General features: G+C 41.5%; 1 protein-coding gene across 2 annotated transcripts; it reads left to right on the top strand.

Annotated features, from left to right (window-relative positions):
- The first annotated feature begins 17,373 nt into the window (after window positions 1-17,373).
- On the top strand, window positions 17,374-62,803 carry HECA (hdc homolog, cell cycle regulator). 2 transcript variants are annotated; one of them, XR_014311905.1, is made up of 5 exons: window positions 17,374-17,944; window positions 49,006-50,046; window positions 55,289-55,443; window positions 59,175-59,554; window positions 60,778-62,803. XR_014311905.1 is itself a non-coding variant. In XM_082731051.1 (4 exons), exons 1-4 carry the CDS (start codon window positions 17,674-17,676, stop codon window positions 59,337-59,339), a joined length of 1,632 nt encoding a protein of 543 aa, XP_082587177.1. In that variant the 5' UTR covers window positions 17,374-17,673; the 3' UTR covers window positions 59,340-62,803. The 2 variants fall into 2 exon arrangements, 1 of the variants encoding a protein (XP_082587177.1); XM_082731051.1 differs by having other exon boundaries at window positions 59,175-62,803.
- The last annotated feature ends 9,286 nt before the right edge of the window (window positions 62,804-72,089 follow it).

The following is a 72,089-nucleotide window of genomic DNA, read 5'->3' as shown; positions in this document are numbered from 1 at the left end:
CAAAGCGTAATTTATCACTGGAGGCCCTCTCCCTGCAAGGGAAAATGAGGTTATCTGCCTGAAAAGACCCCCTACCACTTCCTCTAAGGGAAGGTGACCTTGCCTGTAATCCTTTCTTTTCTTTTGCTAATAACGTCTTGCCCCTCTTCCTTCACATAAAAGCTTTCCTTTTTGTACAACACCTCAGAGCTCTCCTCTGCTCGTCAGATGAATTTAGTTTTTTAAACAGTATTTTATTTTACCTTTTAAAATTCCCTACTATTTGGACCCAAGATAGCTCAGATTGTCACTCTGTCTGCCTGATGGCTTCTCTACAGATTATAACATAGCAGCCTCCAGATAGCAAAACCGTGACCCATGGATAGGAATTAAGTAGGTGAAGTATTCACCTGAGAACTCTCTGGGAGCTAAAAATGTACAGCAATGTAGTAGGCTGCCTTCCAGTGGGCTTAGCTCACTGTCATGGGAAGTATGGAAGCTAAGCCTAAATGATCATCTGCTCACGAAGTTGTGGAAGGAATTCTGGGGCTCTGGAGGAGGTAGATTGCAAGGTCTCTGACCAATATAAGGTTATATGACTTTGAAGTAAATTTGACAGAAAACTTTGGTTTCTGCCACTTTTGTTTTTTTCCCACCCCAATTTTTGTTTAAATTCTATTTAGAACATACAGTACAATATTGGTTTTGGGAGTGGTTTCTGCTGCCTTTCTGATTTTAGATGATAATGAAAGCCATCCAAGTACTTAAGAATAAAAACACTAATTTAAATGTGAGATAATGAAGAGTATGGTCTGTTTGTAAGTGGAGCCCTCTCAAGCTCTACTGGGGGTTTGTTAAAGAACAAAAATTCAACCGAGTAAATTTGAAGATCTAATTGGCTTTATTAAGTGATGGATGATTCTGGCAATATCCTATATAGCAAGCAGCAGCAGGAGCTTTGAGGAGTTGTACAAGATGGAAGGTTTTTTTATAGGAAGGAGGGTGGAGCAAGAAGTCATTGGCAAAAGTGAAAAGAAACAAAACAAAACTATTCCAGGCAAGGCTACCTTAAGGGAGAGGCCAAGGTGCTTACCTCATCTTCCTTTGGGGGATGGAGAGGGCCCATATGACAGGTTATCTCATTGGTGCTGATTAGAAGATTCCTGACTGACTAGGTAGGACTATATCTGGGTGAGGGGCTTAAAAATGCAATTAGGTGAGGTATATATTAAGCTTTGATTTGGTGGCTGGACCTAAGTGACGCCATTTTGGGCCTGTGGTTTTTCTTTTTAACAGATTCCTTAGACGACTGTGTGAGTACTTTTAAAAACTGAAATGTCGGGACGCCTGGGTGGCTCAGTTGGTTAAGCAGCTGCCTTCTGCTCAGGTCATGATCCCAGCGTCCTGGGATCGAGTCCCACATCCGGCTCCTTGCTCCGCAGGGAGCCTGCTCCTCCCTCTAACTCTGCCTTCCACTCTGTCTGCCTGTGCTCGATCTCACTCACTTTCTCTCTGACAAATAAATAAATAAAATCTTTAAAAAAAAAAAATAAAAAAAAATAAAAACTGAAATGTCACTCAGCTTTATTGTCTCAGATTCCTTTCCCGTGTATTCCCTGGTCCCTCTTCTGTCTTACTTTGCCAGTGTGTTCTGTTTCATGTCTTACCTATTCATTAGATCCATTAAACCCAATTACAAGATACTTTCATGGTGGATTGATTTTCATGACAGACTCCAGTGAAATTGCATACATCAGTTCACCAATAACCTTGGCAGCCCGGAGTCCTGTGCTCTGTATCTACTTCAGACATTAGGAGAGACACAAAGGGTCGATCATTGGTGCTTTGCATGAGAAGTACATTGCATAAAACATAATTTATCTCCTTAATTCTTTGTGAGCTCTTTCAAAGCTGATTTCCAAGTTTATTCCTTCCCCAAAAAGGTGAGGCTGCAGATAAAATAGAGTCCTTTTCCCCAGTGCCTGGGCATGGCACATGTTGGGATAACAGCTGGCACGGGGGATATTAATAAACAGCCATTGTCCTTGCACCTGGCTGGGGGATCACAGTCAAAGCCTAGAACCAGTGCAGCTGCACAGGGGCTTGTCAGATTTTTTGGAGCTACAGAAATGAGAAAAATAATTATTTAGAAATACAGAGTATACTAGCCTCCGTGAAATACTTAAAATACTAAGAAAGGGTAAATGAAGTACACAGTAAAATAAAACTATTTTGAATCATCTCCAAACTACTTAATCCACTTGCCCATTATCATAAAGATAAAGAACATTGTAGAGAAAAAAAAAAAACTAGAAGAGCTATTTGAGTAGCATAAAAATATGGGGCTAATATTAGTATTGGAATATGTACAAATGCCATGTAGCTTCAGTTGTTCGGAGGTTCCACTAGGATACCCAATCTAAGTAAATTAAGTTAGGGTGGGCTCCGCTGGATAGATGAAGTAGAGAAAAGTGTGAGGGGCATTGAGGGGTGGGAGAGTTTGGGTTCTGCCAGCAAGCAGGGAAGGTCGTGCCGGTAAAATGGCTGTGGAAATAGAGTGGAGGGGGGGGTCTACTTTTGAGAGACTGTGGAGGCAGAATCCGTAGGATCTGGAAACTCAACGGATAAAGTAAACAAAATGAGGTGGAGACAAAGATGCCTTCAGCCTTTTAGTTACTTGTACTGCTTCCTCACGGAGTTAAGGAAAACACAGCAGATGAATGTACCCATCCTCTCCTGGCAGCCTCCGTTCTTGGTCCTCTCCAGCTGGGAAGTAGGATTGAACGCTACTATTGATTCCACCAAAGAAAACCCACTTCATAAGCCAGCATTCAGAGGCTGGTCCTATCCGTGGCGGTGGGGGAGTGTGTGTGTGTGTGTGTGTGTGTGTGTGTGTGTGTGTGTGCTGGGCGGGTGGAAGGTGGTTACAGTTCATTATATGAGGTGGGTCTCCTCCCCCAAATACCTTCTTCAAATATCACTCTGCGCTGCCTGCGTCGCCCTAGTTCATGGTCTCCTGCTCCCCGTCTTTCCTCCTCCATCCCATGGATAAAACCTCCAGCCTCCTCGCTTTCTTGGTTCCTGCTGCACTTACTCTCCACTCTCTGATACACAGAAATGCTCCTCACCCATCGCCTCCTACAGTCTGCAGGTGTCTGTGATTCTGAAGATGACTTCATTCGCACTCAACAAACAAGATCCTTAAACTGAAAGATCCATCCCCTTTACAGGACCGCCAATGGATTTTAAACACCCGGATTTTATTTCTGTCACACACAAAAATGTCAAGCTTGGTATCTAAAGCCCTGCTCGGTGAAGATTTTAAATATCCTTTTGTAATCTCAGCAACCAAGCACATGTCCTAGGAGATAGAGAAGTCGATGCAAATGTTTCCGAGTGATCTCTGACTGGTGGTTGTCAAGTAGGATCTCCCGATTTTGCACCTGTGCCAATCCTTCTCATTTTGTGCATTTTTATTTGTAGAGGTTTAACATTATCCTCTGTTATTTGGTGTTAGCCCCAGTCTCAGTGTTATGGAGGTGACTCTTTCTGCCACTCACCTCCATGGTCCACCTATCGATGTGGAAGTTAGTCACAGTATAAGAGAAGCCAGAAAATGCTACTCCCCTTTCATATTTGGCTGAACACTGAAGAAAAATACGATCTTCATAAAACCAAACACAGAAGCATTTTCCATTCTTCCTGCTTTTCCTTTCCTTCAATACACATCTTGTCACCTCTTTTTATTGAATGGATTAGAAATTCAAGACTTTCTCTTTGATGTCAAAAATTTTATTTATTTATTTTTTTATGTTGAGAACTTCTTTTCTGTTTGCTCTTTTCTTTTTCTGTTGTTTGGTAGAAATATAACTCTTGACCATATCATTTTTTTAAAAATGCAGTTCAACAGGGAACCAGAACTAATCCCCAAAGAATTCCTTTAGTTCTGTAGTCTTGGATTTCTTGGGGATCCTACTTTAAACTTGATACAACTGTAAACCCTCACTGATTCTGTGAGCACCCACCCTTCAGGTAGGTAAACTCTATTTTCTCAATTTATTATTCATTGTATTTAATAACAAGGGTGAGCCAAGATACGTAAACGACAAAGAAAATAAGAATCTTTCAATGGAAGGTGGGTTTTTTTTTTTTTTTTTAAGATTTCATTTTTAGGTAATCTCTCCACCCAATGTGGGGCTCAAACTCACAACCTCGAGAGCAAAGCTCGCATACTCCACCAACTGAGCCAGCCATGTGCCCCGAAGGTGTGTTTTGATTTTTTTAATGTGAATTTTGCTGTGATGAGGATGCCCTTCTAAAACAGCATTCCATCCATAATAAATATTGGAATTCTAAGAAAGTTAGGTGTTTACAACAAAACCTGTATTTCTTTTGGAAATTGAATAGAGGCTGCCAGAGTCTCTCCTTGGCGGTGATGTCTGCTCCAACCTTGAATAATGAAATTGCACCTGGGCCCCCTCTGTTCTCCCACAGCTCTTTATGCATATTTCTATTACTGTACCTATCATGTTATAATGGAACTTTCTGCTTAAGTGAATTCCTACAAAATTGCTTTTACTGAACTGCTTTTAAAGACTTTGATGATAAGCCATCAGTCCATACTTTGATGTGCTGTAAGAAATAGCTCCACTTTGTCTGGTGTAAGGATATTACTGAGGATATTGTCACTATATTCATAGCATTTTATTTGCAGGACACTTGAGGGTTTGTTTGGGCCTTATAGCAGGACTAGTTATGTTCTTCCTGAGCAATTGGTCTGCTGTTATCTGGTAGAACCTGTAGATTGTATAACTGGTTATGTTTCTCCTTTTAAAGAGAATGCTGAAAAGCTTAGAACCAATTTCCTGGTGGATCCTTAGCAAATACAGGTAGGCCTTCATTGTATTTATTTTGTGTGTTTAGCCTATCTCTGTTGAGTTCCTTTCTGACTCATCTTTCTTACTTGCTTCTAATATACTTTACTTTCTTAAGTTGTGCATCTCTTTGTTCTCTGTAAGACCTTTTGAAGAAAAGCATGAAAATAAACATACATCTGCATCTTTCTCTCACCAGGCTGTGGGCTCCTTGAGTGGACTGGATTGTTTTTACATCACTTTGTGTTTGGAACTGGAACAGAACTTCATCGTAGGCTTAGTGAATGTTTTTGAAGATAATGGCCAACGAAGTTGCCATTATGGAACAGAAAAGAATCATCTGTTCATTTAAACAATGATAGTTTTCTTTTTCATGGTAAAACAAAGGGAAAATACTGTGAATCAAACTGTTACTTATAGACAAAAAGTTGGAAGATGTTCCTTATGTGAGTCAAGGATGATAAGATGGACTAAATAAAAAGTTCCTTCTTTTTAACCTGTTGTTGCTGTGGTCATGAGTCTTGTGTGGCCTATAAACTAAGGGAAAAGAAAGGTGTTTGCTGTCTGTCTGGTGCACAACAACATGCAAAACTGGTACTAGATAAATACATGTTGAGTTAAGTCTACTTCTCTGGATGTTAGGTGGGGAAACAGAGTATCTAGAATCCTTGGCAGAAAATGTCTGGCCCTTCTTTTGTCTCAAACAGGAACCTAAAAATGTCTTAGGAAACCACTGAAGCAGGATTGCCAACCTAATTTAGAATCGGTAATGGGATAAGTCTTTAATGGTAAGATGTCCAGTTTTACCTAGAACTTTCAAGTCTTGATGAATAGTAAATTAACTTTTCCTTTAAAAGCAAACAAACCAACATAATAAATATTGGGTTCTCTTTTACCCTTCTGGGATTCCTTAGAATAGAAGATGCTCACAACTTACTTGTAACTTGAAATCCATGGTATCCATTTGAACAGAGCAAGGTGATGATGAAGTTGCCTTTTTTTTTTTTTTTTAAATCAAAGATTTTTGTCTTTAAGTTCTATGGATGCATCCCTAGAAATGTCTGCCATGTACATCCTTTCCTCCTCATTCCCCTGTTAAACTATCCAGTCCCAAACTTTCAAGATCTCATCCCAGCAATGATACAATAGATTTTTCAGCTGACTTCCCTGTCACTACTTTTTTCTATCAGTTCAATCCTGAATGTTACTGTTAGACTATTCTTCTAAAAATAATGTTTTCACCATATCATTTTTTAAAAGATTTTATTTATTTATTTGAGGGAGAGCTCTAGGCAGCAGCGGTGTGGAGGGGGCGCTGTCAGAGGGAGAAGCTGACTCCCCACTGAGCAGGAAACCCAGGGCAAGGCTCCATCCCAAGGACCAAGGACCTGGAGATCAGGATCTGAGCCAAAGGCAGACGCTTACCTGCCTGAGCCACCTAGGCACTCCTCATTGCAATAATTTCTGTCCACACAAATCAACATCAAATTTTTGGGTAAAGGGGCACCTGGGTGGCTCAGTGGGTTAAGCTTCTGTCTTCGGCTCGTGTCATGGTCTCGGGGTCCTGGGATTGAGCCCCGTGTCAGCCTCTCTGCTGGGTAGGGAGCCTGCTTGCCCCTCTCTCTCTGCCTGCCTCTCTGCCTACTTGTGATCTCAATCTCTGTCAAATAAATAAATAAAATCTTAAAAAAAAAAAAAAATTCTTGGGTAAAGCACAATGTTTCATCCTGGCTTCCAGTTGTGTACACCAGAGTGCGCTCTGTGGCAATCTTAAGCATCCTGTCTGGGTCCCCTGTCTTGACTGGCCCTTTAAGGTACCCATATTTGCATGCAACAGGAAATAGGGTGTGGTTTGTTCTTGAATGAGACAAAAGTTGAAGGCCAAAAGCAGCTTATCCTTGACCTAGAACAGGCACTGCTTTTAGAAAAAAACCTTGTTTACAGTTAAAACGTAGAACGTTAAGTAGCATTTATAGTTAGAAGGAAGAAAGTAAACAGCAACTGTGAATACAAACTTTTAAATACTCCTGCTAATATAATAGCTATGATTTACTGAGAGCTTACTATGTGCTAGGCACTACCTACTGTCTAACTTAACTGTTAAATAGATACTATTATTATCCGTATTTCACAAATGTGTTCCCCAAGGTCATGCAACTAGTAAACCAAGACTGAAAACAAGGAAGTTTGGCTGCCTGGATAGTCTCCTAACCACAAAACTAAAATAACTTTTAATAGAACCGAAATCCAGTGTCCACCCTAAAAACCTAAGAAATGGCTGCTCTAGGAAATAACAAAGCATGTTTTGGGCTCATATGCAAGAAGAAATTGCCTCTATCTGGAAGGAAAAGATTATTTCTGAATAAAAGTGTGCTCTAGCATGAGCCCAAACCTGGCACGGGTGATCCTCTTGTTCTCCTAGTTTCTTTTGGCCTAGCTCCTTTACCTGTTGTCCAGACGTTTCTTTTCACCAAGAAAACCCACTGTTTAGTGAGGGCAACCTTTTATTCCATATCGAACTGCTGACCTCAGTCACCACAATTTTGAGGGTGTTGAGGGATGACTTCAGAGTGGGGTCCACTCTATGATCCTCGGTGGCAGCCTCTGGGCTAAACCCAGTCAGTTCATTTTAACGATGCAAAAAATGGTGCAAGCCAGGAAGACTGCGGAATCGATGTGTCAGCATTTCAAGGAGATGCTTCCAATAGAAATGTGACTGTAATATACAAGTAGAGAGCCCTGACCAGGCAGTCTACCCGATACAGGAAATACCCATGATTAGAATTCAGACAGAAAAAAAAAAAAAAAAAACCAAACTACTTTGAACACAGGATGTTGCCTCAGTTTTCTGTTGCAGTGTGGACAAGCCCTGCTGGCTCCCAGAGCTGACTATGCACACTTCTTCCCAGCCTTGAGGGCAGTGGCTCATCCTTGGTAGCCTAAAATTGGCCATGGTAGGAGTATTCAGACCACAGGCTCCCTCCTTCCGCCCCCCTCAGTGGTTTAACAATAGCACACCATTGAAATTACCCCAATAGTTGCTTAAAACAGCAGCTCTGTATTATTTATCCCAGTTCCGTGGATTGACTGGGCTCATCTGGGCAATCTGTTCCGCATGGTGAAGCGAGGGTGACTCATACGGCCGCTTTCCGCTGGAAGAGGATTTCTCAACCCTCTCACTACATTTGGGGCTAGGGAATTATTTGTTGTGGAGGCTGCTCTGTGCACTGTAGGATTTAGCAGCATCCTTGGCCTCGACCTACTGGATGCTAATAATAGTCCACAGTCAGAACTGTCCCTAGGGGCAGAAGAACCCAGGCTGAGAACTACTGAGCCAGAAGCTTGGTGGAGGCAAACCTCAAAGATGGCTCCCGGGAATGGTAAAATTGAATGGGGTTGCTTATGTCATGGGGTTTTAAGATGGAGTTAGGAGGCTATTAAGGGGGGTGGGCCTTATGCATGTCCTCACTGGTGGAAGCCTGAACTTTTGAACTGGGCCAAACCACAAATATTCCAAGGACTCAGTCAGAACACGTGCAACTTGCTATGGTAAGAGATTTTGCTTAGTGATAGCCTTAGCAACCAATTATGTTCAGTCAAGGTTAGCTTTCTGCTGCCAACACCAATCAAAAATTCTTTGTAAATGATGTATACAAGCATTCCCTTTTTGCTTTAAAAACTCCTGACTTTTACTCCTGAATGGGACACTATTTAGTTTGCTACCCAAATCTGTATACCCTGAACTGCAAATCTTTGATCCCATATAAATGCTCTGGCTAATTATTGGTTCCTTAGGTTGACACTTCTCATCTTCCAGGTGTCTGGGATTCTTTGTTAAAAAGATATTTGTTCACGATACTTGTTAAAGATGTTAACCCAAGATATTTATTCACGATACTTGTTAAAGATGTTAACCCAGTGTTTATCTAGAGGGACCACTACAATGGAGTTTGTAGTAAGGGAGTGAGAGTAGGCTCAGCTTTGAATACAACAAGGAAAAGTGGGAATTTAAAGCCAAGGAGCAGGGTTGTGGGGTCCGTGGATGGAAAAATCACCAAGAGGAAATATCAGGGTTGTGGAACCCTGGCTAAACTGGCTTGACAGGATTCTTGTTGAAGGAAGCCAGAGTGATAAGAGACTGAGGGTGATCAGGTATTAAGAGGAGGTATTTTCAATAGACTAATTCAGCAGGATTTTTGCTAAAATGGAGTGAGTAGACCAAGGACAGAGCCTAGGCTAAGGACTTCTTCAAAAAGAGGACCTGGAGGAGCCTGATACAAGTTTGGGTCAAGGAGAGAGTCTTTGGTGGGCGCCTGGGTGGCTCAGTGGGTTAAAGCCTCTGCCTTCAGCTCAGGGCATGATCCCAGGGTTCTGGGATGGAGCATCGGGCTCTCTGCTCAGTGGGGAGCCTGCTTCCTCCTCTCTCTGCCTGCCTCTCTGCCTACTTGTGATCTCTCTGTCAAATAAATAAATAAAATCTTTAAAAAAAAAAAAGAAAGGAGAGCGTCTTTGTCACCACCTCCGTTTGGCCTGTCATAATTCCACAGCATGATGGATGGCTTTAAACTAAAAGCTTTTAAGCAAAAGCTAAAGGGATGGTTCCCATCCTGTATTTCTTGTTCATCAAAGCAAGTCCCAAGGCCAAATCAGATTCAAGGGGAGGGAAAATAGACTCCCCATGTTGGAGAGAGGAGTAACCAACTCGTGGCCATCTCTAATCTACGTAGTACCATATTTGCATTCAAGGATTCAGTATGAATATTCTGCAGATGGAAGGGAAATTTTGTGAGAGAATTCTATTGAACATCAATCAAAATGAACTCCAAAAACAGACATAAAAGCCCTTATATAGACCAAATGATTATCCATGTGATGCTAAAGAAGAGAACTGTATCATATACAGAGAGTACAAAGCAATATATTTTTAGATTCTATAGTTCTCTTACATCAAAGATTTGTAACAAAAGTTGGAATTTGCTTCTCTGGTTAGAATATTAGTAATGATGTCTTTCCACTAGAAAAAAAAAGTAGTCCTTACAGGGTTGTTGACATAAATTTTTCTTCTTTGATGGAACAATGATAACATTATTGATGTTTCTGAAAATGGAAGCAGTATTGTGAGTGTTCAACTATTTTACATTAGTATTCAATGCATTTATATCACTATAAATGTTGGAGATTGCAGAGTTTTAAAGATATTTCTCAAGACATTTTCTGAAGACCTGGTTGTTTATGAGAAGGATCCAGTGCCTATCTTTTCACTTGAATTTTTGCCAGTGCATCAACTCACCTGAATGCTAAAGATAGAAGTAGGTATTTTTTGCTCTAAGGCACTCTCCCAAAAAAAGTATTTAGCAGAACTCTAGTTTCACAGGATGTTAACAGGTATTGCATGCAAAAGGATCTATGGGTTGTATAAGCTTGGGCAATTCTAAATTGAGAGTAGGCTGGTTTCTTTATTGCTGGATTTTTTAGGGTCTTCACTACGGTCATGTATATTATAAGTATTAAAGTATACAGGGTTTTCTAGACTTACTTAGCCATAGAAATAGAGGCATGTCTTACATAACTAGTGTTCTTCAGGGCACTCTTGGTAGAACTTGTTCTAAGTAGAAATAAAGGAGGAGGAGGAATCTTGAAACAATTCTATTCAAGCTCAATCAAAATTAACTCAACAAACAGGCAGAGCGTAGCCTTAGCACTTAAAAAATAGGTGTCTGTGAAGCCGGCCCTCTGTCCAATAATGTACTACACTGTTGGGTTCGTTCCATGCATCAGTAGAGTTTTGAATACAGAGGACTGAAACAGTTTAAATAAAGATTATTTTGCAGAAATTATTTTAGATGCATGAAATTGACTCATCCAAGATCACCAAAGATTAATTAGTTGAAACAGTAATTTAGAAAGGAAGAACCAGAATAAGTGCAGACCTTTTTCTCTCTTCTTGTCTTATTAGCAAATAGCAATTGTATATATTTACAATGTACAAAGACCAATGTTTTGACATATGTATATACTGTGAAGTGATTACCACAATCCTCCCTCATCTTATAAAATAAATCTGAAGCCCTTAGCAATTAGAATTTGGATTGCAAGCAATATGTTAACTTAGCTGTGGTAGGCAGCTTCTAGGATGGTTTTCACTGATCCCCGTCCACTGGTATTTATGCCCTTGTAAAACCCCCTCCCTCTGAGCTGCGCTGAACCTGGTGACTAGCTTCTTGCTTCTGATATTAGGTTACAGAAGAGACTGTCTTCTGTCTTGCTTATCCTTCTCTTGCTCACTTGTATGAAGCCAGCTGTTCTCTGCAGAGGCTCATAAGATAAGGAACGAAGGGAGGCCTCTGGCCAGTTACCCTGAGGAACTGAATCCGGCCAACAACCTCAGGAGTGAGTCTGGACATGGATTCTCCCTGAGCTGAGTTTCGACATAACTGCAGTCTTATGAGAGATCTGAGCCTGAGGACCCAGCTAAACCATGCCTAGATTCCTGACACAGAAATTGTGAGATAGTACATGTGTGTTCTGAGCTGCTACGTTGTAGGGTAATTTGTTAGGCAGCAGTAGATAATTAGTGCAGAATTAAAAGAGGTACTTTTTAAAAGGTTTTATTTATTTGAGAGAGAGAGAATGAGAGAGAGCACGAGAAGGGGAAGGGGCAGGCTGAGGGAGAAGCCAACTCCCTGCCCAGCAGGGAGTCCAATGCAGGTCTCAATCCTGGCACTCCAGGATCATAACCTGAGCCGAAGGTACTCGCTTAACCAACTGAGCCACCCAGGCACCCTAGAAGAGGCACTTAGAGAGGGTCAGTGTTGTATTATCCAAGTCAAACCTAGCAGGTAGCCAAAAGAAGGACTAAAGCGCTGTGGTTAAATTGTGCTTTTGAATGACAGCATAGAAAAATACTGATTTAATTGGGGAAGAACCTGGAGGATCCTGAAGATGAAATCTAGGTGATATAAATCTGAATTTTCAGTGCTCCTTCCAGGGGAGCTATCAGAAATACAAGGTGTAGAAATTGATAATTGCCTGGCCACTGTGATTGCTGAAGAAGCTATTGCTATGATAGGGTCCCTTGCTATAAAACTTGCCTCAAACACAGCCACCCGTTTTGGTTTAAATATTTTAGCTACTGGGGAAGGATGTTATGTCTGCCCAGAGCATAGTAGTGTTGGTTTAGAAGGCTTCCTCTCTCTCCTCCTTTTTTTCTTGAGGTCTGGTTTGGATTATTTCTTTTGGGTGTCCTTTTATGTGTTCTTGAATTCCACAACTATGAATCAAACACTAGTGCTAGGTGTTGATTTAGGCACTAAGGAATCTTATTTCATTTTATTTTTAAGTAATCCCCACATCCAGCACAGGCCTTGAACTCACAACCATGAGATCAAGAGTCTCACACTCCACCAACTGAGCCAACCAGGGGCCCCTGCACTAAGGGTTCCATGGAAAAATCCTCACTCTGTTGAAACTTCCATACTAGTGAGGAAAGACAGAAAGTAACAAAGCAAATAAAAGTAATTAGGTAGTATCAGCAAAAAGAAGGAAGGGAAAGAGAGAAGGATGGTGAGTTCTAGCTTCTGTACCAGTTATCAAGGTCCGACTATAACCAGCTGTATGTCCTTTGCTGCACTGTGCCCACTGTGATCTGCTTTCCAACTGTACCCAAGAACACCAGAGTCTCTATGGCTTCCTCTCTTCCCTCCGTAAGTACTATTCTCATTCTTGCTTTCATGTCCTTTTATTATTAATTTATTTTTTAAGTTTATTTATTTTTTAGTAATCTCTACACGAAACGTGTGGCTCAAACTCACAATCCCTGAGATCAAGAGTCACATACTCTTCCAACTAAATCAGCCAGGTGCCCCTGCTCTCATGCCCTTTTAAAAGACTGATCTTCATGGCTTCCCCCTGAAGACTTCTTTGATAATTTTGCTTCCATTAACCCCTCTGTCTTCTGGGGATCTGAGGAGACCATTACCCCTCTAAAATAAAAGGTACCGAAACAAAACAAAACAAAACACAACTTACCCATCTTTTTTGTTTTCTTTGTTTCAGGTTGATAGTTGATTTTTACTTTTTCCTTTGTGTGTGTATGTGTGTGTGTTTTAAAGATTTTATTTATTTTTGAGAGAGAGATAGAGAAAGAGAGTGCATGAACAGTGGGGAAGGGCGGAGGGAGAAGCCGACTTCCTGCTGAGCAGGGAACTCAATGTGGGGCTCATTCCCAGGACCCCAAGATCATGACCTGAGCTGAAGGCAGAGACTCAACCAACTGAGCCACCCAGGCTCATCTTTTGTGTTTGTTGTTTTGTTGTACATCCCTCCTCTTCACCAATAGAATTTCAGGTTTTTGAGTTTGGTGAGTTTTTACACTAAAACTCAATATATAAGTATGTATGGAATATGCAAGCAAAACAATCTTGATGGTAGCTTCATTAGAAGAAATATGAAAGATAAAAGATATGATGTCTGTCTTTGCAGAATTTAATATATATTTGGAGAGAGAAAATGCTCTTCCTTAGGTGGGAAAACCATGGAAAGACAGCTCATACAAATCAAATGCTTCATGGTATGTTATAGCAAGTGGCTTCCAAATATTTTTGGGTTGCAACCACAATGAGAAATGGACTATACAACACGATTCTCTATGTCTATACATATTTGCATGTGTGCATATAAGTGGAATTTTACAAAAATAATATGTTTTACAGAACAATACTTCATTTCTATATGGAATACATTCTGATGTTTCCTCTTCTGTTCCAGTTTTCAAAAAATGCTGGTGAAAACCCTCTGAACTGATCTCACAAAGAACAAGACCCCCATTTTGGAAAACATTGGTATAGCCAGGTGGTGGAAGCACAGAGGTGTGAAGTAAAAGATTATTGAATAGTATGAGTCCAGGGATGTTGTCCTGGAAAAGATAATTGATATATCTCTTGAAAGGAGTGCCTTATTTAAATTATTGGGATCCATAACAGTGTTGATGCTGAGTTGGGACAATAGTATGAGCAAAGAAGGCACAGAGGTTAGAGTAAGATGCAAGTTCAGGGATTTGAAGAACAGAATTCTGGTCTTCTATATGACTGCTTTTGTAGATTATGGAAATAATATAAAAGTCAAACTAAAGGCCTAAAAACAGATTATGAGGATACATATTTGAGAAAAATGTTACTATTGATAATTGGGAAGGTTTAATAGGAGAGCAGATCTATGGTATTTAATAATTCATGCCATTATTTGCATTAGTATTCCCTTTTGTAAAAATTCTTTATAATCAGAATTATTACCATTCCTCAAAGTAAACCTCTGGGCATAGGAAAGACTATTTCTAGAAGAAGAAACTGGTGCATACAGATAATAGGCATTGTTCAAGGTGTGTTTGCTTGAAGTGACTTTAGTAGATCAGGCTAATTCTAGCCCAAAGGACTTAGTTGACCCCAAGACTTTAGAAGACAGGTACACATGTCAAGCAAAAATGGAAACAGAACAAGAACATTGAAACAATGACCACTTATTCTGATGCAGTCTGAAAATTGGCTTGTCTCTTTCCTCGGGGGTATAAATTGTTTACCCTTGGTGACCTGGATTGTTGCTGTGTTTTACTCAGTTTTGTGAAGAGCTGGGTATGGAGTGGGTGATGAACTTTGGGGGAAGGAAACATTGGGTATAGGTATACTTTTAAAAAAATTTTATTTCAGTGTGCATGGGTTGATCAGAGAAATTAAAAAAGGGAAGCCAGGTGTGGATGTACAGAGCATAGGGGCTCCCATGGTTTCCTAGAGTTCTTCATATTTCCTTCTAGAAGCATCTGAGGGGAGGGCTTTGTGTCACCATCCATCTTTTGCTCTTTAGATAGGCTTTCTCCTTTTCTCTCTCCTTTAGAAATGGTGTGAAAAGAGAAAGATAAAAGGGCTAGAATTCCAAGGAAATTCCACATGTTGTATGGAAGTAGGAAATGGAGTCACTAAATTTATTTAAAAATTTTGTTCCTAATATCTTCATTTTAGTACTTTTTTTCAGAATAAAATTGCAACTGTTGCCTCTGCATCAAATTTGACTAAGGCTAAAAATAGATGAGCAAGGTTAAGCGTGGAAGAAGTGGCCCAGCATCTCCTTCCTCCTTTTGATTTTGTTTTCGTTTGAATGAGAAGGAGGTGGCTTACACAATAAACAAGAACAACAACTGGCTGGATGACTGTGTGCTTTGAGCCAATTATGATATTTTTGTGGGAAAGCTTCCAGGTCTTAAGTCTCAGTTATGTAGAGGTGGGAGGCAGCTGGTGTGAATATCTGTCTGCAGGGTACATGTATACTTACTCTGATCCAATATGGCATGACAGCAATGTGCTTATTCAAGAAAATAGTTATCTCAATTTTCTTGTATTCTAACATAAAACTTCTTCATTCTTCCCACTTAAAAGACAAAGGAAAAAAAAAAAAAAGAAAGGCCAAAGTCAAGGTCACCAAAATACTGTGAGATCGCTTAGCCGCCTTCAGTGAAGGACCTTAGTAATGAAATTAACCTACGTCCGAACTGGCCACATTAACTCATTATCTCTGTCCCCAGCTCCTCCCACTTCCCTCCTGAAGTCTCCATTTAATCAACCACTGGCAGCATTTCCTTCAGTTTTCAGAATTTTTTGACTTTACAGGTCCAGGTGGTGATCAAATCCTGCTGCATATACCTTCAAAGCATTTGTCCATTCATTTATTCATGTAATTTTCATGCATTTAATAAATACTTACTGTGTACCATGCACTGTGTTAAGTATCAAAGATAAGGTGATCACTAAGGTAGACACAATGTCTGCCATAATAGGGCTGGTAGTACAGTGGGGCCCCAGGCAGACGAGTAAACGCATTTTCAATACCTTTCTGTGCAAGCTGTTTTGGTGGGGAAGATACCGGGAGCACAGGGGGCAAATCTAGCCTTGGGCTATCAGAGGAGACTTCCTAGATAACTGATGATTTAGTTGAGACTTCAAGGTTCAGAAAAATGTAGCCAGAAGAATGTAGGCTCCTCCATTCAACAGATTTGTACTGACTGCTTTCTGTGGGTCAGGCTTTCTGTTAGATTCTGAAGAGTTAGGTAGAAAGATAGACTCAATCCCTGCTCTTCTAGTGCTTAGAGGAAGTCAGGTTAGGGTAGAAATAGATGTAAAAATATAGGAACGAAATATCTATCTAATGTAACCATCAATATATACTAGGGAATTAAATGGTTCGTCATTTTCCTGCTGAAAAGTCTAACCAGCAATTGCTCCTAAGTATCCACCATTCCTCCTTGTAGCTCCAAGCTCTGCTATGGGCTCTGTTCCCAGTCAGAATCCCTCCATTAGGTGAGAAGCACGGGGAGGGTTCTCTTCCTTGTGCTTCCCTGCCTGTCTCTCACCAAGCCTTTACTGGAGAGCTGGGTTAATTAAAAAAGATTACACTATAGGAGGGGAAAACTGTAAATTGTCAGCTAAAATACTTTTTCCTTTATAGTTTATGAAAAAAGAATCTAATTTATACACTCAACAAATACAAGCTAGCTGTTGTTCCCTGAGGTGCCCAAGACTGATAAAATCTACTACCTGTGGAGCTTCATGTGAGTAAGAAGGAGATGGATAGGAAAGAAGTAAACATGTACATTGACAACTTAAAGAGAGATGGATGAAACAAGCAAACAGTGACACTTCTGATAGCTCCTCCGGGAAGGTGTTTCTGTTATAACATCCTGAAGGAAATGCGCTTGATTTGGGACCTGAGGTTTGGGAAGGAGCTGGTCTGTGAAAAGACAATAAAGTTGCAGAAATGCGAGCCCATGTAAAACTCTCCCCACGGGTCTTTCTCCTGCCCTCATGTCTTTGCCTCTCTTCACAGGTGTCACGTTCTAACCTTAGCCTGCTCACAACGCAGCCAGCTCTTTTTCAGGACAGCTCAGCCCTATCCATGGGGGTTGGGTATTCCCCTCACCCGCTTCGCGATCATAGGCAACGTTTAGTTTCATCCCTGGATGGTGGGTCCTGATTGTATGAACTACTTTCACCACCACACTGTGCCGGGTTCTCATTCAGGGACTGTGCTGTTCATTTCCATTGTCTGGGAACTCAATCTTGCATCTGTAATTACCGAACCTAGAACTGATGTTGAAGGGGAAGGTGTTTTGATGGATTACTAATCCGAAATCCTTTGTTTGCACTTCTTGTTTTAGTTACCCGCCTATTTTTCCGGACAATATTGTTCTAAGACTTGATCACATGAAGGTCAGGAGGCGACGGAATAACTACTAGAGACGGTCCCGGATTGGCTTAGGCGCGACTTCACGTAGCTAGCTTCGCAGATGCCCAGGAGCTCCGCAAGCCCGCGGTGAGGGCGCCGGGATGACGTCACTCGAAAGTGGCCGGCTCAGCGCGAGCGTGACGTCACGCGGGCGGGCCAGTCCGCCGTGAGGTCACCTGGTGGGCGCGGCCAGGCCGAATCCCCAGTGTCGTCACGGGCGTGGGCGGGGCCAGAGCGTGTCAGCGGAGCCGAATCAAAACAAGCCGGAGACCCGCCTTTTCCCTCCGGCTCGGGAGCGTCTCGCTCGCGTCCCGAGCCCGCGGCGCTCGCGCGGCTGCGAGCCTCGGGTGGCCGCGCGCCGGCTCCAGGAAGCCGGAGAGGGCGCGGCGGCCGGGATGGCGCGGCGCGGGCCGCGCGGCTAGACGGGCGCCGGAGGAGCCGCCGGCCCGCGCCCTCCATTCTCTGCCTCCCGGAGCCCGCTCCGCGCGGCCCGGGAGCGGCCGTGCGGCGGGGAGTCGCCTTCGCTGACGCCGGGCACCTGGACGCTCGCGAGATGCCCAACCCCAAAAACAGCAAAGGCGGCCGCAAAAACAAGCGCGCCAACAGCAGCGGGGACGAGCAGGAAAATGGAGCCGGGGCCCTGGCAGCGGCGGGCGCGGCGGGCGCGGCGGCCGGGGGGGGCCTGGCGGCGGCGGCCGGCTGCGGAGCGGCGGCGGCGGGAGCGCCGGGCACCGGGGGCGCGGCGGGCACCGGAGGCGCGGGGACTGGCGCCGCCAACGCCGCGGTCGCCGCGGGGGCTGCAGCCGCGGGCGACGCCAAGAACGGTAAGACGGGGCTGGCGGGGCGAGCGCCAACTTCCTCCCCGACGGGGACGGCGCGGTGGCGGGGCGCGGGCGGTGCGTGGACAATGCGAGAGTCAGGAAGTGCTCACCCCGCCTCTCCGCCCCGCGGCGGCTGCCCCTTCCCGGTCCCCACGCCTGGCGGCGGCGGTAAGGATTCCTCGGCCCCTTCCTGGGGTCTCTGCCGCTCCCGGGTCGCGCGCCCGGGGTCGGCTGCGCCTCGGACTCCCGACTCCTTCTCCGACTCCGAGGGGCGCCCGGGTGCTCGGTGGCGGCGGTGCTCCCCTCGGGCCCTGCGCGTCCTGGCGGGACCAAGTGTGTGCCCCGGGCCGTGGGGGAAGGGCGGGGGAAGAAGAGAGCTGCCCAAGTTGAGAAGAGGGATCCGATTGGAAACTTAGACACCAGTTCGTTCTTCCCGGTGTCCCCCTCAGCTCCCCGTCTTTCCTTCCGAATGAGGAAGAGCCTTAAATCCCTGCAGATCCGGGCTTGCTGCGGCAACTGCCACAGGTGAAGAGGCCCCGAGACGTTTTTACTATAGGGCGTGTGCGTGTGTGTGTGTGTGTGTGTGTGTGCTGGCGCGCGCGCTCTTTAATTCTCTTGCTCGCTTGAGGAAGGAAGAGAATCTGAACTTGACTTCCGTTCTCAGACCCGAGTTAAAAAAAAAAAAAAAGAACCTCTGTATGATTCTGTTTCACAGTGTTAGAAGGAAGCCAACTCTTAGGCAGTGCCTGAATGCACCTTTGGAGGGGCACGTAGGGAAGAGTGGACAGGGTTCCCGTTGTCACTGCACAGGCATGGCTTTCGTTACACGGTGCCTGGCAAACACTTCTTTCTTGGACAGTTCTTGGAATTCCTCTGTTCAGGCGGTTTTTCAGGGAAGGAAATAGAGGTATATTTAATAAAGGGAGAATAGGATTTTTGTATCTGGCTTTTAACTTGTAGTTTTTCAGCTTTTGAAGCCATTCTTTATGCAGATCAGTCACTTTTTAAACGGCCACCTGCACTTAGAAAAACCCCACAGTGCTCTGAACATAGGAGATTGAAGTGTAGCCTGTTAAGAACAGAACCATAGGCCCCATTGGCTGTGTGTCTGCAATATTGAAATAAGTTTTTTCTTTTTTCTAGGAATAGACAATCTGGTTTTGAATGTGTGATAATGCAGTATTTGGTCAGGCTGTCTTCTCCATGTTCTTTTGTTTTCCAAGCTCTACAGTTCATTTTGGTATTGATGTGGCAGAGGGAAAGGAAGACAGACTTGTGGCTTAGCCCTTTAGAGCTCTGCCTTCTTGGGAACGTTGGTCTTTCTCAGACTTGATTTCCTCAATTTTAAAATTGAAAAAATATTATATATATTATTACATTGGCTCCCTCATAGGGTTATGGTGAGGCTTGGAGCGTCACTTTCTTGCCCAGTTTGCTGTTCTTGTTTAAAGTCTTGTTATGTTTCAAATGTGCTTACTAAATTTCCTCAAGGAAAGTGATCAATGAGTGATAGCTGTCATTCACTTTTTCAAAACTATTAAACACTTACAGTGTTACCACTACTGTGCTAAGTATTAAAGGGTAGAGTGGTAATTAAGAGAGGACATCCTGGTCCTCAAGGAGCTTGCATTCCAGGTCTGGTGGCGGTGTGGCTTGCCCTTTTTATTTTATTTTATTTTTTTTGTCTGTATGGAAGCTTCAAGTTCTCTGTTTCCTTATTCTCCAAAAGATTGACTACTTTCACAGAACTCTATCTCTGAAACTAATAATACATTCCATGTTAATTAAATTTAAAAAATTCTTTAAAAAAAAGATTAGACAGCTTTAAGGTGGTGTGAAGAAATTTTTTTCTCAGGCTGGTGATATCTCCTCCTTTGTAAACTTCAAGCTAGTTACAACGTCCTGATTATTTCCTTGGAAATGGCAGACTCAGGTATATTTAGCAGTTCTGTATATGTCTGTGTGAAGCTGTGTGTTTCTGATTTGGAGCTTGTTTTAGGAAATGAATGGGGAAAAAAGGGAGGAAATGGGCCAAACATTGCCATAGTCAGGGTTAGAGAAGGTACAAACTTTGATCAGTGAGCTGTATTTTACGATGCCACATTTGGTTCTAACATCGTATCATGTCTCAGTGAATGATCCACCTTAATTTGAAGAACTTCTCACCGGAGTTGATAACTGAACATGGATGCTAAGGCCTCCTGTGTGCAAAACTGATAAGTAAAGTAAGGAAATTATAAATGCTCCCCCCCCTGCCATGTAACACTGTACTTTATAATGTTGGGGTGGGAGAGGTGGTATGGGTGAATTTTAAAGGAAGGGGTAATAGATATGCAGATTCTCAAGAATCAACCAATAAGGCCAATTATTTTTGAATTTTGGAATGACGTCAGTTGGACTAGTATAGTATTTCTTTTTTTAAAAAAGATTTATTTATTGAGAGTGAGAGAATAAGCAGGGAGAACAGTAGAGGGAGAGGGAGAAGCAGACACCCTGCTGAGCAGGGAGTCCAATCTTTTTTTTTTTTTAAGATTTTATTTATTTATTTATTTATTTGACAGAGAGAGCGAGAGAGAGAGAGCGAACAAGCAAGAAGAGCAGAGGCTGAGGGACAGCAGGCTTCCATTAGAGCAGGGAGCCCAATGGGGGGCTCAGGCTCCATCCCAGGGCTCTGGGATCATGACTTGAGCTGAAGGCAGACACTTAACTGACTGAGCTGCCCAGGGGTCCCAGTTTTTGTTGGTTTGTTTGTTTTTTTTTTACTTTTGTTTTTTTTACTTGAGAGAGAGCAGTATGAGTGGTGTGGGGTTGGGGAGGGTCAGAGGGAGAGGAAGAAGCAGACTTTGCACTGAGCAGGGAGCCTGACAACACGGGATTCACTCCCAGACAATTCGATCCCAGATGGCAAGATCCTGACCTGGGCGGAAGGCAGACGCTTGACTGCTTAAGTGACTTAAGTATACCCCAATTTAGTATTTCTAAGTATATTCAATTTTTTTTTAACTGTGACATTAGATTTTGCAGTTATGAATATTGCAAATCAAATAATTCTAAGGATGTAATCTGAATTCTGTTAAAATTTTAAAGGGTTTGTTTTCACTGTGCAACCTATTGTGATCTGCATATGCAAGCATGCCAGTTTCATGAAGTTAATAGTAGTTGTAGCTTGTACTTGTTTGGAGTTTATAGAATTGTTTTATGTCTTGTAGTTCTTGGGCATTATGGCCACCAGGGAAGGGTACTATTAGTTCTTAGTTGTTCACTGCCTGTCAGTAGGTATAAATAGCTGCTTATTTGATAAAAGAGGACTGCTAGTTAGGGAAAGCTGGGGAAGCTATGGTAGGATTGTAGGTGAAGAAATTGAACTGGTTGCAGTTGTGCATCTTGAGTAAGATGAATATTAATCGCAAGGACTTTGTACGCCTAATAAATTTCTTAGTACATTTTTAGATCCTGGTTTATGAAGCCTTTTGTAGGAATTGGAGTAAAAGATGAAGTGCCATCCTATTCCTACATAGTAAACATCTGTGCACATACTGTAGCATTTTGATTGTAGGTGGACAAGATTTGCCAATCATTATTTTTAGGATCTAGTAATCATGCAGTCACTTATAACTATGCAGTTTCATTCTGGAATTCTGGTTCCATTAGGCCACTGCTTTTTCGCTTAAGGCCTAAAAAAATATGAACCCTTGATCACAGTATCTAGTTTTCAGTGGGCCTGGATCCCAGATCCTTTTATTAATTCCCGTTTTATGGATGATGGTGGTTCATCATGCCACTCATTCCTGACTGCCACCAGAGCCCCTGGGTAGCTGAATCTGCCTTTAATCCATTCAACAACACTTTCTAGTAAATGGAGCTAGTTTGTATGGTAGGCATAGATTCCTGTCCTGGTTCCTCAAATTATTTGCCATATGATCTCAGGCAAATCATTTGGCTTCTTTGAGACTCAGTTTCTGCATATTTAAAATGGGATTACAATACCTACCCATACATATACAGTAAGACCTATAACATATATTACAGACATATTACTTATATACACATATATGTTGTTTGACTTATAATATGAGCTTACTAAGTGTTAATTTGGCAGATTCTGGAAATAGTCTTTGAAACAGAGATTTTATGTGTAGGAATTTTACTGGAAATGTGCTAGCTGGGCAGTGAGGGAAGCAGGATTGAACAGAGGGAGGAATTGAACTGCTCTGCAGTTGCAGCTGAGACTTCTGGAGCTGGGATGGTCCTGCAGAGTTATCTCACCTTGAGACATGGAGGCAGGGCCTTTAAACTCACCATCCCCCCTTGACTGGTCATTTGGACATGGGTTGCCCCCAGAAAGAAGGTATATGACCTGGGAAGTGGCATCTCTTAGTTAGAGAGCCTCTGGAGAGGTTTCTGCTTTGAGGGAAGCTCTTTTAATTGCCCTAGCGTTATCTCTTTCTTCACTTAGAACACTAGTGCTGTTCATCTAAGACATAGGTGTGGAATAGTTCTCACTCCTCTTTATGGATCAGGTTGGGAGTTCACTACCAGTCTGACATTGTTTTGATGGGAAATGTGTTCCGAATTCCGTACATCTTTACAAGTAGGTTTTTGGAACCCTATAAACAAGATTTGTGTTTTTCTGCATACTTAGGCCAGTAAACACGTTTAGTATAACCCCAGGTTTGTAGTATATTTCAAATAGTTTCTTTTTTTAGGTGCTTACTTGAATTCTTATTACATTTAAATTATCTAGTGGTGCCTGGGTGGCTCAGTCGTTAAGGGTCTGCCTTCTGCCCAGGTCCTGATCCCAGGGTCCTGGGATCGAGCCCTGCATCAGGCTCCCTGCTCTGTAGGAAGCCTGCTTCTCCCTCTCCCACCCCTCCTACTTGTGTTTCCTCTCTCGCTGTCTCTCTCTGTGTCAAATAAAATCTTTAAAAAAATTCACACAAAAAATAAATTACATTTTTCAGAAGAAAAATGAGTGTCTGATGTTTATTTTCAAATCAAGGAGTATTAATTGCAGGTCTAAGATATGTTGAGTGCAGTTGTCATAGTTGTCATATTGGAAGACATTTTCTTGCCTTATTTAGAAGTTCCTTTTGTCAGGTCTTTAAAAATATCTTCTACTTTTGGACCTTGCCTTTTAAAATCCACCTTTGTAATGGGGGATTGGTAGAAAATATTGCCTCATCCATCAAAGATTCATCTTGTGCACTTTTAAGAAGTATTCTGTGTTCTGCTAATGGAGTTTTGCGCACAGTCCTTACTCTTTCCTTCTTGTTAGAGGACTTGAGTTTAAATTCTAGAAACTAAACCTTCAATGTCAGCTTTCCTGCAAGTCCAAGAATATATATCATTCCATAGAGAATTGAAAACAGGAGATAAAACTGGGAAGACTCTTGAAGCTTAATCCTCCTATGAATTTACCCTGGGCTTAGCTATGAACAATTTAAAAGACTTGAAGGCATCAAAAGGAAAACTTCAGGAGGAAAAAAACCTGTTCTGACTGATTTTGTGAGGTTTTTGGCATTTTTAAGGGATTGATTTAAGTAAAAATGTTTTGTTATTTCATTATTTAACAGTAATAAAATGGCCATTAAAAAATGAAGATTGGTGAAGTTCTCTTTGCCCTTCTAGTCAAGCACATCCTCTTACCACTGAGATCACCATTGTTAACATTTGGATGCATATTCTTGGACATTTTTAATTTTTTCTCTTACAGACTTTTCAAAAATATGTATACAGTTTTCAAAAAGGATTATATATTTTATAATCTGTGTTTTACATATGCAGTATTTTGTAGACATTTTGGCAGAGTAGTAAATACACCGGTACATCACCATTTTAATGACTGCATAACATGCCATCATATGTTTGCATCTTGGATAATTTGATCATTCTACTGTTATATGACCTTTAGTTTCTTATGTATACATCTGTAGGCATTACCCAATTACCTCTGGACTTGCTGTATCAAAGGATAGGCATTTTTTTTAAAAAATTGCTTAATACATGGTGACACATTGTCTCATAGAAAACTTAGAGCAGTTTGATCCCGCTGTGGTCAGTGTGTCCTTTCCCCATAGCCTCACTAGTTTCTAGGGACTGTTGCTTTAAAGGCATGCTGGAGAATTGCTGGTATCCCTGACCGTCTCAGCAGTAAGAGGGCCCCAGTAGGATCAAGAGCCAGGAGAGGATGCTACCACACTTGAGGGGACTTTCCAAAGCTGCATTTATTTGTTTTGGGGACTTCTGTGCTCTTTAGTGATTTGGTGGCTAACAAGGATTCAGTAAGATATCCAGTAGTGGTGAGTGGTATTTTAGCAGTTGGTAATAATGAAGGTGAAAACATAGGCTTTTGAAATTCTGTCTGCACCATTATTCTAATCTTAAGAAATAAGGCCTAAAATTTTTAAAGTTTTAGTAAGCGTGTGGTCTGAACAGGCATGGGTGCAAACCTAGGTGCCCCAGTTTACTAGCAGAGTGACTTGGGGCAAGTTATGTAACCTTTCTCAGACTTCTTTTTCCAAACACAGTCCTTTAGAGTGTTTCTGAAGATGAAGAAAAACTATATTAAAGATCTTGGCTCAGAGCCTGGCAGATATGGCACTATCCGTAATAGCTTTGTAAGTTTTGTGATTGGTTCAACTTTATTCAATTACAAGACTTTTAAAATTATTCTACGTTGAGAACAGATACCAGGAGACAATAAGATGGTGAAGGGTCTTTGAGCATATGAGAAAAGACTGATTTCATACAGGTTGTTATTCAAGCCCTGAATTGATTACAAGTGATCTGTTCTTCCTAATCATCTCTCTCTGATTAAAGTTTACCTGGAAAAATTAGATGATTTAACAGAAAAGAAAAAAAGTGCAAAGCAAAATGTGACAGTTGTTATGTCCTCCTTTCTTCACTTATTGAGGGCCTGCTATTTGTCAGGCACTGTGCTGGGCTCTGGGATTACAAGGACAAAAGAAGTGGCTCCAAGGGGCTTATGGTCTACTTGGGAGCCTTTATAGAAACCTGTACATATAGGTTATTACATGTATACTACACATGGGTAGCTTAGAAATAAAGAGCCAGAGCTTCTGAGGTGATAAAAATTTGGATTAAAGATGGGAATTATGGGGCCCCCTGGGTGGCTAGCCAGTTAACTCTGACTCTTGGTTTCAGCTCAGGTTGTGATCTCATGGGTCATGAGATTGAGCCCATGTCAGACTCTGCGCTCAGTGAGGAGTCTGCTGGAGATTCTCTCTCCCTCTCTCTCCCCAACCCCACAAATAAATAAACCTTTAAAAAACAGAAAGAGATGAAATTGTATTACTATGCTATGGAGAAGTGAAATAAACATGTGGAGTTGAAGAGTAGCTGAAAGGAGGTAGGGAGCTCAGGGTATTCTTTGGGGATCGGTCAGTGCTTAATATTACTAACATAATAGTATTAATATTCCCTCTCTCCAGTCCTCAGCTAGAACGTTCATCAGTTCGAGTGTTTATTTGTTTGCTTATTCCTTGTTTTGTTTGTTCATCTGTGTACACCCATTTTTCTAAATATTTATTATGTGCCTATTGTCTCTTCTATGATTGGAAGTTTAATGTTGAATTATAGTTGAATGCATCAGAATCTACATTCCTACAGGCTCATAGTGATGTTGGGACAGAGACATGTGAGCACCATGAGGTATGATAATGTGCTATGGAGGCCCAGTGGAGAAAATGATGTTTCCTGGAGGAGAGGATGTTTGAGCTGAGCCCTGCTGGAAGAGAAACAGTTAGCTCTGAAAGCAAAGAAAGAGACTTAAGTTCTGGTTGTTGCCAGGAGTTTGTGACTGGTCTTAGGTGCAGTGGTAGGACAGGAGGCTAGAAAGGGAATGGGGCCTGACAGTCAAATCTGGATGTTTTGTAGCCAGGAAAGGACCATCGTGGAAGTTTGTAAGCAGACACATACATGATCAACTATACCTGCAAAAGGGCACATGTTCATTTATTTGGTTTGCCATCATTGGTTGCTGACAAGCTGATAAAGTTGTAATTTCAATAGAGTGGTATTTTAGCAATTTTGATACAACTAGTCAAGGATTATTGGCCCAGCCTGCCATGGACCTTTGATTTTGGTTTTTCAGTAAAGCAGTGGGCACAGTACCCAAGGTTGCTGTGTCGAGAGTCTATCTTCATTGTGGTACCAGCATCCCTGTACTTTATCAGCCATGGAAGGTTAGCTACTTGAGGTTAACTTAAGAGAACCAACTGCTGATGGTGTGGTTGGGGCCATCTGAGCAGAAAGGGTTTTCTCTGGAGGGAGAGTTGTCCCTATGATTTATTTTTCATACCCTGTAGGAAATGTATATATATATCTGTGCCAGGATGGATTAATTTTCTTGGCTTGTCATTCTATTTTTATCATCATTGGATCAGTTTTAAAACTCTGGTTGGGTGTGGCTCTCATTGTTTTGTACGAAGTAACTTTGTATATATGTGTGTGTGTCTTAATTCTGTATATTTGAGAAAGCTTCCAGTTCTCAGTGGTTGGTGAAATAGCAATTTGCTTTATTTAATCAACAGATGTTTCAGTTTGATTGTACTAGAGTGTTTTTATAAATGGCAAAGGATAGTGTTTCTAATGCTTAATTATTATATGTCCTGATTTATTAGAAGTAGAAAAGGGACACAAATTCTTTCTGCTAAATTATAAGGATAATACCTGAAAACAATCTAAGAGTTAGAAACAGATTCAGAGGAAGTTTAAAGAAAAGAGGAAGACTTAAAGAGGAAGTATAAAATGTTAATCATTGCTTTGACTGCAATTAATAAGGTTAGCATGATTTTCGTAAATACTCATATGTAATCAGTAGATTTAAATTGTCAGGAGGAAAAGATTTTCCTCCATTCTCTTAGGTGTAATGATTGGGGTCTGGAAATTAAGCCAACAAAAGATAAATTAATAAGAGAAAAGATGGATTTATCACAGGAAAAGAATTCAACTCAAAGTGGGGGTGGGGGTTAGAATTTGTGGCTTATATACCACCTTCACAGGAGAAGAGGAGGGGAAAAGACAGGGGAAAACAGATGACTTCTTAATAAGAGAAGGGGAAAGGAAGATGGACACCTTAGGAAAAGAAATAGCTTTCAGGAAAGATAAATGGGCCCTTAGAAAATATAGGGAGATGATAGTTTTGTGACAATGTCTGCTTAGTTGTGTGTGGAGACTTTTCTCTGGTAGGAGTCAGTCTTCCTTGATTGCTCCTAGGAGGAGACTTAAATCAGTTCTTTTGTGAGGCTCTGCATTTAGGCAGATAAGAGATTTCAGGAACTCAAGTGCCTTCAGCTGAAAATAATTTTTAGGCTACAGTGGCCCATTCTTGATCTCTTCAAAATATTTTGCAGTTCAGATCACATTACCCCCCCTAATAACAATTACAGGTAGTTGGGTTGCAAAAGACAGTGTCATAATTCCGGATTTCTAATTTTTACTTGTTGGAAATTTATTAGAAATAGATGGTCTTAAAGCATATGCCTTTAAAAAACTGAGAAAAAGGGTAAGTTTAGGCAAAAGTTAACAGGTATCAAATTGCTTATATAGGTAAGGAACCTATTTGCCAGATTTAAAATGTAGATTTTTCCCTAGGGATAAGCATAAGTTTGATGATACTTCAGATCATGTCCTTTCAAGTTATAAAAGCATCTCAGGAGAGTCTTTTGACACCGATGTTGAAACCCAATCACAAACTCTTTAAGATTTCTAAATGAGCACTCTGGAATGTTTTTTTCAGTATAATATTTAGTAGAACTCTAATACAACTTTTTTTTCTTCTTAAGATTTTATTTATTTATTTGACAGAGATCACAAGTAGGCAGAGAGGCAGGCAGAGAGAGAGGAAGGGAAGCAGGCTCCCTGCTGAGCAGAGAGTCTGATTGGTGGTGGTGGTGGGGGGCCCACCCCAGGACCCTGGGATCATGACCTGAGCTGAAGGCTGAGGCTTTAACCCACTTAACCCACTGAGTCACCCAGGTGCTCCAGAACTCTAATACAGCTTCTTAAATTGATTCGTTACTTGTTGTGTTTCAGTTCCTGATGAAGCTCAGTGTCTGCAGAAATGGACACTGGGGAATATACAGAATCAGGTTCTGGCTATTTCTGATTGGTAGCGTGTGCAGTTTGTAATCTGAGAGGCTGAGCTGGGGTTGGTTTGTGATGGTTGTTACTGAACCCACTCAGTGCTGCCGGAAGCCACAGAGAGAGCCTGGCCTTGAGAAATAGAAATGTGAATATCTAACATGGGGGGCCACTCCAAGAATGACTCCAGGTGGTTTCCAGCCCCTCAGACCTGTTCTTCATGATGGTGCTCACATGTTGCAGTGCTGTTGGCCTTGTGTTGGTATGGTGCCACCTTTAGTGTTAGGTCTGCAGATAATGTCTTGCTTCCAGATTTCTTCCAAAATTCCTGGGTACAAGTTGTGCTGCGGCTGCAGAACCCATAGAATCCACAGAAAGGAGAAGAAGCTGCTTCCAGCAGCAGTTGGAACAGTGGTGATGCCACAACTGCCCTTTATTTTATTATTTTTTTTAAGATTATTTATTTATTCATTTGACAGAGATCACAAGTAGGCAGAGAGGCAGGCAGAGAGAGAGGAGGAAGCAGGCTCCCCACTGAGCAGAGAGCCCAATGTGGGGCTCCATCCCAGGACCCTGGGATCATGACCTGAGCCGAAGGCAGAGGCTTTAACCCACTGAGCCACCTAGGCCCTCCCACAAATGAGCTTTATTGAGTGCTCTCTAGGAGCCAGCTAAGCACCCAGCAGTGGGCAGTCTGCACTTGAGGAAGAGGATACTAAGCTCCAGATACGGCCTCTCTCCCTTTTTGCAGAAGAGGTGTGTTTGGGTTACGGAGACGTGGCGGACCCAGATGCCACAGTTTGATTCTGTGTGGTATCGGGCCCATCTTGATGGACACCCATGCATGTGTATAAATAATGAACACACTTTAAGTAGAGGACTTAAATGCAGTATAAAAACATCAAAGAAGCAAGAGGGCTATTTAAATTATTTTAAAAAGGCCTTATGCTTATCATTTGGGTATTTAAACTGAAATTAAATTTGGGAAACAAAACACTTGACCAAGGAAGCACTTTGTTCATGCATTTTCCATTCATGTTTGTCTGATTCCTTCTCTTTATGATGGAAGGATTTCCTGGTCTTGGAATTGTGGGGCTTGTGAACATTTGAACTGACACTGTATTTAATGGACTGTAGTTCATGACTAGGGTGTGATTATCTTCTCTAGGCTAAAGTCCTAGATGTGGGATCACTGGTCATGAGGCTTTTTTTTTTTTCTTTTTTTAAGATTTTATTTATTTATTTGAGAGTGGGGGAGCGGGGAGCACAAGCAAGGGGAGCTGCAGGCAGAGGGAGAGGGAGCAGACTCCCTGCTGAATAGGGAGCCCAATGTGGGACCATCCTGGGACCCTGGGATCATGACCAACTGAGCCACCCAGGAGCCCAAGGCATGTGGTTTTTAAGGCTTTGAGACAAAGCGCCAAACTGCCCTCTAGAAAGGGTTTACCAGTTTGCGACCCCTGGGGTGCACCTTTCTTCACAGTCCTCAGCATGGATTTTGGGTTTTGATGATCATTTTCATCTCCACCCATCAGATAGGTGAAAAATTACATCTCATTGTTATTTTTATTTGCATTTGGTGGATTGTCACTGAGTGAGTGCCTTTATACGTATACCACTCATTTGTGGTGTTTTCCCCTTTGTGTTTTTTGTTCATTTTACTATTTGTGTTCTTACTGATTTGCACCTAGTTTTTATATAGTCAGGATACTTTTTTGATGTACATTTTCCCTGGTTTATTGTTTATCTTTTGTCTTATTTCAGGTGTCCTTGCTGGTTAGAAATGTTACGGTTTTGTATGATCGCAGAACATCCATATAGAGAGAGAACTTGAGAGAAAGGTAGGGAGTTTGAGGGAAGGAGCCTGTTTTGACAGTACTCTCAGGAAAAGCAGTGTGGGCCTGGCATAAGGTTAATCACTTGGATATCAGTGCACAGCAGTGCTCTTATGGTAGTGAGGTTCTGTTTCCTTTTTGTATTTAATTTTTGAGGTCTGTTTTCACAGAATTGGTTGCAGTTCCTACTGCCTTCCCTGACCCTTTACTTCCCTGACTGCTGTTGTCGGTTGACGGCTGGGCTGCAGTGCTCAATACCTGTCATGTCTTGCACATTTCTAAAATCCCTTGCAGTTTTTATTCTAGCTGCTTAGGACTTTGAAACTTGTAGATAAAGGTTATCTATCCATTAGTTACTTATCACCTCTTCTCAAGAATAAAGCTGCAAACTCAGTCCTCTTAAGGCTAAATTGCCCTTAAGTTCTTTGTGATAACACACTTAAATGCCAAATCACAAGAAAGTTCTCATTTTTCTCATTGTGGCACTTGGATTGAAATTACATTTGTATGTTAGTAAGATGAAGATACAGTTTTGTGGCACTTGGATTGAAATTACATTTGTATGTTAGTAAGATGAAGATACAGTTTTGAGTCAAACCAAAATTTATTTACACCCCCATGCATCATGCTGATGTCAGCCCTCATGCTTCTCACATGGCTGTGATTTGAGCGAGGTTCCCAAACTCACCTCTTGTTCCAGAGAGTGTGGAATTTGACAGACATAGGTCATAACTTGAGATCTGGCATTTTGCAAGACCAGTGAACTTTTCTCTGTGCAAATGTTCTGTTTTTAAAGATTTTATTTATTTATCTGTCTATTTACTTATTTGAGAGAGAGAGTGATCTAAAGACCCCAAGATAATGACCTGAGCTGAAATCAAGAGTCAGAGCCACCCAGGTGCCCCTCAGCCCAAATGCTCTTATCTGTAGAAAATAAAGATGTTATGAAATAGTTTGTGACTGTTTGCAAATGAAGTGTGGAGCTATTTGAAAAAGTGAATTGTTGGGTCGTGATTTGGGGGTTGTAGTGTTTTCTGGGTGAATTTTTGGTTCTTAGTTACCTTTGTGGTAGTGGGGCTGCTTCCCACTGTGCGGAATGCACACTCTGATCTGTTGAAGAACCCAGGGCAGGCCTTAGCTTTCCCCTCCTTGAGTTCGCAGTTAATGTTATTCTTCCAAAATCCTTATTCGGGGAGCCTTTAGTTTCTTTACACATTCAGGTCTAGGAGATCTGCTGTGTAGATTTTCCAGGAGAATCTTTAGTGCATGCCTGTTGTTCTCAGGGCAAGTCCAGCTCCTTGAGGGAGGAGCTCTTCAGACTTTATGCTAAGGGCTCTCTGACCCCACGATGAGGAAGGACTGTGGTGAAGCCTTGGGCAGGGTTCTTTTTACCAGAATGAGGATAGCTGACTGGGGGATTGTTCTGTTGGAATCTGTGAATCATCTTGTCCCCAGGTTTTATCATAACAGCAAATGCCACTATGATTTTAACCATTTTGTTAATAGGGATTTGCTTTTGGCTATTGTGCTGCATGATTTATGTGTGTGCGCCTATATCTGTAATCATGCCTCACTTAGTTTGTACCTTGATTCACTCAGGCCTTTCTGCTTTTTGTTCTTTACCGGCCTCTAGGGTCCTATGGAGTGGGAGTTTAAGTGTTGCTGTAAAAGCATTTGAAATGCTTACATGTGGCTTCTGTTTGTTTTCTTACCTCCCTTTAAGATTTTGCATTTTTATTTTATTTTATTTAAAAGATTTTATTTGTCAGAGAGAGATTGAGAAAATGAGCACAAGCAGGGAGAACAGCAGGCACAGGGAGAAGCAGGGTTAGCACAGGGCCCAATGTGGGACTTGATCCCAGGACCTCGAGATCATGACCTGAGCCGAAGGCAGATGCTTAAGTGACCGAGCCACCCAGGTGTCCCTACATTTTACATTTTAAATTACATTGAAGAGGGGCACCTGGGTGGCTCAGTGGTTTAAAGCCTCTGCCTTCGGCTCAGGTCATGATCCCAGGGTCCGGGGATCGAGCCCCGCATCGTGCTCTCTGCTCAGCGGGGAGACTGCTTCCTTTCCTCTCTCTCTGCCTCTCTGCCTCCCTGTGATTTCTGTCTGTCAAAATAAATAAAATCTTAAAAAAAAAAAAAATTACATTGAAGAATTTTGGATATATCAAACTATATAATGGATTTTATCAAAACAAGTTATATAGGCATATGATGCTTGGTATGTTTAAGTATTAATGTATGCATGCAAGTGTATCAATATGTTTATATTGAATGATTGTTTTTCTTGAGATTTGGTTGATTTAAAAACACTTTGTAAACTTCGTCCTTGAGATAATCAGATTTTTTTTTTTTTTTTTTTTAAAGATTTTATTTATCTGACAGAGAGAAATCACAAGTAGGTAGAGAGGCAGGCAGAGAGAGAGAGAGGAGGAAGCAGGCTCCCTGCCGAGCAGAGAGCCCGATGCGGGACTCGATCCCAGGACCCTGAGATCATGACCTGAGCCGAAGGCAGCGGCTTAACCACTGAGCCACCCAGGCGCCCCGAGATAATCAGATTTGAAACTTTTGACTAAATCCCTTTTTATCATAACTTTTTAATCTTTGATGAGATATGTTATGACTTGGAAAAATTTTTAAGGAATTAATTGGAAATGTTTTTCTCTTGACAGATTGGAAATACTATTTAGAATTCATTTAGTATATAATCATATACATTTATATGTATTTATATATATTTCAGTAGAATTATATTTACTCTGACATTGTCTAATAGCAAAAAGAAATTTCCAGATATTTTTGGTAACTTTATAAATGACATATATTTTTTTGCCCTCTAGTTTAGAAATAAATAGTTTTGAGTCTTTGAGAGTGGCTGTACTATCAAATTAATCTTTGTTCCACAGAAGTAATTGGAAAAGGAGTGGATGTCTAGTTAGAATGACATCACTGACTTAATATCTCAGTGGGGGTCTATAACTTTGAGTTTGCTTAGCAGCAGAAAATCTTTTGAAATACCGTCTTGAAAATAAGTCATATTACAGCAGGTTGTATTGAGTGTGAATATGTGATAAACTGCTGGGCCAGGACATAGACATGACTGATTCTTGACTCTAGTTTTTATTTTTACTGAGGTATGTGTAAGACTTAGACATGCTCTCTCCTTTGACAAGTCTTTCCTTGTTGCAACAGATTCTGTAACTTGCTTGTTGGTTGCTGATGCAGCATTTCAGAAATAGACTAGTGTGGCCCCCAGGCAAAGGCTTTGTCTTTTCTCCTTGGATCCCAGCAGAGTGATTGCCCGGCTGGCATTTTCCCAGGTTTATTTTGAAGGGAATACAAGGGAGCAGAAAGTGTATTTTTCAGGGAACTTAACAGGGCAGAAAAGGCGTGTGGAAAACAAAGGAGTATAAGGATTTAGTTTAGTTCGGGGTTTGCGTAGAGTAGGGAAATGAATTTTGTTACCGTGTGCTGTGATTTTATGATTTAAATATACTAGTCTTAATTAATCTCAAGAGTTGGTATGTTGACCCAGTCTGTTGAACCAAACAGAGATCAAGCAAGACAGGCTGAGCTTCTCTTTCTCAACGTCTGCATGTTTTTTCTGCAGTAGTCTGCATACCAATAGAATGGATAGAAGGGTGTGTTTCTTTACATTTTTTCCAAGGAAAATTGCTTTATTCTCATTAATGACAATGTAAGCTTTTGCTCATGACCTTTTTTCTTTTTTTTGAGTTTAGCAAGTCTGTTAGAGTAGAATTATCAGTCTTTTTTTTCTTTTCTTTCATTTTTTAATTTTTTTAGGATTTATTTATCTTAGAGCCTATATATGAGTGAGGTGGGGGGCAAAGGGAGATGGAGAGACTCCTTAAGTAGACTCCTTGATCCCAGGACCCTGAGATTGTGACCTGAGCTGAAATCAAGATTCAGATGCTCAACCGAGCCCCTCTCTATCTTTGTTTTTAAGGAGTGCAAAGATGGGGTCCGGAAACCTTTATATCGTAACTGGGTTTAAGCACTTGCTTCTTTAATTTGGATTACCTTATGCCTAGTTTTAAGGTAAGTCTGAGTGTTATTATGAGTATTGAACATTTTGAATAAGTTTTTGGGTCATCAGATCACAGTAAGTAGTGCTGTAATTTTGAATGAGATGCTGTTCCAAATTATGGTACTACTTATGATCTGATTACAGAAAGCTTATTGGTCACTGCCTCTTCTTATAAGGTGGCTTTATGCAGTTTATTGATCTGTGTACAGTATGGGTAAGAGTGGAAGAGGGAAGGCCACGTACTAGCTAGATGACCCAGGGCAGATCATTAAAGGATCCCGTGTAGGCTCAGGAAATATTTATATAATATGGATGAAGAGATTGCCTTATTTCTATTCTGTGGAACTGGGTATTTTTAAGCAGCATTCTGGAAAACAATGGAACCATTATCTTTATTCCGATAGCCTAAACCAGGCATATTTAGTTCTCTGTCCTTTGGGTTTTGACGTGGCCGCTATTAGAAAAGGAAGAACGAATTTTCTGCTTTATAGTCATTATCAATACAGATTCTTGCCAATAACAGAATGTGAAAGCCAGAATAGAAATAAAAAAATAGGTACAGTAGAAGCCTGTAGCTTTCAATTTAGTGTGAGCTTGAGGCTAGGTAGGCTGTGGGTTTTAACTGAAAGTAAGGAAAGAGTAGGTCTAAGAGAATAAACAATGTATTGAGAGAATGTTAAAAACCCAAGTTGTTAAATATAGCTGAAGAGCTCTTTTTTTTTTAATGTAAAACTTCCATGTTTATTTGTGTAGAATGGATTGTCTGAGTAAAAACATGTGTTTAAACCCTATTCAAAGCATAAAAACATGTTTAATTGAATGTAACCACTATGTACTCAATTTGCTACCCACTTTGGAGCAGTCTCAGCTACTAAAATAACATAAGGAAGGATAAACTAAATTGGAGGTTAAGACAGATGTGCTTATGTGAGCTTATTTATAGCTCCTATATTAATTAAAACAAGTTGACAAAATATTTTTGTATTTTCTCTTTATATATAAGACTTAGTGTCTTTTTTTATGTAGTAGAGAAAAGGGTATCTCTTAAGAAAGAAAACTTTTTAGTTTTCACTTAAAGAATACTCAATCAAGAAATGATAAGCAAACACATAGTGAATTTGAGGTGTGGTGTGGGGCAGTGGGGGCTGTAGTTAGCTTTTCGCAGTCTGTGCCCACTCGTTCCCCTCTAATCTGCTATCTGTGCTGCGGCCGCAGTGAGAGACCATGGCTGAAGCAGAGTCTTCGCTTTTGGGCCTGTTGGGTGATCAGATGGGAAGGCCAGACCAGGGCCTAATCATGGAACTTCTTGACCACACGCAGAGGAGTTGGGGCTTCAGTCTGGGAGTTTCTGAGTTGCCTGAATGTGTGTATGATGTAATCATAGTGTGATTTTTCAGAGTGGTAGTCAGACATTTTTGCTTGTGTGACCCTTAAAAAAATTTGAAAACACAGTTCTTCTTGCACATTTAATGTCATTACACCCAGTTTTTTTTTAAAGGTTTGAATAAATACAGAGGCTATCATTTCCAAATATATTGTAAACATCATTTAAATGTCTTTAAATGAGACATTTAAATTCTCTTAAAAGAGAATTCCAGTATCATAGTAACTTGTATTTACCAGCTATTAAAAAATAGTAGTCAGAAATTTTACAACTTTTCTTGATTTCTGTTCAATTCTTACCCAGAATTTGCTTCTAAGACCAAGTATTGTCTTTTATTGATTATTCTGTTGTATTTTTCTGTAACAAAGTGTGTGTATAAACTTAAGTTTATATTAAGAAGCACTTATGTAATGGTAGGGTAAGAACCTCAAGAAATCTGCTTCTCCATAAAAGCAATGAGAACAAAGGTGAAAATGATTAAACCCAACTTTTTCAGAACTCTGGTTGTTAACCATAGGCTTGTAGTAATCCTTGGAGTGTATATTCAAGGAAAAGGACTGAATCAGAGTAAGAACAGTGAATTTTGTGTTTTAACTTGCTTTATTCCCACTCCCTGTCCCTGGCTCCATGGTAGCTTAAACAAGTAGCCTAGAAGTCATTGGAGGGGTAAGAACAGGTTTGGAACTTCCCCAAAAGCCCGAGCTCCAGACTGTTGTCACTATTTACTTGTCTGGAAGCTCCCCACTAAAGGCTCATTTATAGGGCTTGTCTTTATTTGACCTGGCTCAAAGATTGCCAGTGGTAAAGTCCTGTTCTTAGGATATCTATTGAAAACAATCAGCAGCAACTGTTTAACATCACAACTGCCTGTGTCAGTGATACCAGTTGGGGCAAACAACAGGTTGGTCAAAAACCTTAAAAAGAAAATCTTGGGAATGAGTTATCCATAGGTGGCTCACGAAAATCGCTGATATATTCATATATTCCAGTGCTCTAGAAGACTGTGCCCATGGGCAGGGGTGTATGCAGGCCCAGGAAATACTGGAAGCGGGCTTCAGTTCTCACCTCTGGCCTTGAGGCTCTGTACTAGCAGCAAGTAATGGCTGAGACGGTTGTGAACTATTGAAGCATTGAAGGCATGTCCCAGCACACACTCAGCCCCCTTGGTGAAGGGTGGGAGACTCAGTTATTACCTCAGTTACCACTAACAAGTTACCACTTGGCTGCACATGACCAAAAAATCCCAAACCAAAACAAAACAAAAAAACAGATTTCACAGAATTAGTCCAAGAAAATCACTAAACAAACAAACAAACAGTGATAGTAATAACAGCATGTCCTGTGAGGAGAGGGAATCTGGTTTTCAGAGTTTCCACCTTATATTTTTTAAAGTGTTTAGTTTTCAACAAAAATAAAATACTGAAGTATGGCTTATGGTCTTGTTCACCACTTGACATCTCCTGTGCTAAACTCTGCACTGGCCACATAACAGGTGTTCAGAAACATAATTTGAATTGATGTGCAGTGATTAGCAGGGTAGTCATACTTAGGTGATTTTTGAGAGCTGCTAGTATTTCCTTTCTTCCATTGTAAGTGTTTAACCCTAAGACAAACCCTGGCATTTTCATCACATCTCCTAGAACAGGGTCCTTGTTAAATGACATCATACATTTGCCCAAATGTGTGTTGATTTAGTATCCTGGAAAATTTGAAGGCTCTTTTGTTAGGCAATTATGTACAGTAAACCTGCTAAGAAAACTTGACTTACTCAGAAACCAGATCATTTTGAGATGTCTCCTATGTGAAATTTATCTTTATAGTTTGAATTTTTTAAGCATTTTAGGAATAAAACTATTATACTTTTTTTTCCAGACATCCAGATCTCTAGTGACCTACAGTTGAGTACTCACATTGTATTGTATTTGACGTCTTTATTTAATGATTCAGAGGATTTTGGTGTGTCAGACCTAGTGAATTAAGACTGTCAGCACATGCTCATTTAAAAAATCTGGCTTCAAATCCGTAATATTTGCAGATGACAGACTTTTACTATTTTCATGATCAATTGTGATGTTGAAGGTATTCAGGGTTGTCATTTACTGTATTGATGTTCCCTGGTTCATTCCAGGAGCAGGAAAAAGGAAACTGGAAATACTGATGTCATCACATCTGTGCACAGATCAATATTATCAATATTTCCCATTTCCAAATACTCATTTGTGTGTATTTTTCATCATTCTCTTTTACTCCAGCATCTGAAAAAAGATGAAATAAACCTGCTAGACTGGCAAGCTTCAGACTCCTGTGTCCCTGCCAGGAGAAGATGTGCACCTATGTAGCATTGATGCCAGCCAGGGAGGCAGGGGCTCATGAGGGTCTTGGAGAATGTGGTCAGAATTCTGAACGGTGATGACAGAGTGCTGCAGATGCTAATGCTGAGTTGGCCAGCCTTCAAAGAATTACACCTGGAAGAGAACCCATAAAGTAAACAGTTGTTTAGCAGCAACTGTGAACAAGGCCAGAAATGACTGGGGTTCACAGTGGATTAGGAAGTTAAAACTTAATTGTTAAGGAACCTGGTTAGCAAAACCATCTTTCCCTTTCAAGGACTAGTTTGGGTTTATAATAGGTTGAAGGCCCTTGTCTTTCTAGTTGTCTCACAGTTTTCTGTTTTAAATATATAAGAACATAAGCAGTTTTCCTATGAAAGAGCATTTTGGGTTTTCTGCACTAGAGCAAGTGAAAGTAAAATGGAAGGGCTTTTTTTTGTTTGTTTTTCACTGTGGAAATAGCATGTAGACAGACATATGCACATGGACATGTGTACATGTGTTTAAACTTACAAAGAGAAAGTTACATCTATAGTTCTTCATAGATAAACTCATGCACATTTGTGAGTGTGTGTGCCTTATTTCAGTGGACATCTGTTATAAATTTATAGTTTTTATATATGAGTACATGTAGCTGTCATTATATTCATTGTCAATGAATATAATTTTTTCTTATTAAAGCAAGTTGCCATTATAATTGCTAATGCCCCTGATAAAGACTAGATAGCTTCAATAATCTTTCTTTATTTTATATATAGAAAGAGTGGGTATGGGGGGAGGGTGGGGAGAGGGAGAAGGAGAGAAGCAGACTCCCCACTGAGGGTGCAGCCTCAGTCCCACCACCCCAAGACCACATTTGCCTGAACTGAAATCAAGAGTGGGACACTCCGCTGACTGAGCCATCCAGGCATCCCCTACATTGACATTTCTTAAGTAGTCAACCTAGGATGATGAAATTTCCTGGACTCCTGTCATTATCATTGGTGATGTGATCCAGGTGTAGATTCAGGTTATGTGGCCACTTCTTAATCACGTGTCATTTCTCAGTTCATTGCTATTTGTCTGCCTTTCCTCATAGATCTAGTCTCTGAGGTAAATATGAGACTCTACTTTTCATATTTGTAGGACATGAATTCCCAGGTTTGATAGGTGAGGGAGGAGAATAGGTGAAGGTAGTGGTCTTGAGAAGAGCTAAGTGAAGACAAGACTGGTCCCACCTGAGGACGATAGCACCCTGAGAAGTCTGGCCTTGGTTAGAGCCAAGGAGAGGACCTTTGACAGAAGACAAGGCAGGATAGAGTTGGGAGCAACCTGAGTCCATTTCACTATTGTCTCAGTTTCACCAGTGAGTCTGGGAGCAGGTAGGGGGAGGTAGGGGGAGAGGCACCTGCATGGACCAGGTGGACTGAGGGCTGGGTTGGCTGTCAGAATAGAGTGAAAGGAGCAGTCCAGGCTGTATGTGAGAGAAGAGAAATGCTGACAGAGAAACCAGGTGAGAGAAAAATATGTGGAGACCTGGGTGTGAATAGTAAAGTCTGAGGGTGAGGGAGCTGAGCCAAGGGGAGGGAGAGGAGGGGTGAGCAGTGGATGAGGTGAGTAGTTCAAGGATGGAGAGCACTTGGCTTGTCCGCAAGGTGCCTCTCTGAGGAGTAGAGCCCGGGGCATGGGAGAGAGGGTGACCCTCCTGAAAGGTGCTGTGTTTGTGGGATCCCTGGGTCATCTGGCCTTCCCTCTTCCTTCACACTCTTCTCTGGTTGCCTTTGAAAAATGAGGAGGGGAGGGAGTGCCTTGACACCCATCAAGTACAGATTTTAATATCTACTAGGCAAAACTGATTGGAAAGTTAGGAGAGAGATGGCGAATGGGTTTTTTCTTTGTGATCATTTATACTCTCCTTCACTGTAAAATACAGTGTTTTCCAAAAATACAGGTAATACTATGAGATAGATCATAAATGAGAATATTCATACTAGGAGTATTATTAGGAAGATAATAGATATCCTGAGTCATTGCAAGAGGTAGGTCACAAATAGGGCTTTCATATTTCTTGCACACAGAGGGAAGAAGCAAACAGAAGCAGTGCTATACTTTATAGTGTCCATCAGGTTAAAAAACAAAAACATTCACTTAGCTGTTTATGAAACATTGTCAAATAATACTAAGCAATGTCCACAACAGTGTCCTTTTATAAATAAAATACATTTATTAGGCTTGCATGTGTCATTAAAAGCAGTCTGTCCAGAGAATGAAATAATATCGTCTAGGTAACCAACTCTGTGACACCTAGCTTAGCTGAGGGATAGCTTTTCTCTAGCACAGGAGTCACATATGTAGACACCTCCAGAGTCCTGGAGTGAGTAAGTGTGAATGGGGCTGGAGTGGAGGCCTGGATGGCCAGGAGAGGACGAGATGCACTTAACAGGCATTTGGGTTCATCTTCTATTACAAAAAGCCCTGTGTGGGTTTAAAAAGTCATACTACAGGCCAAAGTGCCCCACGGGAACTCTGATCTAGAGTGTGTGGACATCACCTATGAAATCCTTCTTAAAAATTGTTTCTCTCAGTTGAACTTTTGGAAAATACCGAACAGCAATGAGTTACGGGTTTTATTCTCTGACAGGTGCCTAGTCTGTAGATGACCTATGTTTCCAGTTTATCATGCAGCCGTATGTTTTTACCTATTGGACAGACTAGGGAGGAGGTAAAGCCATTTGTCTTTTCAGCTGAGGCCACTGGAAATTATAGGGGAGGAAAACTTTTCCCTTCTTCCCTTCCAGGTTCTTTGGCTGGCCTAATAACTAATTTGATATAAGACAGATTAACAGGAGAAAAACCAGCTTAATTACATATGTTTGGGAGCCCCACAAAGATGGGAGAGGCTCTCTTGCAGTCAGGCAATCGAAGTTTATATGCCACCCCAAGCTAAAGAGAGGAAGGTGTAGGAGTCTGGGACTTCAGAGGGGAGGAAAACAATTTAAGAAAATGAGAAGAACAAGTATTCGGTAAATGAATGTTTACCCTGCAGAGAGGTCTTTCTTATGTAAAAAAAAAAAAAAAAGTTATCTTTAGTAATAGCTCTCCTCCTGGTACAGACTCGGTTCTAATTTTTTTTTTTTTTTTTTAAAGATAAGTTGGAGAGGTAAAAAGCTCTTCTTGAGTCTGTTGTGCCTTGGTTATCTTAAGCTCAAAATAATTTGCATGCCAAAGTGGCACATTATGAGGTGGCCTGCCTTGAACCACATTAGAATCTAGAGGTAAGGGGAGAAGGCCGATGCCACTCTTTCGTCTCCAGGTACCCTTTTGGGTCCACCAGGAGAGAAGAGGTGGGCCATCATTTTGGAAATGTTGTGCTAGAACTTAGATGGGAAATGGGTATCACATATTAAAAAAAATATGTAAGAGTTTTGGTTATGGCCACCTTTTGGACATTTATGCTGGTGAAGGATAGGACATTGACAAAGATAATCAAGTTCTAATTTCTTTAAAATTGGAGTATAGTACTGAAGGATGACCCGACGTCTTTTACGGAGTCTTTAAAAATGGGACTGTTGAAAAAGGCAATCGTCTCAATGGGAGAAGATATCTGCAGATGATACATCTGATTGATATCATTCTCATATATATATAAAACGAACTTACACAGCTCAGCACCAAAAACAACAAACAATCTAATGAAAGAATACACAGAGGACCTGAATAGACATTTTTCGAAGAAGGCATATAGGTGGCCAACAGACACATGAAAAGATGTTCAACATCACTAATCATCAGAGAAATGCAAACCAAAGCCATAATGAGAATATCACTGCACACCTGTTAGAATGGCTAGAGTCAGAAAGACAAGGAGCGACAACTGTTGGCAAGGACATGGAGAAAAGGTGGGGATGTAAATTGATACAGCCACTGTGCAAAACAGTATGGAGGTCCCTCAAAAAATTAAAAACAGAACGAATATGATCTATTCATTCGTCTATTGGTTATTTACCTAAAGAAAACAAAAATACCAGTTCAAAAAGATATTGCACCCCTATGTTTATTGAAGCATTATCTACAATAGCCAAGATATGGGAGCAACCCAAGTGTTCATTCATAGAGGAATGGGTAAAGAAGATGTGGCTAATACATACAATGGAATATCAGTCCTAAAAAAAGGTGAGATCTTCCCATTTGCAGCAACATGGATGGACCTATAGTGTATTATGCTAAGTGAAATAAATCAGAGAAAGACAAATACCATTTGATTTCAGTTATATGTGGAATCTAAAAAATGAATAAACAAACAGACTCTGAAATATGGAGAACAGACTGGTTAAATACGGGGCGTGGGTGAAGGGATGGCATAATAGATAAAGGGGATTAAGAAGTACAAATTTCCAGTTCTAAAATAGGTCATGGAGATGAAAAGTACAGCATAGTCTGTAATGCTGTGGTAATTTTGTATGGTGACAGATGGTGACCGCACTTACCTGGTGCTCACCAATTAATGTATAGAATTGTTGAATCAGTGCGTTGTGCACTTGAAACTAATAAAAACATTGCATGTCAGTTATACCTCAATACTAAAAGAAATGGAATAGTTCAACAATTGGGTAGTTTTTCTGCAGTTACATACAAATACGCGTAGACTTATGCAAATGCACACATACTTAATCTGGAGCTGTGTTCCCAGTTTATGATACTGTGATTTGGTTCTGAAAGCTCTGGAACTTACCTGTTCTTCAGGGTCAGTGCAGGCAGTACATGTAATGCTAGGGTGATGTGTGGTTCTCTCTGATCCAGCATCCTCAGGATCAAAAAAAATCTCCAAGCAAAAGAAAAGGCAGCCTGCTAATTTATTTCCTAATACAGTGTGATCTCATTATATGCAAATTAAATTATGCAAATTTCAAGTAATGACACAAATACTATTAATAAAAGCTTCACAGGATGTGCAGAATTTCAGTGGATACATTCCCCCAAATTGTGCATCAAGCTATGTCATATTTTCAAAGCTGGCAGGTCAACTGGATTGTAAAAATGCTTTGATACCCACTGGCATCACCTTTTCTTGTAAAGAGAAATACCTACTAACCCTTGGCAATATTATTTGAACTCTTTGTTGTTTATAGAACTTCTTTAAGGATTTTGGTGACATTTGCATTATTATTTTAAAATTAGGTATTATAATTTAAGTCTTTATCTTGCAGAATATCCAGGTGTACCAGTACTGGTGCTGAAAAAATCTTGCAAATCAGTAACTTTTGAACAGAAATGTGATAAAACACAGGATGATATGCCATGCTATCAATTTATGAGCTACAACTGAGAAATGCTAGAGATAATGCTGATATTAAAAAGCAACAGTAAAGAAAAATATAACACAGTGACTGTAGATTTATGTGTTCTGAGAATGCATTCCTCACACCCTTCCTCCAGACTGTGGGATAATCAGTTCTGAATTATGTGAGTTCTTCAGGGATACATCCTATGAATCAAATGCAGCCATGCTTTATGAAACCCTGTTACCCAAGCTTGGAAAAGATTGCTTAGGTTGAAAAAATAGCAAGGTACTTATTTGTTTGACGTGCAGTAGAACATCTTTAAGGGCCTCGAAGAAAATTTTGCATCTATTTCTTTAAAATTTGTCAGTAAATACTGAGTGAATTTTTTTTGCATGCCACCCTGCTCTGTTGTGGGGAAGAAGTGCATTTCTGGCACTTATTTATGTATGGGGAAAGGTGGATGGTCATTTCTTGCTTGTAGGTTTGCATTAAATGATTTCAAAGTTCTTTGGTTTTTACATCAAGTAATATAAAGTGATAGGGCTTTTCATAACAATTGCTTATGTTTAAATGGTGGCTGTTCTGTGCCAGGCTCTGTGTGAACTGCCTTAATAACCCCTTTAATCCACATGGCAGCCCTTTGAGTTAAGTTACTTTTATTTTTGCACGTTAAGAAGACAAGCACAGGGAAGTCCAGTGACTTGCCAAAGATCCTAAAACTACTAAGTTGCAGAGCTGAGAGTCAAATCCAGGCTGGTTCGCTCCAGAGTCTCTGTGCTCATTGACCAATCTCGGCCCTCCAGGAAGTTGGAGTTGAGGATCTTCTAGGCAGAAATTTCATACCCTGAGGAGAATTTGCTCTGAAAACCAGGCGATGAGGCTGAATGTGACCAAGTGCCCACCTTAGATTTCATCTAGGAAGCCTTGCTTGACTTCAACCCCCTCCTCCCCTGCCAGCCTGCTGAACTCCCCACCTGCTTGTGATACTTGCAACTATTTTAAGAGGGGTGAAAACATTTAATTTTGCAGTTAAAAAGCTGACAGTGGCTGTGTCTGTCTGGTGTTTGGGCCTCCTGTTAGTGTGAATGGGTGTGTCAAAGGATTTGGGTTTGTTGGGCGGCCACATAAATGACTGCTCTCAGATCTTCCCTTTTAATAGGTGTGGGAGGCAGGATACAGGATGAGAAGACTGGGAAGAGTGACAGACCTTGCCCAAATGATGTCAGCCTAGCTATCTTCTTGTCCAGACTTGAAACTGAGAGAGACTTCTGTCCGGAATGAGGTGATCCCTAATTGTTTTCACTTGGGCAGGGAGAGGTAGAAGCTGGGTCCTGAACTCCTGACAATGGAGCTGTAAAGATGCACTGGACGGTTTATAGACTTTTGTGCGAGCAGTGCTGACTGTATTGCTTGTCAGGCTGTCACAGCTTTGATGAGTGTCCTTAGGGGTGTACGTGACACAGGCCCTTGCTTACCATGCCGTTCCCTTCTCCCCCTCTCTCACAAATGGTTTTGTTGTATCAGATCAGTCTATATTCTATTTAGACCTTTTCCTTTGTGCGACTGCAATTCCTAAGAGCTAGGAATTTTATAAATGTATAGACCACGTTCAGGAAGCAATCACATGCATTTCTATAAGACCGCTCATTTGTGGGGTAGCCTGGGTGGCTCTGTCAGTTAAACATCTCCCTTAGGCTCAGGTCATGATCTCCGGGTCCTGGGATCGAGCCCCACATTAGGCTCTGTGCTCAGTGGTGTTTGCTTCTCCCTCTCCCTTTGCCTCCTCCCCTCTGCTGTGCCCTGTCTCTCTTTCTCTCTCAAATAAATAAGTAAAATCTTAAAAAAAAAAGAAAGAAAGAAAGAAAGAAAAGACTGCTCGCTTGTTATAGGTATGATCTGAAGGGCGCTCATGCTCTTTCTTAAGTTCTCAAATCTTTTCCTGTATGTTTTAGTTAACTCTAAGATGTTGGAAATTAAAAAAAGAGGCATGGCCTCATTGGTTACTTTCTGAACCCCTTTTGTGGGTCCAAACATTAGATAGAAAACGTAGGAGGTCTCTTGCAGCAGTTTGCTTTTAGTCATGGAGCATCTAGGATCCAGTTAGAGGAGAGGTGGGTGGCATGGGAGAGCTGTCAGGGAACCTCACAGAGTGCTTCCATGTTTATTTGCAGCGAAAGAAGGCAAGCATTTTTGTCCTCACTTTACAGATGAGGAAGCAGGAAACTGCTTCATGTCAAACAGCTGATCACCCAGACCCTGCTCACACTCTTCCCAGCTGCCTCTCCAGTGTGGACAGTGGGAGAGTGAGGGCAAGTTTGAACTAAGCCTTGAAGTGTGGAGGCTAGCCTAAGGCCTCATCGGGGGGCTGCGTGAGCTGTAAAAGCCAGTCAGAAGCCTGTGCGCTACCCAGCACTCCCCCCGCCCCTTACTCACCCTGTTCCTTGGAGCCTCACCCTCGGGCTGGAGGTGTGTAACAGGGTGAGGTGTCTGTTGCACATCATATTTGGTCTCAAGCCCTTGTCTTTGTTTTTGAGGCTTAGCCACAAAGACCGCATCAGAGTGGCCGAGATGTAAACAGGCAGGCTGGCAGGTTGGCGTGGGAGCGCTTCTTGGCCGAGCCCTGGAGGGCAGAAGGCAGGTGAGGACGAGCAGTGTTAGAGAGACAGGTACGTGGAGCCACACTGCCTCCTCTGTGATTCCTGCTGAGATTTCTGTGGGAGCTCTTAGCACCATTTGTGGATTCTTCAGCTCGAAAGACCCAGGACGTATGGAGTGCTCAATATTGTTTACATGATGCATTTGCAGCTTTTTGAGGAAGATAGAAATAGGACTTTCCTTCTCTTAATCTATCTTTTTTAATGCGAAAATACTTTGAAAGGAATTATTAAGCCAACCTCAGCATTTAAAATTTTACATTTTGGGTGTTGTAAATGCAGAGGTAGAGTTTGGCTGTCCTTCAGTTGGACTTCAGGAGGCTTGGCTTAGAGAGTGCTTTGGCCGCTCTCCTACATTTCAGAGACATTCCCTCCAAGGCTGTGTCTCTGAAGGGTTGAAGATAAAAGCAACTGAACTTTGTTTAACTGACTTATTAACATTTTAAAGGACACTAAAGGTCACAGCCCAGGTGACTGCAGTTAATTTACTCAGTTTACAGACCATTCTTCTAAGTCTTATGCTTAAGTACATGTAGGTCTTTCTGTCTAGGATTTCAGGTTGCTTTCTTCCTTCTGCTCTGCTGGTCACATTGGGTTTTGTGTGCCTGTTTTAAGGTGACTTTATTCGGCCTGGCATGTGTGTCAGGTCTAGGCCCGGTGATGCCAGGAACACAAGGATGAGTAATAGGCGTCCTCCTTGGAGGCCTCAACCTGGTGGGATCATAGTGGGGACTCAAATAAGGTTCAGGCCAGACCGCTCTGGAGAAGGGGTGGTTCTGGTGAAATCAGTGTGTAGAGGTGGGAGGTGGGAGGTGTGTAGAGGTGTCTTGAAGGATGGGAAGAAGGGGCGAAGGTTTACCAGGTGCCAGGCCCTGCTCTGGGTGCCACCTGTGTAGAATTTCTCCTTATAACAACCAGATAAAGTACATTCTGTTGTTGTCTGCATTCTGTACAGGAAATTAAGATGAAAAAGAAGGAACTTGTCCAAGGACCCACAGCTCAACAGTGGTACTGCTGGGATTCTAGCTCAGGTAGTCTGGCTGAGAGTCTATGCTGTGAGCACTGCATGAGGCGAGTGGGATTTGGACCAATGAAGATTAAGGGCTATGGACTCCCAGGCAGTAGATGGGGGAGCTATAGTTATTGAAAGAGCCGAGGCAGACCAGTTGGGTAGGGCCTTGTGATTGATGCCCTGGGGTCCCACACTGAAGGGGATGATTGTAATGTCCCATTGTTCTAGGATTTGGGGTCCCTGTGCTGGTGCAGCATTGTATTTGTAATACAGTGGCGAGTGGGGAAGTTGTGAAGGTCTTTGAGTCCTGGAGTTGCAGAGGTTCTTGACTTCTGCTCTTCAGACCAGCCTGGGTTTTTGGCATTCATTCCCTGAGTAGGTGAACGTGTAGGTCTCAGCCCTTGCTGGCCTCTTCCCATTGTTTTTCCTTCCCTTCCTTGTTTCTGGGAAGAGTGTTCTAGAAGATCATCTGAACTGCTTCTACTTCTTTACCTCATCATCCAGTCTTCACCATTACCTCCGATCTATCCCGTGTCATCCCGCTGGAACTGGTGCTACTAAGGAGTCTGACTGATCATTCTGGTGAGGACTTTTCCGTCTTTGATTTGCCCAGTAGCTTCCGACCAGGGGCAGTTTTGCTCCGTCTCTTCTCCCTTGGATATCCCTTGGATAGCTGGCAATGTGTAGAGATACTTTTGGGTGTCACAGTTGTTTTGAGTCAGCCCTCTGTTCTTAAAACTTTCCATTTGCCTTGATAGAATTCTCTCCTGGCTTGTCTTACAGTGAATTCTCAGTTCATTCCTTACTGTCTTCTGTAGAGGATTCTTCTTCAGCCTTTTTATGTTGCTTCTCAGGATTCTTTTCCTTTCCTCATATGCCTCTTGGGTGAGCTCCTCAGTCCAGGGATTTAACTTCCATCTCTGGCTGTGTGGCTACCCATCTGTTGCAGGCTCCAGGTCTTTGGACTCCAGTCGTGTCTTTCTCCACCTCATTGGTATAGGTATTTTCAATTCAGCAGGTCTAAAATAAGGCCAGCCCAAAGTTGTCTTTGTCCATTTGTCCAAACCTGCCTCTCCCATGTTTGCTATCTGTCAGCGTTTGCTCCCCTTCAACAGTGAGCGCCATTTTACTCTGCTGCTGCTGTTGCTCAGGCACACACCCATGTCTCACCTGGATTACTGCCTCTCTGCCCCTCAACTCTGCAGCCTCATGTCCCACACTGCTACCAGGGGGAGCTTTCTAGAACAGAACTCTGAGGGTTCTCTGCTACAACAGATAAAGTTGAGGTGAGCTTGGCATGTGCAACCTTCTAGACCAAGCCCTTTGGTTTCAACTAGGAGTATTACTGCTCTCCAGAAAGCCCTTTTGAAAATGTTATGGGCGTTGGAGTAACTGGAATCCCCTGGAATCTCCATAAATCCTATTTACTTCTTAAGAGCGGGGTTCTACTTTGTGTCACCAACTTTTCCCTCCTTTTGGGGAAACTGGCCATTTATTTATTTATTTTAAAAAAGATTTTATTTATTTATTCCACAGAGAGAGAGATCACAAGTAGGCAAAGAGGCAGGCCGGGGTGAGGGGGTGGGGGAAGCCGGCGCCCTACTGAGCAGGGAGCCCGATGTGGGGCTCGATCCCAGGACCCTGGGATCACAACCAGAGCCGAAGGCAGAGGCCCAATCCACTGAGCCACCCAGGCGCCCTGGAAACTGGTCTTTTAGATGGCCTATGGGGCATGTGATTAAATAGGTATAAGTATGTTGGTGTTCCTAGTTTCTGTCCTGATAGCTTTAGGAGAATTCTGTTTTTTTCCTTCATGTCCTGGCAGTGCAGTTCTGTGTAGACCAACAATTAGGTTGACCAGATAGATATTCCTGCCATTAGGTATCAGACCATTCTAGAAGGGAATTGGGGATGAGGGATTTCTGTTTTCTAATTTTTCTGTGGTATTCAGTATAGCCTAACACTTGTGATAAAGGACTTTCAGCGTCCTTTTGGAGCTGGTAGGTTAAGTGGCTTCATCATATTATTTCCTAGTTCACTGGAGTGATTCCTCTCTAAGAACCATGGAACTGCCTGTCATTACACCCACATCTTAGGAAAACCCTATAGTACATTACAATGTTGGAAGTACTGACATACAGCTAATTGCACTTTGAAGGATTTGGACTTTTTGAAGCTTACTGGTGTGTTTTTCAGCAGATAACAAATATCTGAAAATAAATTCCCCTGGTACAACATAATACCAGAAGAAAGTAGTCAGTGTTTTTTAATCTTGTCTGGTGTGACTCCAGCGGTGGCAATCGTGACAGCATAAAATTGTACTGTTGGCACGAATGGGTTTGTGGGGATGGTAGCTTTGCTCTCTCCAGCGTGGTGCCTGCTGGAATCCCAGCTCCTGTGTGCTAAACTTCTTTCCGTGTTTCTCCCCAGAAGCCCCGTGTGCCACGCCCCTGATCTGCAGCTTCGGGAGGCCGGTGGACCTGGACAAGGACGACTACCAGAAGGTGGTGTGCAACAACGAGCATTGCCCCTACAGCAGCTGGATGCACCTGCAGTGTTTCTACGAGTGGGAGAGCAGCATCCTGGTCCAGTTTAACTGCATCGGCCGCGCACGCAGCTGGAACGAGAAGCAGTGCCGGCAGAACATGTGGACAAAGAAGGGCTACGACCTGGCCTTCCGCTTCTGCTCCTGCCGCTGTGGACAGGGCCACTTAAAAAAGGACACGGACTGGTATCAGGTGAAGCGGATGCAGGATGAGAAAAAGAAGAAATCTGGGTCAGAGAAGAACTCAGGGAGGCCCCCCGGTGAAGCGGGGGAGGAGGCCAAAAAGTGCCGGCCGCCCAACAAGCCCCAGAAAGGCCTGAGCCACGACCTCCCCCGGCGGCACTCCATGGACCGGCAGAACTCCCAGGAGAAGGCGGTCGGGGCAGCAGCCTACGGGGCACGCTCCCCCTGCGCCTCCCCGGGCCAGTCCCCGCCCACCGGCTACTCCATCCTCTCCCCTGCCCACTTCAGCGGCCCTCGCTCCTCGAGATACCTTGGGGAATTCCTAAAGAATGCCATCCATCTGGAGCCTCACAAAAAGGCCATGGCCGGGGGCCATGTGTTCCGAAACACCCACTTTGACTACAGTCCGGCTGGGTTATCGGTGCACCGGGGGGGCCACTTTGATGCTCCCGTGCAGTTCCTGCGGCGCCTGGACCTGTCCGAGCTGCTCACGCACATCCCTAGGCATAAGTTGAACACTTTCCACGTGCGGATGGAAGACGATGCCCAGATGGGCCAGGGCGAGGATCTGCGGAAATTCATCCTTGCGGCCCTCAGTGCCAGCCACAGGAATGTTGTAAACTGCGCTCTGTGCCACCGGGCACTCCCGGTGTTCGAACAGTTCCCTTTGGTGGACGGAACTCTGTTCTTAAGCCCATCGAGACACGATGAGATCGAATATGACGTCCCGTGTCATCTTCAAGGTACAGGTGTTCATCCACCTTGCCTGTTTTCCCTTGTTAAAAGCCGAGAAGCAGAATGGGCTTGCTCTCTTCTGGAGTCAGTGTAATGGCGGGTACCTCTTGTTCTTGTTGGGTGCCCGGCACTGTTGGGATGTTTCGGCTTTGCCCCTTGAGGTGCTGGAGGGGGTGCTGGTACCAGTTTGTACATTTGGTACAATGACTCTTGATGTCACTGTACCAAATAACAGTTGTCCTGGTGGGCCATTTTATGTTTTTATTCTGCTGTCATTTGAAGGGAGGATTCCTCGTGTACAGTTTTCCTTCACTGGGAGGGAATTGAGTAGGAATTGCATAACTATATCACTTGGTGTAAAACAGTTGCTTTTGCAACCTGTGTTAATGTGCCCAGCATGCTGTGTATTCTCTTGATCCTTGTAAACATAAGGGAGTAACAGAAGAGGGTCAGGGAGGGCCAGTGTGTTTTTCAGATGAGCTGAATTAATCTTGAAGTTTATGGAAAATCAGGCTTTCTTGATAACAGCAAAAGGAGAGTGGACGATTATTGGAAGCTGAGGCATCACCCTTCTGGCGAAGGCAGAGAGCTTAGTGCTGTGGATGACATTCAGGGGTGCAGGGATATTTCAGCCTGACTTGAATGATGGGTGTTGGTCAGGTTAAGTGAGCAATTGGTCAATTTGTGTGAAATTACTGAGTTTATATAAAGGTGAGATACATGAAATGTAACATGTTTATAACTTCAAAAGTGTGCTAAAAAAAACCATGGTAGAATCAATATATCTCTACCTGTCTTTGTCCCACACCCCCTGTTGTTTCAGTTCTCAGAGATAGCGTTTTTCAATTATGACTGATTCTTAGGTTTTTATTTATTTATTTATTTTAAAGGAGTTTATTTATTTGTCAGAGAGAGAGAACAAGCAGGGGGAGCTGCAGACAGAGGGAGAAGCAGACTACCTGCTGAGTAAGGAGCCAGCCATGGGACTTGATCCCAGGACCCAAAGATCATGACCTGAGCAGAAGGCAGATGCTTAACTGATTGAACCACCCAGGCATCCCACCATTGTAATTTTAAAACTGCCGTCTTCATATCCAGTTTTAGATATTGTCTATTGACTTAAGGTGGATGATTGTGCTTTCTTAAATCATCCCATTTCTCTCAGGATAATGTATCACAATTCCTGGTGAAATCCTTAATGTTTTTACTGCTTTGATTATGTAAATGTCTACAGTTGAGCACGAAGTGTAGGTGTATTTCCTATCATATAGTATATTCTAGGATGTCTTTTGTTTTGTTATTACAGTTGATAATTGTTTCACAATTTCATTTGCTTATTAGTCTTCTTGGAACCATTGGCTGGTTGCTCTCCAGCAGCTTCCACAAAGCTTTCAAATCATTTGCACATACCTATCCTCCATTTAATGAACTTCTTTTTGTAGAAATTAAATTTCCTTCATGGAACCTTTCATCTTCCTGCTCCTGTCTGTCTGGCTGTACTCATTAGCTGCTATACTGCATGGCTGCCTTTCTAGGAATTCTTTGCTTACTTTTCTGTTCTTTATCTTCTATTTCCTAGATATCATGTTTTCTTTTTTCTTGGTTTATTTCCTCAGTTTGTTAAGAAACATTCCCAGGAGGTTTCTGAGAAAGGAAGCATGGGCTTAGGTATTTTCAGACTCTGAAAGTCTGATAATGTCTTGATTCTGTCTTCACACTTGATTGCTATTTGGTTGGGTAGAGTCTTCCAAGTTACAAATATTTTCCCCTTAGGAGTTTGAAGGCATTTCTTTCTTCACTATATCTGGTCTTCCAGTGTCAGTGTTGAGAAGTCAGTATTTTACTGCTGTCCCTTTGCTTTCTCCTCCGATCCCCTGAGGTTTTAAGATTTTCTCTTTATCCCTAGTGTTCTGAAGTTTCACCATGACACAGGTCTTCCTCTCCACCCCCATTCATTGTGCAGTGTGCTTTCTTGGATTTTTGGCTGTGTAAACTCATAGTCTTCAGTTTGGGGAGATTTTCTTCTGGTTTCTTTCTCTGATCATTTCCTCTTTCATTTTCAAATACAGCTGTGGAACTGTTAGTCAGATATTGGACCTTAAGTTTAATCTTTTTTTTTTTTTTTTTTTTGAAGATAGAGGGAGACCTTACACATCCTATTGCTTATCTTTCTCTTTATCCTGCCTTTTGGAAGATTTCTTTGGCTTTATATGTCAGGATTTTTACTGAATTCAAGATTTTCTGTTCTATAAATACATAAATTATAATTTCCAAGAGCACTTTTTAATATCATCTTGTTCTTGTTTCATGGATGCAGGTTCCTATTTTAACTGTCCCCTCAACAGGAAAGAAGTGAGGTTGAGGGGAGTGGTCTCATTCCTTTTCTAAAATTTCACCTAACCTTTTAGCCCTTTAGCCTTTGTTAAAATCAAACTGATCCAGAACATAGTGTTTGAAACCAGGGATGGTTTATGATTTCTCATAGTTCTCTGGGTTGGTTGGTTCAGATGATCCCTGACACATGTCTGACAGTTGGCTGACTGGCTGGCCTGGCAGGGGTCCTCCGCTGGAATGAATGGCTCATCCCGGTTTGGTGTGGTCTTTTATCTTCCAGTGGGCTAGACTGGGCTTTTTCCTGCATTCAGGGGGTGAGAAGGTGGGGCCTGCTCTCTCAAGAGGCGAAAGCTTGGAACCGAGTATCATCACTTCCATCACATTGTGGTTTTCAAAATAAGTTGTAAGGCTAGCCCAGATTTAGGAGATGATTATTAAATAGACTACTTCTTGATGGAAGAAGTTGCATAGAATGTTTGGTTACTTGTCTACTCCACTGTTTCCCTTTTGGCGCCTCATTCCACTGCTTGCGTCCAGTTTCAGAGCTAAGTCATTTAAAATTTCTTCATCTGATTTTGTGATCTCCTGTTTTGCTTCAGGTTTGCAGGTATCTCAGTTTCCCAGAAGATGGAGCTTATGTATCGTTTCTTGTTCTTTATACTGGTTGGGGTTAATTTTCGAGGGAAGTAGGTAGAAACCACTTTCACTTTAAGACTGGAAATATTCTCTGTAAAGATGAAAGGAGAGTACAGGGGTTCAGCATAAACGAGAGGACTGTTGTTCTTACTCTGTCTGTGATGACGGATTCTTTTCACTTACATCAGTGAATCAATCTTATGTATTCCATGCCTGGGCTGGTTGCTATCAATCCTTGCCTTCCATCTGAGGTTAGTAAGATGCTCTTACAAAAATGGAACTACCTTCACCAGGCCTAACTTAACCACCATCTATGGAATGAGTAACACCTGGGTATGATGTACTTTAAGCATCCTATAATTTCCAATCAGGAAGGGGCCACTGGGTAGTTAAAGGAGGCAATTTGAAGGCAGATGTCAGAAGGTGGATGGATTTTGATAACAAGAGGGTCTGGCTGTGTAAGGCCTTTGTTGATAGGACAGAGGCAATCTGAGCAAAGGAATGGTGATTTAAAAGTTGAAACAGAACTGGGGAGAAGAGATTGGTGAGAGTGGAGGTTCTCCAGTGGAAAATGAGTAGGGTAGGTAGGGAGAACGGATTATGGGTGTCCTTTCAAGCCTCAGTAAGGGCTTTGTCATGTTCTTTAAGATCTGAAGAGTCTAATATTTTTTTTTTTTTAAAGCAGATGATCACCTGGGGGCAGGGAAGTTGTTTGAAAGGATGGGGGGGAGACTTTTCTCCAGAGAGGTGGAACTTAAATCTCCTGCCTAGATGGCAGGAGATGAGAGATTGCTGGGTGATGACAGTGGGAACTGAAAGGTAGGAATATCCACAAGAGGTTGTTTTAAAGAAAAAATTGTGGCTTTGGGAATAACTTGCCTGTAGAGGATGAAGCTGCATCCTGGTTGGCTCACTTTGGCTCTAGAGCAGATAAAGGATGCTATCATGGACGGGATTGGAGAACACTGGGAAGGAGACCTGTCTTAGGGAAAGGAAGATGAGGGCATTGGCTGGAGAGGTCTGTCTAGCAAGCACTGTTAGAAATAAGCATCTGGGATGAAAACTGGGGAGCTTATTTTATAACAGGGTGGTTCAGATCTTAAGATTGGAGCATTCTTGAATAGAGAGAGAAGAGAAAGAAAAGGAAGAATGTGCGACAGAGCCCAGGACCACGTGTGAAGGGTACCTTTCAGAGAATGGTTGGAAAAAGGTGAAGATTAGATAGACCTGAGAAACAAGAGTGGTGTGTGTGTGTGTGTGTGTGTGAGAGAGAGAGAGAGAGAACATGGTGCCCTCTGTTGAGGAGGAAGAGAGAGCCTTGTAAGCAAATGAAATGGAAAGTTACCCTGTCAGTACTATTTACCTCTTTCCAGAGGGTAAGGAGCAGGCTGGTCCTAACCATAGAAAGGTGACGAGCCATGGTTTGGCTCCTGGCCAGGAGCGGCGCATTCTGAAGGAGTACGTGTTCTGAGTATAGCGTATAGCACTGTGGCGCTCCCTGATGCCTACGTAGAGAGCAGCAATGTTGCTATTGTACACCGTCTAGGTGGATCCTGGACATGCCCAATCTTTCCTAATGACTTGAATCCTAAACCTTTCCATGCAAACAAGGGTGACCTCTTTTCCTTTGCAAGCATTTGATGTTAACAAATGATGGAGAAATGGGGTTGTTTCTCTTAAGAGGCCAGTAGATAATAAGACATTGTACTCCATTTAAATCACCACTTACAAGTTAGATATGATCCTGGTTCCTAAATTAAATATGGTGAGGCTGAGCAGTTTTGGAGACAGGGACAGTTAACACAGTAATTGTGGCTGTGGGATAATTCTGGGCCACCAGTACCAAGACAGACTGTTGACTTTCCTACGGTGGGACTTGTCAGTGGATGAAAGCCCGTGGCTGCAGACTGGCGTTGTTGGTTCAGGCTCTGTGCCACACACAGGCTTCTGAGCTGAGAGTCCTGCATGACCATTGGTTGGTTTGTAGGATTTGTACCTTGGTCATTTGAATTTGGATGTCCATATTATAAACCTGGCAGTATTTTTTAGAAAAGTGAATTGAAGCCCTATTTAATAAAGATACAACTTTGGAGTATGTGTCCCATTGACAGTTGTAATTCATCATTATTCTAAAAGGACAACTTGGGGATATAGGCTGAATATGACCTATTTTGCTACTTATTTTATCTGAATGGTAACATGTTTGCTTATAATTGATAGATCAGCCAGTGTTTTAGCCCCGATGATGGCCATTCTCAGCACTGTGTCTTCTGTGCACAGGGAGGCTCATGCACCTGTATGCGGTGTGCGTGGACTGCCTGGAAGGGGTTCATAAGATCATCTGCATCAAGTGTAAGTCGCGGTGGGACGGCAGCTGGCACCAGCTGGGCACCATGTACACCTACGACATCTTGGCTGCCTCTCCATGTTGTCAGGTTGGTATCGACACCCTAGACCAAGTTGTGTGTGAACTCCGGCTTCTGTCCCCTGGCAAATGCAGAGGAGATAGAGCCGCACCATCGTTCGTTCAGAAGAGGGCGAGGAAGATAGCAAGTGGCTGTACCACCTCATCCCCGAGTCCAGGAATGATGGCTAATTTTCCATGGTTTGATGAAGCTATTGCTGGGATACTCTACAGCCATTGTGGGGGGGGGGTATTGTAGAATGGGGGTATTGTAGAATAATATATAATTAATGGGAAATATTTTTAGGGTACTAAGTAAAAAAGGTAGTTTATAAAATGGTGTAACAGTATGCTTCTTTTTGTAAAAAGTGACTACAGAAAGGGATCTGCTAACCTATAAGCCCGAGGTTGTGTCTGCGTGCTGGGATGCTAAGTGGTTCCTGTCGCTTATATTTTCTTGTTTTGTGTGACTAACATATACTTAGGTTCTAATAAGAAAAAGTTATTTATTTATTTATTACAATTTTATTTATTTGACAGACAGAGATCACAAGTAGGCAGAGAGGCAGGCAGAAAGAGAGGAAGGGAAGCAGGCTCCCTGCTCAGCAGGGAGCCTGATGCTGGGCTGGATCCCAGGACCCTGGGATCATGACCTGAGCCAATGGCAGAGGCTTTAACCCAGTGAGCCACCCAGATGCCCCAAGAAGAAGTCATTTAAAAGGAAGAAGAAACTTTTACTTTCTTTGGTGGACAGCATTTTCTTTTTGCTTCCTTTCTGTGGGGTAGCACTGTTACACAGGAACTGCCTTCTTCTACTGTGTTGGAGGCTATCGTGAAATGTTTGTAATCCTTAAAGCATTGCTGAGAGGAAGCATTTTCCGAAGTTTAGCTGTCACCAGAGGAAAGGGAGGTAGTAGTCCGGGAAAACACGTTAAATAAGTTCATGGAAACACAGGAGGCAAAACAAAATCCTTGGAAGTATCTTGGTTCATTTCCAAGTGCTTGGAGGAAAAGAGAGCCTTGTTTTAGAATTCCTTCATGTTCATGGGTAGGAGATAATTTTACTTTGCTCTTTAGTCTCTGAGCTTGGCTTTAATACAAATAACTATTAAGCACTTCATTAGTTACTATATAGCTTTGTATCTTTAGCACTATGGTGTGATTTTTTAAAAAAGAATATCCTGTGATAAGCTGTGCAGGTTGAAGAAAAAGGTTGGCTAAGCGGGTGCTTCAGCCATACTTCGTCTATACTAGTGTTCTCAAAAAAGAGCTATGGTCAGGAGAGACCTAAATGGCCATCCATAGCTTGTCGTTTGATTCTAGACAGGGCTGACTTTTCTCGTATGCTATTCTAATATATTGTCCACATTTCCATTTTAAAATTCCATTAGCCTTGGAAATGAGATCTCAAAGTCTTTTTAGCTGCACCCTGTAGCATTTGGTAATACTCAACTGTGCTATAGCGCCAGCTCTTGGATGAGAGAAACAGAAGGAAGTGGCTCCTCTCGTTGATACACACAAGAGAGGGTTCTCTTTTAAAGAAGTAAGGAGGGGATGCCTGGGTGGCTCAGTTGGTTAAGCGACTGCCTTGGGCTCAGGTTACGATCCTAGAGTCACAGGATTGAGTCCCGCATCGGGCTCCCTGCTCAGCAGGGAGTCTGCTTCTCCCTCTGACCTTCTCCCCTCTCATGTTCTCTCTCTCTCATTCTCTATCTCCCATAAATAAATAAAATATTAAAAAAAAAAAAGAAGTAAGGAAGGAAAAGAGTTTGGGGCCGTTCATTGGTGCTAGAAAGGATGTGGGAGAGCTAGGTTAGCCTCCTTGTTTTCCACATGCAGTGGGGGTCTTCACAAATGTGGCACAGCCATGCTAAAACCTCTAACTCCCTGTCTGCTCCTCTTCTTGCTATATCACTGAGAGACAGTGGGATTATTTCCTTATCTTTAGGGAGGAGAGCAGAATGGCATCCTGCCACAGCCAGCCTGGTGGTATTCACTGTGTATTTCTTCCTTAAAACAATGTGAGCCCAGACCTCTATTTTCTGGCCTTGAACTAAAAGTGGAAAACAATGTTTGATTACTCTTTGGCTTTAAAAAAAAAAAAATGTCAGTTAACTATAGTTCACTCTTGAACAACACAGGGGGTAGTGGTACTGACCCCATGTGTGGTCAAAAATCTGCCTGTAACTTTTAACTCCCCAAACACTTAAATACGAACAGCCTACTGTTGACCAGAAGCCTTACTGATAACATGAATGGTTGATTGACACGTATTTTGTGTAAGTATTTTATACTGTATTTGTACAATAAAGCAAAGGAAAGAAAATGTTATAAAGAAAATAATAAGGAAAAGAAAAAAAAATTTATAGTCCTGTACTGTATTTATTTTTAAAAAGCTGCTCATAAGTGGACCTGTGCAGTTCAACCCATGTTGTTCAAGGGCAACTGTGTATTCACTGGGAAGGTGTAAATGTTAGATGCTATTAACGAATCCAGGAAGGTCTTCTGCTAAGACTTTGAGCCAAAAAGAAGCTTAATGGTTAATTATTTGAAAGGAATAACAGTTTAAAGAGAATGATTAAAGAGAGAGGTTTGCCCAGAATTTCACTTTTGTTGTTCAGAGCGATTAGTCAGCTAAAAGGGAATTTATCTTAGCCACAGAAAGGTTGTCTGTGTCATAACTAAGAATGTGGGCTCTGGAATAAGCTTCTTTGGTCCAGTCCTCAGTCTTTCTGCTTCCTAACTATGTGGCCTTGGGCATGTTGCTGTCAGTCCGTGCCTGTGTCTTCATCTAAATTCACAGACCACCACGTAACTCCCATGAGTGTGTTGAGGACAAAATGAGATTATACTTTTTTTTTTTTAAAGATTTTATTTATTTATTTGACAGAGATCACAAGTAGGCAGAGAGGCAGGCAGAGAGAGAGAGCAGGAAGCACGCTCCCCGCTGAGCAGAGAGCCCGATGTGGGGCTCGATCCCAGGACTCTGAGATCATGACCTGAGCTGAAGGCAGAGGCTTTAACCCACTGAGCCACCCAGGCACCCCGAGATTATACTTTTTATTACATTTTTGGAATGAATCTAAATTGAGAGTCTGTTGTATCTATCGTTTCTGGTTATTCCTTTAAGTTCTTGGACCTTGAGCTAAAAGATTCTAGTCTTGTGCTGTTAGATACCCAGGCACAAAGGAAGATCTAGTGTGTGGTGGTTTCCTGAAGCCTCAGGATCCACAGAGCACTTCTTCCTGGATTGTTAATTTTGCTGGAGTATTTTCGGGAAATTTTATTTTTACATCAAAGGAAACAAGTGTAGTAAGGAGCAGAATGCAAAAATGTGTATGAATTTTTAAAATAAACTCAGCCCAGTCCATGAAGTTTCATGAGGCTTTGAATGAGGGGAGTCAGCTTCAGCGTCTTCTTACAGTCCAGGGGGAGGGGTGTCCTGTTGTTAGGGGAGCTTCCGTGGAGCAGTTCAGGCCCTGCGGGTTGGGAATTTTCCTCCTACAAGTAGGTGAAAGTGCTCAGGGTGCTGCAGGTCAGAGGGAAAGAGGAGTCAGTCTGTCAGACAGATGATGAATGTGTAAATGTGTATCTTCCGCTCTGCCTCCCCTGCGTTTGCTAACAAGAGAGACAGACTCCCAGCTCAACTCCGGAGCAGTTCCTCAGACCTCATGGTGTTGCGTTTTGGGGTGGCTGGCGGTGACATCGTGGCGAGGCGGCAGGAAGGGCGCGGTGGCTGACCCGTCTGTGTTTCGCCCACAGGCCCGCCTGAACTGTAAGCACTGCGGGAAGCCGGTGATCGACGTGCGGATCGGGATGCAGTACTTCTCCGAGTACAGCAACGTCCAGCAGTGTCCGCACTGTGGGAACCTGGACTACCATTTCGTGAAGCCATTTTCCTCCTTCAAAGTTCTCGAAGCTTATTGATGAAAGCTTTGCTTTAGGAATAGCTATTTTATTGACTTTTATTTCTTTATTACATATCTTTTATAGGGAAACATTCTGTGACATGACTTTCTTTTCTAATTTAAAGGAGAGTTCCTTTGTGTATGTGTGCCACTAAAACGGGGTTGGCCCCTTGCCCTCTCTTGACTCCTGAGTGTTGGTCTGTGGTCCTGACTGGAGCCCAAATGGATAATCCCGTGAGTCTGGGGTAGAGGTTCACTCTCACTAAGAGTCTCTCGGACAGCTTTTAAGGTGGTGGGGAGGATAGGGTGGATTTAGTTAAAGGGATTATGAGATTATCAACTAAAAGCCTGGTGGTAGTTGGAAAGAAGCTCTTATTAAAATGTTAACTGTCTAAAGACCCACTTTTAGATCTGCTCTGGGCCTTGAGAAGAACATGGGACAGTGACTGTAAGTCTGTGCCTGGAGCGCTGGGAGTGCACTAGTCTGTCTTGGCTCAGGGTTGTGCCGGCACACTGACCTGTAGATGATTGGAAAGCAGATACGAGTGGTGTTTCTATCACCTCTGTGATTAGGCAGGCAGTTTTCACACTGAAAATTATATCCAAATTATAAGACATAGGAAAACTAGTGGTGTTGCAAATGTTTTTAGGTAAACTGACCTGTAACAGAGAGAACATACCGAATGAATTTGGAAGTGCTGCACATGGACTCAAGGGGGCAAGATCAGGTGGAACCCTGTCTTTGGAATTGTGTCTTTGAAGTTGGTCAGATGAGCTCTTAAGGAGAACCCATGAATGACATGATTTGGGTGGTACTGATTTATGTAGGTTGCACTGTCCAGGGGCCATTTGATGTCAGATTCTTCTCACAGCCATAGACCCTAACTGGTGAAATTCAGAACCATCATCACTATGCTTTTTATTCCACAAAATTGTTATGGCCACATTTTATCCATTTAATGCTGAGCTTCCCAAATCATAGGTTTGACCCCAAGAAGGAAAGGAAAAAATTGCTTTGTGAGGATATGAGGAAAGGAATAATAATTTCAATATTTCTTTTTAAAGTGTGTTTTCATTTCTCAAAACACGGATTGTAATATATAACAGTATTTTGAAAATAGATCATTCTGAAGCTCTCCATGATACTTCACCATTAGTGAAACAAGATGATAATTTGTATAACTTGATTAGTCAGAGCATTGGGCTTTCCAAAATACAGCCTTTTGTGATTAGAGCTTGATGATTTAAATAGACTGACACCCTATACTATCATAGAATTGGAATTGGAATATGATTTCTCAAAAATGGATTTGGTAATTTCAAGTATTGTATACATATATGCTAATAGAAAGCTGAAAATACATCTATTTTATGGGTAGCCAAATTTGGAGTGATGTGAACAGTTTGTATTACTCATGTGGTTTATACCTTTTTTTTTTTTTTTTTTTTTTTCTCAGAACAGCTGTTTTACCTCTGAGAAGTTTTTAGGTATTACTGCAAGCAAGTTTGAGTTCTACTGTATGAAATATTTGATTTTTTTTTTTTTTGAAACAACAGAGCATTGAAGAACCAATATATCAGCTAATATTCTTATCTTTCAGTTTGGATGATTGTAATTCGGTTTACTGCCTCTCATTTGGTGGTTGATGGTCTGAAAAATATTTCACAGTGGGGGGAAATGCTCAATGCCTCTATGAAGCAGCGAATCGATATTGGCCTGAAAAAGGCCTATAGAACAGAGCCCTTGCAGATGTGTCTTAATACACAGAGCTGTATTTGTGAGTTAACTGGTGCCCCACTGATTCTCTCATGTACCCAAGTATAAAAATTCGTAGGTTTCTCGTGTCTTGAGGTAATATTTGAGTTTCAGTTCTGAATTTCAAATGGATAATAAAATATTGTAATGCTGTTTTTTAATGCACCTAAAATTTTATAGAGAAACCTGCTTATTATTATTGTTCTGGATCTTAAAGTTTATATATAAATCATGTTCACAAGCTCCTTAGTCTAAAACTGCTGTGAATGTGGTGTCTGATGCATTCAGTATTTTCTTCTTCTATTGGTTTGTACTCTCTGAAAAATAAGTAGGAGGAGTTTTCCCTGTAATTGGATAAAATTTGCTTTTGGCCTTTATTTGAACCACAAAGTTAGGATTCTGTGGATGCTGCGGTTCTGAAAAAGGAGAGGGATAGGTATCATCCCTATAGGATGATTCTCCCTATAGGAGAATATTGTTTGCCTTTAAGGCATCACATTCTCTTCTAAAGTAGAAAATCTGGCTTATTTGAGAGTGAAATACAATGAGTATGCAACAATGTGGAGAATAAATCTTATTTTGGAAATCTGCTATTCTTAGTATTTTCACCAGATTTTCTCAAAGTACTTTGCTCTGAATACATCAGTGGAGATTAGAGTATGTCAAAAAAGATGACTATTTTGTTGTGGTTTGGATATTAAAGGATATTAGTCACCCAAGAGACCCATTTTTCTGTTTTTCTGATAGACAATGTTCAATAAAATGAACCACTCATAAGTGATTAATAATTTCAAAGTGATTTTTTTTTTTACCTGTTCTAACTTTTTAAAAGAATCATTTATTTTTTTAAGAGTTCTGTACCTGGAACAAATAAAATTTTACCTGCTTCAGTTCAGTGAGAAACCATTTCTGATGGCTTTATCGTTTCTCTTTAGGCTGACTCAGTTCTCCATTCTCTTCTGGCTGCACATGAAGCAAGTGATAATACCGAGTTTATCAACTACTTGATTTTAAAAGATAGACATTGGCCATGAAATTGGGCGGTGGGATGAATTATTCCATTCAAACTAAGCCAGAGCTCTCCCTGGTCTTTAATTTCCAGGTTTTGCAGAAGTTTATTTTCAGAGTAAAAAGTATTTTCATTGCTTTTTGGGGGAAATTAACTCAAGGAAGGAATATTATTAGGTATTTAAATACTAAAACTAACAGGCTGATGCATAACTTAGTAGACCATGAAGACTAATTTGCTGAAATTTTGTGTTTTGTCCCCTAAGACCAACGCCTCACGTACAGTTGGTTCTCCTGTACCCGGGTCGGGACCTCCGCGTGGCTTCTCCTCTTTGGTCTCCTGGTTGCAGCTCTTGAGCAGTTTCAGTTGGTTTGGGAGGACTTGAGGAGAAAGCGCTCCTGTTCAGTGTTTTTGTTCCTTTAATGGGATGCTGCCTAACCCAGCTCATCTCTATGTCCTTTGACTTCATTATTACTCCAGGTAATTGAAAGAAAACATAATGGATGGGCATCGTTAAAACCAGCTCAAAAATATATTCTTGTCCTAAAGATTTCTTGTCAAGATGTCTTGGATTGCACTTTTGTTGAGGGAAGACAGTGTAAATAGTTAAAGAATGTGGATAAAACTGAAACAATTTGGTTATGGAATTGTGTGTGGTGTTTGAAGGTTTCTGTTTGTGAAATGTATGTATTAAAAATAATAAAATCTCAGAAGCTAACGTTGTACTCTCTCTTCGGTGTGTCACTTTATTTTTTTGTCTGGGCTTCAGGGTTTTGGGGTTTGGGCCTATTTGATCAGAATAGATAGTGGGGAAGCCTTTCTGGGGTTTGAGCACAGTCCGTTCTTGGTCACTGCTGCTGGTCATGAGAACCGCAGCCTCTTTATGCTGTTCGATGGCGGCGGGTCGCATGCAGCCTACCTTTGCGATACAATAAGCCTTCTATAGAACAGAGTTACTTCCATGGAGATGGTCCAAAGTTAATTGTTCTGGTTATAGGGAGCTCTACTGAATGGGTAGGCAGTCCTAGTCTACAGAGTTTTCTTGGGTTCCCATGCCTGTAACAATTTTTATAATGAGAAGACTTTATCATATGCTACTTCATTTTAAGAAAATGAAAACTGAGTTGTGATTAAACCTCTTGCGACTTTGCACTGTGGTCAGTGCTTTTAAAATCTCATTGTCCCTTTCATTTCCACTGTCATTCTCAGCTAGTGGATTGAAATCCACAAAAACACTGGAACACAGGAGAAGAGGTGGAAATGTGGGTGAGGGACATGTCTCCAGTCTGCCAGTGGATTCAAAGGCTTGTCTTCCCACTTACTACAGACATCTGAGGCATAAATTTTATTTTATTTGAAGCCATAAGGACTCGGGATCTTACGGTTTCTGCTAGCGTAATTTACTCAACAAAATTCCTTTGCAGTTGTAAGAAAAATACAGTTCTTAACTGTGGCAGAGCAGAAAGAGGAAATGAAGTTAAGCAGTGATTGATAGGAATTAAGTTTAATGGGAGAAGAATCTTGTTTGTAGTGGTTTCCATTTCTTTAAATCCGGCTTATATTGTTTTCACTTAAATTTAGCAGCAATTAAATTCCTAGTTATGCAGGCTGTTTTCTTGAGTGAAGAGGTAAATTTTGGGAGGAAAAAAAGCTTGCCTTGAGTTTGTGTGCTTTCCATGTTTTGCTAGCTGGCCATAGTTGGGATAAACCTTATTTAATGAATATGAAATACCTTTGAAGATAGTTACTATTTTAAATAATTTTTTTCAAGGAATATTTTTTCCTGTAGTGGCAGCCTGTAGCACTGTGGTAATGACTTCATACAAACTCTGTCTAATATTGCTATGCCTCAGGGGTGGCAAAATAAAAATTAAAGTACTTTGATGGAGTTCAGTAGGACGACACTGTTTACACTTGTTGGTGTTCAGCGAATGGAATCTGCCGCCATTACATCATTTCATCATTTTCTGGTGAGGGATACTATGCCAAGTGGTTCTGATACACAAGATCAAAAATTTAGATCATATCTTAAAATCAAGTTTAGAGCTTCCTAGTTGCATGTCTCATAAATATAAGAGTAAAAACCCATAGCCATAAAAGTCTAGAATTTAGAGATACCAGAATTTAGCACAAGGGTTATGTTTTCACATAATATATGTATATATGTATATATGTATATATGTACAATAGTATATGTTTGTTAATTGCATCACTATTGTACTTATTTTAGAGAGAAATGGAGGCTTAGAGAATTTAAATCTACATAATAAATTCACGTTGTTAATGGCTGAGAATATTAAGTCTGGGTTTCTTCTCCTAGCTCTCCAAATAATATCAATGGATGGGTACTTTGCTTAGAGGTGAGAGAGAACTTTGGGTTTATTTTCACAAGACAGTAGGTGTAAAAGATATAGCCCTCGTTTTAGCCAGACAGGTTCTAAAATGGCAGTAATTCTGAGTGTTTTCCCTGGGCTGTTGTATAAGGGTGATACGTACTTTTGAAAGCATCCCTTCTTTTTAGAAGAAAAAACCAAAGAGGAACACTTTTATAAAAGGGAAAAATAATATTTGAAATAATATTTGAAAAATAATATTTGTGTCCTTTGCATCATTTTTGTGCATTAATTTCTTGACATGTGTTCCCTTTTGTTTGAACATTGCTTGAGGATATAAGGTGACATTTTAACAGTCTGCACTAAGAATTCACCATTTTATTCACTTTGGGATCTGACCTTGAGTTGTTTGATTCCAACGTGTCCAGCTGTCAGATTTGATAGCATTGGTCTCTGCAATTTGGGCAGGGTTTTCCTTTTTGACTAACTTTTCAAACAGTTTCTCTTGGTGTGTTTCATTTTTGGTTTCTCACTATTTTGTCTGAAGCTCTGGTATCTCAGACTTTTTTTTTTTTTTTTTTTTTTTTTTTTACGGTTTTATTTATTTGACAGAAATGGAGCACAAGCAGGGGAAGCAGCAGGCAGAGGGAGAAGGAGAAGCTGGGCAGGGAGCCTGATGTGGGTCTTGATTTCAGGACCCTGAGATCATGATCCAAGCCAAAGGCAGATGCTTAACCCACTGAGCCACCCAGGTGCCCCTCTGAGGCTTTTTTGAGTTTTATTTGTATTCCACACAGGCTTAGGGGGAAAATGCTGGTTACATGTTTCTTTTAGTGACTTAAGATTTTTTATGGTCTAGGGTCTATCTCTTGAGCTAATATGTAGTGATACTCCAAATTATTGCAAAACCATGAGTTGGCAATCAGTCCCTTATACTTGTTTTCATCATGTTAACAAATCACATATTTTCTGAAGCTCTGTTGACATAGCATGTGATTGATGAAAAAGTAAAGCTAAGGTGAAGCCCCTAGGCTAGAGTTGGTCTGAGGCTCCAGACCCTCCATGGCTCTAAAAAGAGAGTGATTTGGGCAGGGAGCAAAATGGCAGTCCTGAGGGCTATTGTGAATATTTCAAAAAGCTTAACAGGGATGTAATGAGACTGCACAGGATACCTAAAAGGTCAATTTATTTTTGGCTTACAGTAACCCTGGTTATCTCATCAAATGCTGGCAGTAGCACATGTCTCTGATGAATAATATATGAGAATACAAATGAATTATTACCCAATAAATGCTGTTCATTTTATAGACATAACCTTTCAGAATTGGATAGGATCAAGTTAGGTGAGGGTCGTCTTTGGTGGAGGCAGAGTTGGGAAAATGCCATTTTTTAGATGTGTCTACTTTTTATAATCCTTTTCCTTTTACCTATTGTGATACTTTTGCCTTATTTTTTCATACATGCACATCTCTTTCCTGCCTTGTTCTTTCTCCTGACTATCCTATTGTATCAAGGTTCTTAACCATTGGAATAATGGTAAAAGCCTCCTGATAAACCCAGGCATGACTTAGTCAATAAATTTAAAAAGTTAGTTAAAAATATAGATTCTTATAATTGCCATTGATACAAGTAGTTGATCACTAGAGGAATCAAGTGGACCTATATTTACATATGCGGCCAATTGTTTTTTTGACAAAGGTGTAAAGAGAATTTAGTGAAGAAATGGCAGTGCTGGAATAATTTGATATCCATATGCATAAAAACAAAAACTAAACCTGGGTTTTTACTCACACCATATTAAAAAAAAATTCAAAGTGGGTAATAGATCTAAGTGTAGAATCTATAAAAAGATTCGGCACAGCAAAGAAAACATTAAGACCAAAAGGCAACCTACTGAATGGGAGAAGGTATTCACAAATGACAAATCTGATAAAGGATTAGTATCCAAAACATTTATTTATTTTTTAAAAATATTTTATTTATTTGCCAGAGCGAGAGGGACAGAGAGAGAGAGAGAGAACATACAAGCAGGCAGAGAAGCAGGCAGAGGCAGCAAGAGAAGCTGGCTCCCCTCAGAGCAGGGAGCCAGATACAGGACTTAATCCCAGGACACCAGGATCATGACCTGAGCCGAAGGCAGTGGCTTAACCAACTGAGCCACCCAGGTGTCCCTAGTATCCCAAACATTTAAAGAACTGACACTACTCAACACCCAAAGACCGAATAACCCAATTAAAAAATGGGCAGAAGACATGATCAGACATTTCTCTAAAAGAGACTTAGAAATGGCCAGCACACACAAAAATGCTCAGCATCACTCATTATCAGGGAAATGAGAATGGAAACTACAAAGAATTATCACTTCATATCTGTCAAAATGGTTAAAATCAACAACAGAAGAAAAAAGTGCCTGCAAAGATATGGAGAAAAAGGGAGAAAAGCGAACAAGTGCAGCCACTGTGGAAGACAGTATGAAGTTTCCTCAAAAAATTAAAAGTAGGACTACCCTATGATCCAGTAATTGTACTACTGGGTATTTACCCCCCAAAATACAAAAACAAATTCAAAGGGATACATGCACCCCTATGTCTACTGCAGAATCATTTATAATAGCCAGACTTCGGAAGCAGCCCAAGTGTCCATTGATAGATGAATAAAGAATATGTGGGTATACACACACACACACACACACACACACACACACACACACACACACACTAGCATATTATTCAGCCATAAATGTAGGATGAAATCTTGCCATTGGCAACAACATGGATAAAGCCAAGAGTATAATGAAGGCTAAGTGAAATAAGTCAGAGAATGGCAAAGTGATCACTCACATGTGGAATTTTAAGAAAAACCAAACGAGCAAAATGAAGGAAAAAAGAGATCAAGAAACAGACTTTTAACTGTAGAGAACAAACTGATGGTTCAGAGAGGCAGTGGGTGGGGGGATAAGTGGAATGGGGGATGGGGATTAAAGAATACAGTTATGACGAAAAAGAAAATGTAAAAATCTGAAGATGGATGATTTGGATTTTATTAAAATCAAGAACTTCTCAAAGATATTAAGAGAATGAAGATGAACTACAGACTGGAAGAAAAGGACTTGTTATCCAGAATCTATGAAGAATTCCCAAAATGTAAAAACAACAACAAAAAGACACAATTTAAAAAAGGGCAAAATATTGGAACAGGCACTTTGCCCAATAAAAAAAAAAAAAAAAAGAATGATAAATGAATACACGGTAAAACATTCAACATAATAGTCATTAGGAGCATTCCAATTGAAACCACAATGAAACACCACTACATACCCATTGGAAGGACTCTGATTATAGAGGGAATACAAATACAAATTGTTGGCAAAGTTGCTGGGTCCTGAAGCGAACTCTCATTCACTGCTGATGGCAAACAGTCTGGCAATTTCCTAAAAAGCTAAGCATGCCTGTGCTATGTCCCAGCCGTTCCACTCTGTATTTACCCAAGCGAAATGAAAGCATGTCCACACACAGACTTGTTCACGAATGTTTATAGCAGCTTTATTTGTCACAGCCACAGAACAGAAACAACCCAAATGTCCATCGGCCAGAGAATGGATGAACAGAATGTGGGATATGTATACAGGAGAGCATCACTCAGCCATAAAAAGGAGCAAAGTATGGATAAGATAAAAAGTCGAAGTAATCACGCTGCAGTGGAAGAAACCAGAGGAAACGAGAATATATACCTTATGATGCCATTTATATAAAACTCAAGAAAATGCAAGCAAATCTATAGTGTGCTCTCAGTAGTTGCCTGGGGCCGGGCTGAGGGGTATGTATATATGGGGAGGGGAGAGTGAAAATGATGACAAAGGGGTTGGAGGAAACTTTGGGCAATTGATGTGTACATCACCTTGATTGTGATGACGATTTCACAGGTGTATACATCTTTTGAAACTTACCATATACCTTAAATGTGTGAGTTATTGTATATTAATTATACCTTCATAAAGCAGAAGAAATATCCTCCCCAAGGGATCACCTATGCCATAACATTTTATTTAAATTAAAATAACAAGTGCACATTCATGACAGATTCAGTTTGTTTTAATGTGTGATTTCTGCAATTATGGCACCATGCTGCCTTTGCTGCAAAATCTTTTGTGATGCATTCTCTAAGAATACTTCCCCAGAGTTTTCTTTAAAATGGAACAAGAGGGGTGCCTGAGTGGGTCAATGGGTTAAGCTTAAGCCTCTGCCTTCAGCTCAGGTCATGATCCCAGGGTCCTGGGATCCAGCATGGCATCAGGCTCCCTGCCTGGCGGGGAGCCTGCTTCTCCCTCTCCCATTCCCCCTGCTTGTGTTCCTTCTCTCTCTGTGTCTCTCTCTGTCAAATAAATAGACAAAATCTTTAAAAATAAATAAATAAATAAATAAATAAATAAAATGGAACAAGAACTTCAAGACACAAAAATAACCCTTTACCCTTTTGGGATTTCTGTCCCATATTCTTTTACTGTTTTATTCCAACATTTAATTCAACAGTGTGTGTGTGTGTGTGTGTGTGTGTGTGTGTGAGAGAGAGAGAGAGAGAGAGAGAATTACCTTATTTCCAAACATCCTACTGAGTTATTGAAATGGTATTTTCCTTTTATAATTATATGTGATTGGTGCATGTGCTATTTTTATTAAATTACATTATTGCAGGGACAAATAGAACAGGCACAAACAAGTTTGGGAATAAACATGGGCTAAGTTTTGGTTAGCACACAACTGTCCAGGGCGCAGGGTAGGGGTGCGTGGGAACTGTGTGCAGGGAAGCCAGGAGCCACAGGCGTTCATCACTGTGCAGCTTTATGACATGAGCTGGAGTCCGTGCCTTTGTCGGACTGGCTAAGCAAACGTCCGTTGAGAAGGAGTCTACCGCTCAAGCTCTCAGTGCTTCCTTTCCTCGTCTGTAATGATGAAGAGTACCCACCTGGGGCCAGGGGTGTTATGAAGGGTTAGGTGAAGCAGTGTAAACAAAGGGCTCTCTGCAGTCCCTGGCATGTTGTTAAGTGCTGACAACGTATCTTCTTACGGTCACGTGTGTTATCTCATTGTCAGTATTCTTACAATGGTAGGACAGGAAAGACCTCCGAGATCGGCTCATGCTGTGTATTTTACAGGAGAGGAAGATGGTTAAACACATCAGCATACAGGACTGCAGGTGTTGTACGCCACCAAAAGTGGGTAATCCTAAGGAGGAGGCTCCCTGGGGCCTTCTCCCTAAAGGGCTCCTGGAAACCTAGGGAGCAAGCTCTCTGATCAGGTGGGGGAATTGCAGCTTTACCAGACCCCTAACAGAGCTTCTGAGAGCAGCCTTCCTCGTTCAGAAGGCTGGTCATTTTCAATAGCTGTGAACATTTTAAAATCAGTGAGTGTGTGAAGCAAGGCAACAAGGTAAGAAGGCAGCTGAGAAGGTTGTGGGATGAATAAACAGAGGAAATCTGACTGACGGAGGTGGATTAGAAATTTTGTGAAAGCTGTGTTTGGTTTTCCCCACTTAGGTTTAGCTTCACCCTGAGACCTACGCTTCCAAAACCTACGTCTTCCTTGGCTGGAAAATAATTTATTTTTCCCCCTGGCTGGTGAAAAGGAACAACTGGCCATAGGTTTTGTTACAGCGATTGCTTCTTCCTTTGAAGCATGCCCACGAAGGATGGCATCCACACTCCTGACTTAGTGCAGCGAATGCCACTTGCAAGTGGTCAGCCTTGCTTGGAATGCGGTAGAACAGATCATGGTCGTTCTGTGCTCGTCAGGATAGCGCCTTCAGTGTTGGGGGGTTTGCTTCTATTGGTCCCATCTGGTTGCAAGATGCACCTGCCAAAATGCTGCAGGTCGTTAACCGCTGACAGGCATCTGAATTCGCTCCGCAGAGTAGGGCCGGTGTCTGCCAGCACTGATGCCAGTCTGAGAGGCAGGAGGCCTGGGTTTGAACTGTGCCTCGTACACTCAGGCAAACCACTCCATCTTTTGGATCCTGTTTTCTGTTATAGCATGAAAATACAAATACCAACTGGCTAATATTCTTAGAGTGAGATTTAATGAGTTTTAATAGGGTAAATGAATTTATAAGCTCTTCAGTGACACATAGACATGAGATGTTATTAAAAGGAGCAAGTCAGTGATATTCCATTTAATTCTATTTTAAATATTTTTATTTATTTGAGAGAGAGCATGCGAGCAAGAGTATGAGTGGGGGTGGGAGGAGGGAGGAAGAGCAGAAGGAGAGGGATAAGCAGATTCCACACTGAGCACAAGGAGCCTGATGGGGGCCTCGATCTCATGATCCTGAGATCATGACTCAAGCTGAAATCAAGAGTCTGATGCTTACCATACTGAGCCACCCAGGCACCCCAATTCTACTTTAAAAAGAGTACCATTGGGCACCTTGGTGGCTTGGATGGCTGGGTGTCTGCCTTTGGCTCAGATCATGAGCCCGGGGTCCTGGGATCGAGTCCTACCTCAGGTTCCCTGCTCAGTGGGGAGCCTGTTTCTCCCTCTGCCTCTCTCTCTCTCTGTCATGAATAAACAAATGAAATCTTAAAAAAAAAAAAAAAAGAGTAGCATTTATCCTGGATGCCTTTGATCCTGGGTGTTAAATAGCTGTGACTGTGTCACTAATTAGTCTTTTATATGTCAACCCTGACATGCTAAATTCTAGCCAGTTCAGCTTGTATTGAGATATACTGTTTATTGAACACATACTATGTGCACATACTTTTTGGTAAAAAAAATTATGACTATTCAGAAGGCTGATCTTCTTCAATAGCAGTGAAAGTCTTTTAAAAACTTACTAAATTCTACTTTTGAAGTGTCATCATTCCATGAGACGTGACGAGCTCCTTGAGGTTATGTACACCTAAAATAGTTCTTGCTGAGAATTACTGTGTTCATTCGTGATCTACCCTAACACTGAAATGAAAGTTTAAATGTAGATCCTTTTTAAAAGAACTAATTGAAATTCTAACAAAGCATTTGACTTATAAGGTTTGCATTTTTAGGTTAAGAAGATTTTTATTAGACTGAAAGAAGTCTGAAAGAAATTTCATTCCTGGCATATCTGTCATTTACATTTTGTCAGGTTTATTAGTGCATATGCAGAACGTTGTGTGCAGAGAAACAAGAGTTTTTTTAAAAAAATTGTATTGGAATCTTAGTCATTTTCCAGATGCCTTTAATCTCGTGTCTCTATAGGTAGGATATGGGCTGTTGTTCTTATTCTTTTGGAATTGGGATTTCTTTTTTTTTTTTTTTAACATTAAGCATTTATATGATGCCTACGGTAAGAAGCACTAGCAATGTTTTATTATAGTTTTGGGGGTAAAAACATTACAGAAGCGGTGATAGGCAAATTCTGTTTCTATTGTTAAAAGCTTTATGATTTTTTTGTAAAATTGATGTGCATATTCAGATTTGCATTACTGAAAGTTTTAAGAAAATATCTTTAGCAAACTAAGCTACATGAGAAAGCTTATTCAAAATTGCTAAGTTTTAAAATTCAAAAGAGACTACTTTATCTAAGAAGAATAGTAAGAATAGTGTTTAAAATGGTCAAGTTGAAGTTTTTGTTATTAGAATGGCCTCTATTTTGAGATTGGAGCAAGTGCTTAGGCACTTTTAGTTTTCTTGGTTTACACAT

This window comes from Mustela nivalis, assembly GCF_964662115.1.
Source record: "Mustela nivalis genome assembly, chromosome: 5".
Taxonomy (NCBI): Eukaryota; Metazoa; Chordata; class Mammalia; order Carnivora; family Mustelidae; genus Mustela; species Mustela nivalis.
The sequence above is the reverse complement of the archived record's forward strand: the minus strand, read 5'-3'. Positions and strand labels throughout refer to the sequence as shown.

Bases quoted from the DNA above. Each gene is read 5' to 3' on its own strand.
- HECA (XM_082731051.1), top strand. From the start codon at position 17,674: ATGCCCAACCCCAAAAACAGCAAAGGCGGCCGCAAAAACAAGCGCGCC. The intron at 50,047-55,288 runs GTACAGGTGTTC...TTCTGTGCACAG, and splicing joins CGTCCCGTGTCATCTTCAAG to GGAGGCTCATGCACCTGTAT. The intron at 55,444-59,174 runs GTTGGTATCGAC...TTTCGCCCACAG, and splicing joins CTGCCTCTCCATGTTGTCAG to GCCCGCCTGAACTGTAAGCA.